The 67,781-nt window shown below is 40.5% G+C and overlaps 3 protein-coding genes and 1 long non-coding RNA gene across 10 annotated transcripts; 1 reads left to right on the forward strand and 3 right to left on the reverse strand.

Annotated features, from left to right (window-relative positions):
* Positions 1-20,507: 20,507 nt before the first annotated feature.
* On the reverse strand, positions 20,508-22,721 carry LOC117771488 (beta-1,3-galactosyl-O-glycosyl-glycoprotein beta-1,6-N-acetylglucosaminyltransferase 4-like). Its single transcript, XM_034601879.1, has 3 exons — positions 22,318-22,721; positions 22,167-22,229; positions 20,508-22,085 (listed from the first exon to the last, which is right to left on the reverse strand). Exon 3 carries the CDS (start codon positions 22,082-22,084, stop codon positions 20,756-20,758), a length of 1,329 nt encoding a protein of 442 aa, XP_034457770.1. The 5' UTR covers position 22,085; positions 22,167-22,229; positions 22,318-22,721; the 3' UTR covers positions 20,508-20,755.
* Positions 22,722-23,892: 1,171 nt separating this feature from the next.
* LOC117771485 (3-hydroxy-3-methylglutaryl-coenzyme A reductase-like) lies at positions 23,893-32,412 on the forward strand. 3 transcript variants are annotated; one of them, XM_034601871.1, is made up of 20 exons: positions 23,893-24,081; positions 24,411-24,607; positions 24,741-24,852; positions 24,936-25,023; positions 25,753-25,837; positions 25,940-26,045; positions 26,174-26,280; positions 26,398-26,517; positions 26,665-26,798; positions 26,897-27,183; positions 27,863-28,020; positions 28,119-28,313; positions 28,445-28,603; positions 28,698-28,855; positions 28,958-29,063; positions 29,198-29,368; positions 29,510-29,650; positions 30,126-30,284; positions 31,683-31,837; positions 31,921-32,412. In XM_034601871.1, the coding sequence occupies exons 2-20, from the start codon at positions 24,446-24,448 to the stop codon at positions 31,976-31,978; spliced, it is 2,661 nt and encodes an 886-aa protein (XP_034457762.1). In that variant the 5' UTR covers positions 23,893-24,081; positions 24,411-24,445; the 3' UTR covers positions 31,979-32,412. The 3 variants fall into 3 exon arrangements, with proteins under 3 accessions (XP_034457762.1, XP_034457764.1, XP_034457763.1); XM_034601873.1 differs by having other exon boundaries at positions 23,952-24,081; positions 26,897-27,141; XM_034601872.1 differs by having other exon boundaries at positions 23,959-24,103.
* Positions 30,658-31,496, reverse strand: LOC117771489. Its single transcript, XR_004615596.1, has 2 exons — positions 31,205-31,496; positions 30,658-30,818 (listed from the first exon to the last, which is right to left on the reverse strand). It is a non-coding gene; the product is annotated as an uncharacterized LOC117771489 (long non-coding RNA).
* A 2,372-nt stretch (positions 32,413-34,784) lies between the features above and the next one.
* LOC117771486 (ceramide transfer protein-like) lies at positions 34,785-54,410 on the reverse strand. 5 transcript variants are annotated; one of them, XM_034601874.1, is made up of 19 exons: positions 53,721-54,374; positions 52,158-52,292; positions 43,651-43,767; positions 43,469-43,534; positions 41,521-41,628; positions 41,174-41,312; positions 40,007-40,090; positions 39,731-39,888; positions 39,347-39,439; positions 39,166-39,252; positions 38,947-39,039; positions 38,695-38,766; positions 37,833-37,928; positions 37,488-37,620; positions 37,328-37,398; positions 37,093-37,221; positions 36,300-36,429; positions 35,116-35,252; positions 34,899-35,001 (listed from the first exon to the last, which is right to left on the reverse strand). In XM_034601874.1, the coding sequence occupies exons 1-18, from the start codon at positions 53,829-53,831 to the stop codon at positions 35,125-35,127; spliced, it is 1,950 nt and encodes a 649-aa protein (XP_034457765.1). In that variant the 5' UTR covers positions 53,832-54,374; the 3' UTR covers positions 34,899-35,001; positions 35,116-35,124. The 5 variants fall into 5 exon arrangements, with proteins under 5 accessions (XP_034457768.1, XP_034457769.1, XP_034457765.1 ...); XM_034601875.1 differs by having other exon boundaries at positions 34,911-35,018; XM_034601877.1 differs by lacking the exon at positions 38,695-38,766 and having other exon boundaries at positions 34,785-35,001; positions 53,721-54,410.
* Between the last annotated feature and the right edge of the window lie 13,371 nt (positions 54,411-67,781).

The raw sequence follows: 67,781 nt of genomic DNA on the forward strand, positions 1-67,781 counted from the left end.
AACAGCCTTTTCAAGGTTTACCAGATAGATGGATGCCATAAAGTGATACATGCACACTATAAAATGAACAGAGGAGGAGTAAGCCATGCATAGCCAGGCTGTCAGGCGGAGTGTTTATGCACCCAGGTGGGCACCTTTAGGACACATTAAGTCATGGCTGTCAAAGCAAAAATAGAACAAGTGACCTCACTTCAATGAGGGGACACAACTGTTCTGATGCACCTGACCAATGCGTTGCGTCATTTATTGTATGTGGAAATTTGAAGGGTATAGAATAACGAGTAAAGAAAAAAACTGATTCGAGCAATGACCTTACTAATATGCCCCTATGCCCTTATCTCTTTTCCTTGGTTTTTACATGCTGCACATACGGAAAATGAATTTTAAACGGAACTTGGATACATATTCATACACATGCACGCATTTAAATACAGCACACATATGTTTGCACATGCGCATACACGCGCATGTGTATACATGCGCACACTGACACACATGTCTCAACATTTATCAAGATGATGATTAAACAAGAATTTGCCAGGCACACTGAGTGATAGGATGTCAAACAATCATCTTATGTTTACTTACATTACTTTTAAACAAATCTAATTAAAATGTTCTTTATTTAATATATATTTCAGATCATCCACAAAATTGTTCTGTATAAAAATGTATATATACACTACCGTTCAAAAGTTTGGGGTCACCCAGACAATTTCGTGTTTTCCATGAAAACTCACACTTTTATTTATCAAATGAGTTGCAAAATGAATAGAAAATATAGTCAAGACATTGACAATGTTAGAAATAATGATTTTTATTTGAAATATTAATTTTGTTCTTCAAACTTTGCTTTCGTCAAAGAATGCTTCATTTGCAGCAATTCCAGCATTGCAGACCTTTGGCATTCTAGCTGTTAATTTGTTGAGGTAATCTGTAGAAATTTCACCCCACGCTTCCTGAAGCCCCTCCCACAAGTTGGATTGGCTTGATGGGCACTTCTTGCGTACCATACGGTCAAGCTGCTCCCACAACAGCTCAATGGGGTTGAGATCTGGTGACTGCGCTGGCCACTCCATTACAGACAGCATACCAGCTGCCTGCTTCTTCCCTAAATAGTTCTTGCATAATTTGGAGGTGTCCTGTTGTAGGAGGAAATTGGCTCCAATCAAGCGCTGTCCACAGGGTATGGCATGGCGTTGCAAAATGGAGTGATAGCCTTCCTTATTTAAAATCCCTTTTACCTTGTACAAATCTCCCACTTTACCAGCACCAAAGCAGCCCCAGACCATCACATTACCTCCACCATGCTTGACAGATGGCGTCAGGCACTCTTCCAGCATCTTTTCACCTGTTCTGCGTCTCACAAATGTTCTTCTGTGTGATCCAAACACCTCAAACTTTGATTCGTCTGTCCATAACACTTTTTTCCAATCTTCCTCTGTCTAATGTCTGTGTTCTTTTGCCCATATCAATCTTTTCTTTTTATTGGCCAGTCTCAGATATGGCTTTTTCTTTGCCACTCTGCCTAGAAGGCCAGCATCCCGGAGTCGCCTCTTCACTGTAGACGTTGACACTGGCGTTTTGCGGGTACCATTTAAAGAAGCCGCCAGTTGAGGACCTGTGAGGCGTCTATTTCTCAAACTAGAGACTCTAATATACTTGTCTTCTTGCTGAGTTGTGCACCGGGGCCTCCCACCTCTCTTTCTACTCTGGTTAGAGCCCGTTTGTGCTGTTCTCTGAAGGGAGTAGTACACAATGTTGTAGGAAATCTTCAGTTTCTTCGCATGGAATAGCCTTCATTTCTAAGAACAAGAATAGACTGGCGAGTTTCACATGAAAGTTCTCTTTTTCTGGCCATTTTGAGAGTATAATCGAACCCACAAATGTGATGCTCCAGATACTCAACTAGCTCAAAGGGAGGCCAGTTTTATAGCTTCTCTCACCAGCAAAACAGTTTTCAGCTGTGCTAACATAATTGCACAAGGGTTTTCAAGGGTTTTCTAATCATCCATTAGTCTTCTAAGGCGATTAGCAAACACAATGTACCATTAGAACACTGGAGTGATAGTTGCTGGAAATGGGCCTCTATACACCTATGTAGATATTTCATTAAAAACCAGACGTTTCCACCTAGAATAGTCATTTACCACATTAACAATGTATAGAGTGTATTTCTGATTAATTTAATGTTATCTTCATTGACAAAAACAGTGCTTTTCTTTGAAAAATAAGGACATTTCTAAGTGACCCCAAACTTTTGAACGGTAGTGTATATATATATATATATATATATATATATATATATATATATATATCAAATAATTATAATATAATGGAAAATAGGCAGTAGACTCATATTTGTATACACAATAAAATAATAATATTATAAACAAGTTGTATATGAGTATAGCATGACAGACACATAAATGTCTTGTTAAGGAGATCAGCCTCTGGTTTGTACCTTTGGGGTTAATAACAAAGGTTGACACTACTATGTATACTGAAGTTATCACACATATCAATAATAAGATCTATTCCAGGTCAATATTTACCCAAAAATATATATGTATATAATATCCAGCAATAATCTCACTCTCCTTTCATCATTCACCACTTTCCCTCATGTTCAGAGTCAAACACTGAGATCTGAAGCCTGCCAGGTTTTCTCTGAGACAAAAGATAAAGGAGTGTTTCACTGTTGCACTGACACACAGCCACAGCGCCACCAAGTGGATCCAGGCTGCCACTGAGAAGGGGCTGACCTCGCTTACAGCCTAGGTCTGTGCGGTCTGGCTATAAGCAGGAGCAACTGATTTGAACAGAGAATAAAAAGAGCTGTATGCAAATGTATTTAGCAACAATGAAGAGATCCAATGTCGTAATGCAAGTGCATCTGAAGTGCTTTAAAAGAAAAACAGCATAGACAAATAATTTATCAAGAACGCATGCATTTCAATATCAAGGTCAGTAGGCAAAATAAAGAAAGAATTAAAGTAAAAAGAAAAAAATAGGCTTTTTTTACTCACTCATTGAAAACCACAATGCCAAAGCATTATGTGAGTGCTTCTTTTGAAAGACTGTGTCCAATAGAAGGATTGAATGAAGGGGGACAAATTCAGCTTTCTTTTTTTTGTCACTAATTACTGTAGGTTACTATTCAGGCAGGATTTTTGTCTCTACCACAGAGTGTGTTTCAAACTTTTCAGACATAATCTAAGTAGAGAAAACACAAGTGAGGTTGACAATTTACATCTTTGCTACTTTACATCTTACTAATCTTTACAGAAAGACAAGGGGCTACATTAAGTCACACTGCACAACGTATTGCACTGTGAATTAAGAGTCAGCACAACTACCAGTTTACACAAACTCAGTGGTCACTTTATCGTGGCATGAAAATAATAAATAGCAGGTATAAACGCACATGAGCTCTTCAAGCGGTAGATTGAAATTTAAGATATATGCTTATTCTCTTTCTTGCTGAGAGTTAGATGAGAAGATTGAAACCAATCTCAAGGTTAAAAAAAAAGCTGAGACATCGAAATCTGCCTACAAATAGCTTTAAAGCTCACTAATTAACCTGCAAGATCTTGTTTATTTAGTCTGTATAAAAACCGAAGTGTTAGCAATAATTAAAAATACTCTTGTTTCTACAAATTACATGCAACGTACGACCTACTATTTTTTGACCCTTCGTCAGACTTCGTGCTGAACTAAGTTTGAAAAAAAAGTTTGAAATATTCATTTAATACAGTGGTATGATAATTAATTTGAATTTGTGGTCAAATGAGGAATTAAACAGCACAGAAAAGTAATAACATGATTGTGCGTGGACCGTGGTGGTAGCTGATCGTGGAGACAATACGCCTACTCACATTATGAGTATTACTGGCAAAACCTCTATCAATAGTCATTCCTGCTCCCTTCATCTCTGTCAGACTTTTTCTTTTGTGTAAAAACTTTGACACAAACATTGATACACCTCTCCATTTATGTTAGACACTGTCTTTTATCATCTATGTTGTGAATATTGTTATTTTGTTGATAGATAGATAGATGGATGGATAGATAGATGGATAGATAGATAGATAGATGGATAGATAGATAGATAGATAGATAGATAGATAGATAGATAGATAGATAGATAGATAGATAGATAGATAGATAGATAGATAGATGGATGGATAGATAGATGGATAGATAGATAGATAGATAGATGGATAGATAGATAGATGGATAGATAGATGGATGGATGGATAGATAGATGGATAGATAGATGGATAGATAGATAGATGGATAGATGGATGGATGGATAGATAGATGGATAGATGGATGGATAGATAGATAGATGGATAGATGGATGGATGGATAGATAGATGGATAGATAGATGGATAGATAGATAGATGGATGGATGGATAGATAGATGGATAGATAGATAGATAACATATTGCAAATGATACCCGGCTCCACAAAGCTGCAGCTGGAGTCTTCAAACTTGTTAAAATAGCAACAGAGGGGGACATATTGTCTGTATAATATAACATCACAGTCACATGTGAAATTGGGCTCACGCAGCAAAGCAAAAACACTCGGTTGACAATGTTCAAATGGTGGCATTTGATTTGAAATAATGAAATTCACATCCTAAGTACACTGATTGAAGTATGACAGCTAATGTCAGTCCTTGACCACTTCACAACTTTAACTACGTCTTTATTATTGTAACCATGACAGAATGAGGGCCTCTATATTAATCATGATCCTTTTGTGCCTGAAACCAATCGAACTTTACCATACCATTGTCACATCATATAAGACTCAGTTATTTAATTAGTCAATAATAAATGGACAGTATTTATATAGCTCCTCTTCTGCCTTATTGACCATTGAAAGTGCTTTGCAGTACAAGCTACATTCGCCCATTCACACACACATTCATACAGGGATTCTACGTTTTTCTTTCATACACTTGTCAGGGGGAACTCTGGGTTAATTATCCTGCCCAAGGACACTTCGTCATGCAGACTGGAGGAGCCGGGGTTCGGACCACCAACCTTCTAGTTCTCTATGCGCTGAGCCACAAAAGTGAGTTTTGAAAGTTTACCTCTCATTTTCAGGGAGGACTTGTATCTTGGGAATCTCAATATCTCTGAATTTGGTTCAAATGTACAGCCTACAGCAATCAGTGTTACGCCCTGAGAGAGGACACATGAATCTTCATACATGTGGTTTTATGTCAAAAGGATTCAGGTATATACAGTGTTAACACAGAGCGTCTCTCTGCCAGTCATAAAACCACCTGTACATCAAATGATCATGATATAGCCAACATCACCAAGCATGTTCATTCTTATGAACAAATGAAGTTATGATTTGATTTTTCAGAGTAAACGCTCCTTAGACAAAATCTTATTTCTATTTGTGTTTAACAAACTTAAACAGGTTAATGGTTGATTAAAGCAGCGGGGTGCACACCCTTTATCCAAATAATGAGTTTCTCTTGCCGTGCCAGCACTTTATTTCTATAGGATATTTCAAAGCATTTTCCTTCCATTCAGACTGACTGACAGATGAAAGGGCTTTTGCAGATGTCAACATACAGTATGTGGTGATCAATGGTTCCCACAGTTCAAGAGAAAATGGAACAAATACACAAGTCACACGGTGTCGAGAAGCACAAACTTTCAAAAGTTGAATCACAAGGACGGCTTATTACAAAGCATTTGCATTTACTGCGAAAGGAAAATCACTGAAAGAAATAAAAGTTTGCATTATGTGGCGGCTGGTGATGCTAAACAGAACAAGCAAACTACTTCTGCTATTTATTTTTCATAAGAAGAAACGATATTTCATCAAGAGATGTAAAAATTAGTGTATGAACAGTACATTTCAATGCATACATGTCCAACAGTGAATTCAACCCAGGGAAAAAATGTGGAAGAAAAACTTACCTTAAAAAATCCTTGAAGATTACCAGGGTCAAAACAAATATGTCATTTTTTAATAGCATTCCCTTGATGCCCTCTCCTCAGAAAGGAAAACACTGCATAATATACTTAAGTATTTAGAATATGACCTTTGGTATTAAATTAATCAGCTGTTTTTTGTTGGAGTCACATTTAGACATTCAGAAAAACATTTTAGAATGCCCCAGAGCTCAAAGGAAGAAATGATTGGTTTTTCAGAGCAGCATGTGCCCACACAGAGAAACATAAAATACATAAAAGCATACGACGTTCTACAAAGAGGAAGCGGTTGCGCTGAGAGAGGACGGATGTTAGAGGGAGGGAAAGTAACCACAGCATCAAATATGTATCTAAATGTCATTTATATGCTTTGTTATTTGTTATCAGTACTATACAAAATGATTTCTGTGAACACAGACACAATTTGATCCCTACAGTTGCCACACTATTCACAAACTATTGTTTGACGATTAACATTATTATGGTTTTGTTTGGACACTTGAAAGGTCAAAATCTTGGTTGAACTTTGCGCTGACTTGATGACAGTATGTGTCTCTTGAAGTGAAATCATATTTTTTCTTAACCTTAACTGAAGTGCTTATTGTGTTTGAACCAACCCACACACAATACACAGATACAGTCACACATTTTGGTTTCCAGAGTCATAAACCCTGCACTTTGCGTGTTCCTTCTACTCTTTACCTGAAATATTGGCCGTGCAAAATGGATCTATCTATCTATCTATCTATCTATCTATCTATCTATCTATTTATCTATCTATCTATCTATCTATCTATCTATCTATCTATCTATTTATCTATCTATCTATCTATCTATCTATCTATCTATCTATCTATCTATCTATCTAGTGTGCTGCATGCAGCCATAATAGTATGTGTATGCAAACTGAAACACAGTGCTATACTTAATGGCTATGGCCACTAGAGGGCTGTGTTACTTCCATGTCTTTTTGGGGCAGTGGCTGAAATAACAATAACTTTGCATTTTTCAAACAAAGTTACAAACTTACAAAGAGCTTTATAAAGCAAAATGAAATGCAGTTATGATAGATACAATTAACACAGATAGGAACATCAAGCAAGGTAAACACAACAAGGACATCAAAAATAAATTAAAAGCACAAGGCCAATCTGCAGCCTATATATGGCAGCACCTAAATAGACAGAGGCATCCTGTCCATCATCGCTCTGCCAACCACATCGCATGGTCTGCTGAGCGTGTCATTTTCCAGTATCTGGCTGAGCATCGAGTGACACTCACACACGTATCACAGATGTCGGCCAAACATTGTACTGCAGCTTGGTTTTTCAGAACTCTGTTTGTTTGTCTGCACTCTTACACATTTCATTGTATTTCAATCAGGACCACATAAGTCAAAATTTATATGATTTCAATATTTGCAGTAGTTACATTGGGCAATGGTTGGTTGTATGTGGTGTGGCTCTGTTCTGGGACCTCCCTTCCCTTCCACACATCAACAGTATGAAAATGAGGTGCGGTGGAGGAAGTGGGTTGTGAAGTGACTTTGCAGTGGCAGCAGGAAGACTATAGGCAGCTAAAGCAGCTTACAGTTTTTTTTCGATTGCATAAACAGTCAAATCAAAAGTATTACACAGTTATCAAAACCTTACACTCAAGGAGCAAAACACCGGCCCAGATTTGCACCACTATAAGCACAATGTCAGCTTCACACATTTTGCAAAACAATACACACAGTGATTTGCAAAACACTAAACACACTTGTATACATTAGACACAGAAGTATATCATGATGTTGTGGTGGAAATCTGGAAATACAAGAGGCTGGAAACACCAAAGTTATCCACGTGTATTTTAATAGGGGCTTTCTGCAGAAAGGATCAACACAGAGAGTCACAAGGATCTCAGAGTGAAGATGGAGGACACTCAAATGCAAGGATCTTATATAGGAGGACTAAGGCTGTCTCTCAGAACCAGTTAAGACTGGTTCTGTAGGCGCAGGAGAGAGAGGAATCTAAACACAAACAACTGATTTACATGTGTTTCCTAAGGAGATAAGCAGACATACATTCCGTTCTTTGGAGGGTAAATAAGTGGCAAAAGGGTCTGGCAGTTTTCAGGTCATAAACAGTTCAGACCATAAAACAGCTCAGGTCATAAAAGTCTTTAGACAGGGCTGCAAAAGTTACTCTTCAACTATAAAATAGGTTTCAACCACACTTAGTTAATTTTTCCAGTACATTTCACTTCCTTGCAATTCCAAAGCACTGATTGTCAAATGACCCCCGCTATGAGCCAACTGGTTCAACACAGCCATCAGGTGCGCAAACACATGATTGCTTAATTGTAGACACACCAATCAGGTTTAAGCACTATACAAATGCAGCAGGTGACCTTTTGACCTGCTCACCTGTCTTCAACCAAAATGGAAGGAGTCAGAAGAGGAAGAAGAGTGAGGGCGAAAGGGGGAATCCACGGAGGAGGAGAAGGAGGAAGAGGAAGAGGCGGAGGCCGTGCCAGAGGTAGAGGCCGAGGTGGAGGTAGAGGAAGAGGAAGAGGAAGAGGAAGACCTGAAGCAGGAGGAGAACGTGCTCAAAGAAGAACAGGACCAAATTTATCAAATGAAATTCGCGCAACACTAGTTGACCATGTCGTGAACCACGGATTGACGCTGAAGGAGGCTGGACTAAGAGTTCAGCCAAATCTTAGCAGATATACAGTGAAATCTGTCATTGTAACCTGTACTGGATACAGAATCGTCTGTTTGTCTGATATTTGCTGAGCTTACAGTGTTATGCACACTACTGTAGTAGCATGAAAACTGGGACATGTTTTGTTGTGATTCTCCATGTTGACATGTTGACTGATTTGGGTATATGGAGAGAAATAAATTATATTTTCATCAGTCTGCGGCATTGGTCTTGTGTAGTGTTTGGTGAATTTATTGTATATTTGCACTTTCTCTGTGTACGTCACTTACAGTACTCTAATCACTGAGAAGTAGAGTTGCTAAAAGTGTTTTAGGTTAGCAACAGCAGTGTGTAACTGGTTCAAACAGAATCAAGTCATATGAAACGTGTGTGTTTCATATGGTAACAAAATATGGTTTTGATAAATTAGTGTATAGTTTTTACAAGAGTGTTTCATTTTCCAAAGGATCTGAGGTGTTCTGCTAATTGGGTGTGTGGCTGTGCTAATTGTGTGGAGTGTTTTGAAAAACCGGGCCCTGTTTTAAAAATCGTGCTTAAGCAATCGAGAAAGACTGTAAATAGAGCGTGCAAAATGAGGTCTGCCAATTGAGTGCATGGAAAGGGTCTGTGTTGAAACCTGCTGCTGTCAGCAGACATACTGGACTATAGGTGAGCTGGACTTTGTGACCTGCCTGGACTGACGCTATGCTCACCTTTTTTTTTCTCAGGCCAAAGGGTGTGACGATTCAAACACAGCAAAGCTCCCAGTACCAGGGGAGTTGCTACTAAGTGGTTATTTGTAAGACAGACCAGTGGAACTCGATTAACTGTGAAGGCGACTGCGGGAAAACTCAACGGTTCACTCCCTATCAAGTCAGCTTGACCAGTCAGTGCTGGTTCGCCCCAAGCAGATACAATGTATATAAACTGCCTAATGATAGAGCTCCCATATGTGATGACCCTCCCACTCTGTCTCTACCGGTTTTGCTCTGGTGTTGTTTCCCCTGTAGCTGGGGGCCTCATTTGCTCAAATCAAAAGCTGCATGGCCTGTCTCTCTGCCTTGGTTTTGGCATCCTCCCCAACCTACCTCCTTAATTTTTGTCCTCTTATTCTTTGTGACCTCTCTCATTTTGTCCAGCCTTGAGCCATGGAGATGATAAGATATAAAGTCACGAGACAGCATTTATGCTAAATAACAGTCAGCTGCTTGTAAACCCTTGTGTCACTTATCTCAGCATGTGCCTTGCTGTATATATCAGGGTTCCATGGAGCTGAAATTATTGTGTGTGTGTGTGTGTGTGTGTGTGTGTGTGTGTGCCATTTGACCATTATATGCTTTTTATCATCCTCATTCTTCTCAGCTTCCTCTCCTGTAATTTCTGAAGCTGCACTGATATTGTACATGACAGATGCCTAAAATTTGTCAAGATAAAACACAATGGTATGGACGTGCTCTCAAATAGATATGACCCAAAACAGCGGGTGTGCAATTTAGCTAAATACACCGAGGGCACTGGGTCATATTACCTCTGAAAACGACCATCTTCCCTTCGTGAGGTGATTCTCGTGATTCCTTCAAGCAAGAGCAGCACTCAAAACGATATCTGTGACAGTTGGAGCGTGTGCAGCTGTGTGGTCTGGCTGTGAGCCTGGATCGGGTCCTGGCTAGTAAACCTTGGTTCGGGTTAGAGAGAAAAAGAAGTTGCCACAGTCGATCGACAGATCTTACCATCCCCATCTTTTTGAATTACAGCCTTGATCCTGGCTGTCTCTCAGCCTGCTGATTAACACAGCGGGAGGTTTAAACTGCAGTGAAGCCGCTCAAAGTAATTCTCTTCGTTAACAGAAATTCATTGTTCAATTGAATTTGTGTTAACGTTGGCCATGAAAATAAGATATTTTCATTTGTTTATTTTATTTTTGATTACTATACAAGGTTATGATTGTTTTTGTTCCACCTAATGTATATAACATCTGTTGTTATACAGTTTACAAATAAGACAGGTAATAAAGCAATTCACACTGAGGCCACTGTGATGCAGTGTGCTTTAATCACTGGAGGGAAACTTACTAGTGAGAAGATCATGCTGTTTTCCAATATGGAAACACTTTTTTCTGAAATGACATGTGAACAGCACCAAGACACTCCCTGTTAAACTAACATCGCTCTTACTTTTTCTCGGCAGGAATAGTGAGACGATATGATGTGTCTCTCTGTGAGGAGGTTTAACCTCGGTCAGAGAATCCTTTGTCGTAAGATGGTTTCTTTATTTCTTTAAGTGAGTTGGACATACAGGTGGTGCAGGTGTGTGTAGGTCTGAAATAAACCTAAGGAGATGGAGTTTAATATTAGTTTCAACATATACCATGCAACAGTTATTTCTTTTAAATAAAGGCTATTAGGCACTTGCTCTGATTTAAATGTGAATTACATGAGCTTGAGCAGCATCTGTCGTCTTCAAGCGGATTTCTGTGTATTGAATATAATATACAGCTTTATAACTCTGTTACTCCACCGCCAAGATTCCACCTCATATTCTAAGTTCTTGGCCTCGATAAAAGTAAACGTAATTGCTCCAAAGTCCAGCTGTGTGCAAATAAAACTGTTAATGGTTTAACCGTTGCATGAAAAGCCACAAAATAGAAGGAGCAGCATTACTTTATATTTCTGTGGAAAGACAATCAATATTGTTTGAGTCACGGAGGTCAGAGAGTTTAGTTTTGTTGTCTTTCATCAGTGTGCACAATGAACAATACCACTACTCTCAGTGGTCGAAGCAGAGCAATGCAGCCTGGAAGGAAACCTGACACTTCTGAGAAACAAGGTTATTGCAAAGGCTACCAACAGTTAATTATGGATGATGGCATGACTCACCTTTTCCTCTAAGCCGCCAATTTAAAACTCTGTTTTTATAAAACCTTTGCAACACTTAGAAGTGTAGTGTTTGTATAAAAAGAAAAAAGCTGATGTTGAAATGAAGAACAAGAGAGAGCGAGCACGGTCAAACATCCACACCTCAACCCCAGATAGCAGAACTATCTCTGATAAGAAAAGTGAGTTCAAGGCTTCAAGGCACTGACTCTGATCCAGTTCTTCATGAACCTTCAGTTCAGTGAGACTGTCGGTCTTCTCAAGACTCTGATCACTACACCCATGACGAAATCTGAATCAGAGGGGTGCTTTTTTACTTTTAAAGAGGCCTTCCTGTAGAACACAATGACACGGGATCGCCTGAATGCCCTGGCTATGATCTCCATGGAGAAAAAAAATTATCAGAAACATTCCTGACTTTAATAAAAGGGTCATTGATAGGTTTGCCACTCAGAAGGACAGACGGGCAAAATTCCTGTACAATACGATCTCACTAGCTCACACAGACACACAGACACAGACAGAAAGAGACGGACAGAACACACACACAGAAACACACCCGCTCACAGAGACAGACACACAAAGTTTCCCAACTGTCTTTTTTTCTTTGTGTACAGTTGACCTCATTTCCAAGTGTTAAAATAAAAATGAGAATTGATCACAGGTTAAGTTTGCTTGTGTTTGTTCAATATGCTGTTGTATGTGTTTGTGCAAGCATGCTTCATATTTGTAATACCGGCTTAAAAAAATTAATGATAATCTCACAGAGCACTGGTTTCCTGCTGTTTGTGTTAACTTGAATTGCGGTGGTTACTGAAACCAAGTGAATTTAACTCGGCCACACCTGCAGGTTTCAACAGATGAGAGGGAAGAGATAATGCTCACTTGTTAGCTACTTTCATTATTATCAATGTTTTTTTGTAAAGTAAGTTTTACTGTCCTCTGAATGCAGTCTGATGGATTTTATAACATGCAGGGTCACAGTCGCTTGCCTGAGGGGTGTGTGTGTGTGTTTCCATGAGCGGATTTAGGTGAAAAATGTATTCAAATGTAAATGGTGAATTGAGAAATAATCTATAAGAATAGGTACAACATACTTTTAAATATTTTCAATAGACAACATCTACAGACTCACCAAGAATGTATGTGGCTGTATCCCACAGATAGTGTAAAAGATTGGTTGGGGGAGTGTGTTGGCTTGAAAATTATTAATTTTGTGTCAATGAAATTGATTTGATATGTACTGTATATCAATTATGTATGTAAGATGATTTAATGGTTTGAATAAATGTCACCTGAATGTCATGCAGTTGTTTTATTTTGAGCATTTTATAGCAATTTTAGCAGAGAAACAATAAAAAAAATGTATCTAATCATTTAGTATTCAGTATTCAGTATTTTTAACAACTTTCTGTGTTGAAATATGTAACACACGTCATGTGTTAAATGTTCTAACACACTGATTGTGTTAGAAGCAACGTGTCCTTAACTAGACACACTAGTGTTGTTTAACACATGTTGTGTTACTTTTAACACATCTGTTTTGAGAGTGTACAGATTCTGCATATTCACATACAGAATTGTTTCATAGAGATTAAGTTGTCCCAAACAGAGATGCTTACTGCAGTGCGTGTCTCCTCATGTTGGTAAAATCAGGACTTACATAGTTTAAAGAGGTCACGTCGATGTTTTACTTTCTCCAGTTCTAACAGCAGCAACAAGATGGTCCTTCACAACTTCTCCCTCTGAATGAGGTTTCAGCGTCTTTGCTGTTAGCTCGCTCTCCACAAGCCTTGCATAACATTTTCTCTAACGGAATGAAGTCGTGTGAAAGCTGCTTGTTGGGCACACAAACACTGCATAGCATTAACTCTTTTTAAAAAAAGCAGTTTGTCCTTCCTGTTTAGCTGCATGTTTAAGACACTTGATTTCGACCAGAGGTTCCTCATTCCTGTATTAATGTCTTCTTCATTGCAAATAAAAGTTGCTGCAATTAAATACAAGTTTAGCTTGTAAATGAGGTTTTTTTCAGTCTTGACTACTGAAAATGTGGTTGAACATGACTTGGAAAATTCTCCAGAGGCAAGTCTGCTCTGTCACTGTTGTCAGACAGCGTCTAGCCATGTAACCACGTCCTGAAATTACAGTCATTAAGGCGGTGAGTGTTGCAACAGCCAACTGAAGATGGATGAAACAATGAAACAATAAATTTAAAAATAGGTTGGGTGGATATCCTGGTAAGATTGTGAAATGTTAACCACTTACAAGCACAATACCGTAGTTTAAAGTTTCATTTATAAGAAAACAAAGACCACAAGTGTCTTAACCAAGGAAATCTTCACTTAAGGTCAAAAATACATCCAGGGAGCCAGGTTTTTCATTTTTCTTTTGCACTGTACCTACGGGTCCAGTCCCAATGTAAAACTGTCAAGTGCCTGAGGGTTCTCTCACGGAATTTCTTTTATTCACACTTACCGTTAGTTGGCATTTCTGCAGACTTTGCCGAAAGGAATTACCCACGGTTCTTAGCGTTGTGACATGGGTAAACAAACAAGGATGTAAGGAGCAACCAGTCCAAATGTTGACAATACAAGAAAAAAATTGTTTTATTAAAAATGCGTGGAGACGGGCCACTATCCCCAAGCAACAAACACAACGTCCTGAAGCCTTCATTGCGATTTCTTTAAACCTGCTAAACTGGACTCTACACTCTCTGACTTTTATCAGTGTGCCTGCTGCCCCACCAGAAAGAACAGGACAATAGACCTCCTGTATGCTAACGTGAGGGATGCATACAATTCCACCCCCCCTGCCCCCACTGGGGAAATCAGATCATAATCTGGAGTTCTGCTTTGACTCCACTGACTGAGTGTGCTGCAGGAAACACACAGCCAGGACATAGAGGGGGTCATACCCTACATTACTGATTGCCTGGACTACTGCAGGCAATCAGTTGCTGTTCCAAAGCAAACTTTGTGCTGCTTCCTCAACAACAAGACCTTCTTAACAAGAAAAAGATGGCGCCATCTTTTTCAAGGTCCAGCCACTCTTACAGGAGAAAAGAGAAGAAAGAAACTGCATGACAATCACATGAAGGAGGTCTGGGAGAGTATGAAAACCTTCACAGGGTGCAAAAAGAAGAACCACAGCACAGTAGATGGAGATGTGGTGAGAGCAACTGTTTTCAACCACTTCCTCAACGGGTTTGATAGTCCTGCTGCTCTCTGTCCCATCCTCCTTCCGTCACCTCCCTCTGACAGGAGGCAACACGTGAGGCTGGGGAAGCATGTCTCTGATTCCAGGACCATAAGCACCGGTTCCCCTCAAGGCTGTGTTCTTTCCCCTCTACTCTTCTCCCTGTACACCAACAGCTGCACCTCCAGTCATCAGTCCGTCAAACTCCTTAAGTTCGCGGACGACACCACCCTCATTGGGCTCATCTCTGCTGGGGACGAGTCCGCCTACAGGTGGGAGATTGACCATCTGGTGACCTGGTGTGGTCAGAACAACCTGGAGCTCAATGCTCTGAAAACAGTGGAGATGGTTGTAGACTTCAGAAAGAACCCAGCCCCACCCACCCCCATCACCCTGAGAGACTCCCCAGTCGACACTGCGGAGTCCTTCCGCTTCCTGGGCACCATCATCTCCCAGGACCTCAAGTGGGAGCTGAACATCAGCTGCCTCACCAAAAGAGCTCAACAGAGGATGTACTTCCTGCGGCAGCTGAAGAAGTTCAACCTGCCAAAGACAATGATGGTGCACTTCTACACCTGCATCATCGAGTCCATCCTCACCTCCTCCATCACCATCTGGTACGCTGCTGCCACTGCCAATGACAAAGGCAGACTGCAGCATATCATCCGTTCTGCTGAGAAGGTGATTGGCTGTAATCTGCCATCTCTACAGGACCTGTTTGCCTCTCGGACCCTGAGGCGGGCAGGTAAGATTGTGGCCGATCCTTCCCACCCGGGTCACAAACTCTTTGAGGTACTTCCCTCCGGCAGGAGGCTGCGGTCCATCAGGACCAAAACCTCACGCCACAAGACCAGCTTCTTCCCGGCTGCAGTTGGTCTTATCAACAAGGCCCGGGACCCCCACCTGACTTGGACCCTTAACCCGCCCCCACGCCTCAAGTCTGTGTTACATTAACACACATTAAACTGCACATTGCACATTCTCATTGCACTCCTGTTTTGCATTTTGCATTTACTTTATTTTATATATTTTTTTCTATATATATCTTTTTATTTTATATTTGTTTTTGTTTTTTTCATGTGTGTAGTACTTACTGTGCTTTTATGTTTTATGTTCCTTGTATGCACCTATACCAAGGCAAATTCCAGGTAGGTGTAAACCTACTTGGCAATAAATACTTCTGATTCTGATTCTGATTCTGATTCTGATTCTGATCAGCAACAGATCTTCCCCTCCTCCAAACTGCCATCCTGGACAAAGCAACCTCCCTCCCTAGGCAGCATGAAGAAGAGAGATGCTGCGCGGCTGGACAGTCTGGTGAGGAGAGCTGGCTCTGTGGTGGGCACTGAGCTGGAATCCCTCATATCAGCAGGCAGAGAAAAGGAACCTGAACAAACTGCTGGTCATCATGGACAGTACAGACCAACCCCTGCACAGAACACTGACCGGGCAGACAGGCACATTCAGTGGCAGACTAATGTCTCAGTCCTGCTCAACAGACAGACTGAGGAGGTCGACTGTACAACTCCTCTCAGATCTTTATTTGATTTTATGTATTTAAAGTCTTACTTTTGTACTGTTTTTTGAATACACTTGTACCTGTACCAGCAGTTTGTTAGTCTAATGCACAACTTTGTATGGCTTAAGTTATTCATCTTTAAATCTTTATTTATATTTGGCTTCAATGCTCTGCCTTGGCTAATTGGCTACTCTATCTATCTATCTATCTATCTATCTATCTATCTATCTATCTATCTATCTATCTATCTATCTATCTATCTATCTATCTATCTATCTATCTATCTACTTGTCCTATTCATGCCAAGTTTTGCATAATGAAACCATTTTGTCAAAAAAGAATGACTTCATTTCTCTAAAATTACGTCTCGTTCACTCTTTGAGTCAAGAGCCTGGAGCATGGTTATACCAGGCAGTCGCTCCTTCGAGCCTTAATTGGTCATGAGGAAAGTAAACAACGTAAACTAAAAGGTCCCACAGTTGCCAAATGAAACCGTGGCCACAAAAAGCTGTCCTGTTCCTATTTATACCATTTCAGGCCTTTGCTGCCTTTCCCACTCAATCACTTACCAGCTGATGTTAGTTAAGTCTGTGAGGGTTCAGGGCTTGAGTCCCGAGGGGGGACATTTAGATTCAGCTCCACAGTAGACACATTGAGCTGTGCCGGACTGCCAGGCTCTGCTGCCAGTAGACAAACTCTGAATGTAACGACTTTTCTTCGAGTATCAGACAAATCTTCTGTTGCTTTTGGAATAAGATTCCTGAATGATACACTTTGCTGCCAACATAAGCTGCTTTCAGGCATGTAATGAACTCCAGAGATCCTCCAGACTTACTCCGGAGGGGCTGTGTGTGTGAACGCAAATGTCCGAGTGAGAGCCTCTAGACTTTCTGCAGACTTTTTATTTACGGACCGGCCGGAAAAAGTCAGCAGAAAGTCCAGAGGAGCTGATGTGAACACACAGCAGGATATCCTCCAAAGGATTCAAAGTTGGTGTGTTGATGAAGTTTCTAACACAAAGCAGACGTAAAAATAATACAAATATCTGCGGATGGAAAACTGGTGAAAACCACCGACTATGGTGTCAAAGGAGCTTTTCGGTGATGAGGGCCAAGGCCTGTGTTGATGTGCTGTAAACAAAAACATGTGATCTCCCTGAGCAGAATAAATAGGTTACGTCCTGCCTGTGCCTGCTCCCCCCCCTCGCCTGAATGCTCCGGAGATTACTGTGCTCTGTGAATGCGTCTGAGCGGAGAATCTCCTGCTGCCTTTTTCATGTGTGAACAAAAAAAGGTCCCGACTCAATTGTGCGAACATCCTCTGGTATGGCCAAAAATAATATTGAGATAAAAATATCCGTAAGATTTCAATAACCATCACAGCAAATGTCTTTTTGATTCATTTCTTTAACATTTAAAGACTGATTTTTGCTCCTGAGTGAAGGCTGTGGTTTTTAACTTTTCGTTACGGACTGAGAACAGCAAAACATTTTATCAATCTGAAGTAGATCAGTTATGTGTTACAGCGCTATATCGATATATAATGCATATCGATAATGCAATTATCGATTTGTAATTGCTTTTGACGAAAATTATATTGCACTATATTGTTTTATTGCTACAACACCTGTCCTCACACTTTTACTGGTGCACACAGGTGTAGTGTTCTCGTGCCCGATCATCATTCACTAACACATACACAAACCAGAACGTCCCCTGACATTAATAATTTAATGGAACCTAATAAACCCTCTTGACTCTGTCTGAATAGTTCCCTTTGTGCTGTAACTAAACTGCAGCAGCGTTGAGGAGAGACAGAGCACTGAAGTTAATGATGCTATGAATGTGATACCGTGATGTCAACAAACACCCCGCGTGTGTAAGCTGATAGTTTCAGTATGGATCGATTTACTCATAATCTATGATCATCAGGGGACACAAACCAGCACTGTCCAACATACTCGAGAACATACAGGATATACAGTATATGTAGCAGCTACTTTTAATGTCTGTGTTCTTGAATTATCCTCTTCAGCTTGTTAATCTTTAAATCACCGTTTCCTGTCCCGTGGTGTGTTTCAGTGACTGTTTGTGCTCCACTTACTTGTTTGGAAACATTGTGTCGTTCCGCCCTGACCATCAGCTTTTATCCTCTCCAAATACCCCCCCATTAGTGTGTGCTGATTATTAAGGAAGTTAGATTTCAAAAGTTAGACTTTTATCTTTGCAGACAGGGACGTTTGTGACGAAACACTTCCTGTTAGCAGCCAGATCTATTTCCCATCTAGTTCTGTAATAAATGTGTAATTCAGCATGATACTTCTTCATTGTTGGCCTCGGCGAACAAGTTCACGTTATGATCACGTCATCATAATAATACACTGAAATTAAGTTTCCTTACACAGATATTTCAGTCCCTTCACTTTCTCCCATTTGCATCACATGGACTGAAAAGTTCATCCAAATGCTTATTCATGCATGGCCTCTCCAAGCCTTTATGGGGGCCAAAGTACAGTTTGATTTAAGGGGATTCAATTATTGTCTGTGACACTCACAGTAAACCTATAATGGCTTTATTAAAGTTATGTTTCGTGTATTCTTATTTTATCATTTTTCATTATTTTACTAGATGTAGTAGAGAGTCACCTCATAAATTTAATCGTGTGCTTTGACTACAAGCTATATAGCATAACATGTAAAGAATTTACTTACTTGTGAGACATTTCAAGTGCTCCTTCGGATCTTCTACTGGCCACAGGAACCCTAAACAAGACAATCCCTCAGAAAGAAAATATACTGAGAGGCTGATAATGCTCAGAGTTTGACCTGTTTTTATCAAATAGGCATCTGTGGAACGAGCAGGTTTGCATGTTGTGATGTAATTTAAAAAAGTGTTAACTTCATGGCCGCTTTTGACTTGTTTCATGGTTTGATATGAAAAGTTACCGTATACACTCCCATTTTACTCAAAAACGTGTTTCGCTTAATGTTACTTTACTTTAATATTTGAGCTTCTCCGTACAGTATGATGATGATAGTGTATCTCTTGGATCTTTTATCTGAGTCAGATGACGTTGGAAGATTGCTCAAACCCGTTTCTCTGTATACTTTAAGGGCACAGATCAAGAGGTCCCCACATCTGTTTCCTATCAATCTCAATCAACCAACACAGACACACAAGTCACACAGCATTTAATTTCTTGTTGAGGGACCGTACAAAACCACAGTTAAGTTAAGCATAATCCTTCATTTACATGTTGTGCAAGTACAGAAACAATGGCAATTCATTTATTATTATAAACATTTTATTTTCAGAGGATTCTGTATTTTGAGGCTACCTCAAAACAACTGATACATTGGGAAACTCTTATGTAACTAAAATCTTTCCATATATGTCAGAAGAATTGGAACCAAGCTGGGGCATGTTAGGTCTCAAATGTCACCACTTATTACGTTATAATTACATTATTATTATTATGATTATCATTCATCCCCCTACCTGTATAAAAATACCTGCTTTTCTTGATTATTTTAGTTCAATTTGAATTCCGTTTTAAATTCTATTGACCTGGTGGAGAAAACAAACATCTCAAACACTGGACACTAAAACTGTTTGCATGGATAAACACCACAACAAAGTAAAATAGTGCCTTTCAGCAAATTGGGTGCACTGATCCTTCGAGGTGACAGGTATTCATCGTAGGAAAATCTGAGCCTTTGAAGCCTTTGAAGCTGATTGAAGCTTCTCAAATGAACACAGTGCTGCTACCAAGTATTACTGACCAAGAGCTGCAATGATTATTACACTGTGCACCGGCAGATATCCATGCAAGCAGGGTAGTGCTTTCACCTCTCTCACCCCTCAGAAGATATGCTGAGCTCATTAGCCAAGGTCAAGGTCTCCAAAGATAAGGTAAAGGTTTTCCATGATATCCCTACAAATAATAAAACTTATCTTGATTAGATAATCACCCCCGGTCTTATGATATCATATGACAAGTGACGTCGTGAAGAAATCCCTATACGGTAAGAAAATAACCTCATGTACAGTTAGAAAATGCTTTTTTCCATGTATCCCTGCACCATATAAGACTATAGACACGACCTAAAACTTCCTCAGGTCAAACTGATGTAATCATGATCATATGGTAGGAATGACATCATCATGACATTCCAATGAAGTCAGAAAATTATGTCATATAGTTATTAATGCATAAACTTTTGCTACCAGTAAGAGCTATTTAGTTATTTAGATTAACCAATCATTTCATCTTACAGTATAAATGGCATCATGAGATATTGATATGACATTATTTCAATATAAGAAAAGTTAGTATTTCCTGACTGGGGTATATACACAGGGTATGCATCACCCCCTGATACTTTTCATTTTAATTATGTAAAAAAAAAATCAATATTTTATCTTCAAAGACTGAAAAAAGAAAAGCTGAATTTTGGCATTTCTTTTTTTTACTTCAATCATTAATGGTCTATTAAAGTTGTTGCAGATTAATTCTCTGTTGATTGTTGTAACTTTGGTGAAACCTTATTACAGGTTGGGGATGCCGCTGACTGTAATAACTTTTGTCTTTCCTCCAGCTTCTCCTCAAGGCACTGAATGATAATTGGGTCCACTTTGGGGTCAAACTTATTTGCGAACAAGTGGCCATAGTTAAGCAGCCAACGCATCTCCGCAGCACCGAAAATGCAGATACTGCGGACGTGTACGCCGGAGCAAGGTGGGTACAGGTGTTCCTCCAAGTAACTCCACTTCACCAGCCGGGTCTTACTCATCAGGTCAGTGATATCAGGCTCAGATCGGGGCACCTCCCCGGGGACCCCTGGCAGTCGCACAAGCGTGGCCCAGAAGTGTTCATCTGGGGAGTAAGTGTCCTCTGACCAGACTAAAAAATCCTTCACCACCTCTGAGGAGTTCATATGCACAACAAAGTCCCGTGACAAGACAAAATAGGCATTGCCAATAAACATCTCGATGCCGTGAGGGGGTGGAGGCTTTTTCAGCTCGGTCTTCATAGGCAGTTTTTGATATTCATGTGGGATATCTTTCAGCTCGTAATGAAAAGAGTACCTCATTTCCTTATAGTTAGTGGGTCGGCTCGTCTCCAGCATATTAGCCCCCTTCAACTTCTTTAATTCCGACACCAGCTCGCTATTGAACTTGAGGGGGAAATCTTGGCCACAGAGGTTGATGACATACCTCCACTTGACCTCTGACGTCAAAAGGTCAGACAGACAGTTGAGATCAGCTTGCAATCGAGTGATGCTTGCGTAATAGACCGACTCTCGCTTGGAGGCAATGAAGACGTTGGGCAAACAGCTTACCAGACCCTCTATGGCAGAGATGAACTGAGGTGACGACTTCTGGTCGTAGTGAATACAGAAGATGTTACCCGGTGAGTACAGAGCTTTGATGAGTCTCTCCACCATCCATGCTGATTTATGCACGACCAGGGAATAAGCAAGAGGGAAGTCTCTCTCCTCCTCTGAGACACACACCTTGTCATAACCTCTGGACTTGATGAATAATGGGCAGTTTGAGGTGAGGTTAAAAAGACTTTCATCCTTATCCTCCACAACTTCTTTCCATCGAATGCTCAGAGATTTACCCACCTCCACCGGGTCCATGTCATATATAGCCGGGCAGCTGATATTGTACTTGTGATGTGTCTGCACATCATCCAAAACTTTCGGGGAAGTTGAAGGTTCAGGGATGAAGCTGTACTTTACTTTGACCAACAGCAGGATATACACAATCAGCAGTGACAGAGGTGAAGACAGGATCTTCCATTTTTTGAGATTTGCACATTTTCTTCTCATTCTATGATAAAAGAGAAAACATGATGTTAGGGAGCAGAGGCAGAGGATTGTGGATGTGACTCTACGGGGCGAACGCACTCACCTTGATACACACGCTTGTGCCGGCCCACAGAGCGCTTTACAAACCGTTTCATGAAGTTGCACTCTAAAAGTGAAAAGCAAAAAGCAGGATGCAGTCAGAGCGGATCGCTCCAGTAACCTTCTAAAAAGCAATGTGATGATCAGCAACTTACCGATGTCAGAAGAAACACTAGATGTGGACATTTGTCCGAGGTGCCGTCCCACTTTTACGCACGACTGCGGCTACATCTGCATCATTTCTAAACACATCTCTCCTTTAATCCATCCACATTCCAACAGCACATGGAAATCCAGAGTATAAAGATGTCCAGAAAGGAAAAAACACGCTGTTAATCTCAACTCGTGTTGTGTCGGTGTGTCTTGAGAGGAGGACAGAATAATCCGGAAAGAGGAGGGAGGGGCTCGAGAAACTGCTCTCTGCTCTAATATGACAGATACTATATTTGTTTTTCTCAGGTCTGCGCCGGTTCGATAAAAACCCACAGTGAATCGTTGTGAAATGTAAAAGTGAATAAAGGTAAATAGCGGATTTTCGAGTCCTGTGAAGTTACCACAATAAGAGAGAGAGAAGTTAAAGTAAAAGCGGAGGCGCACAGGGGGATTTCAGAGAGTTTAACTGGTTTTCTCATCCTGCAGAGCAAGATTTACAAGTGGGACAATTATCACCAAGGAATGTCCATCCACGAAACACACTTTAACTTCGTGTGTGTTCACACTGCGACCACCATCGGATGGTGTGTCTTTAAGAGAGCGAGGCATTAAGAGAGCTTTTGAGACGAAAACTCAAATAGTTTTTAACACACGTCGACTTTAAATAGCAAAGTGTGATGGAGGCGCCGGAGCAGGGCCGGATCTAGACTGCTCGGATTGGGGCTGGCACTTACAAATTTGGGGTGGGCACCTTCTCACACTTGAGAGTTTGAGAGTTTTCACAATTTTTAAAGAAGGCATCACAATAGAAAAATCAACCAAGCCGTCATATAATAATAATAATAATAATAACATCTATTATGAATAATTATTTATTAATAATAATAATCATGAATATATATTTGTATATTTGCCACGCACCGACTAGCACTGCGAACTTATTCATACATACATACATACATACATACATACATACATACATACATACACACATACATACATACATACACACATACATACATACATACACACATACATACATACATACACACACACATACACACATACATACATTCTGTGCTTTCTGAAATATACCCTTATACACCATGCATACATGTACAAGTGAAATTAAATAAATGTACAAATATATTGCATAAAATATATTTTTTGTCAATAAACCTATCTAAAAATAGCCACCACAGTTTTCAATGTACAGTGACCTGTGTGTGTGAGAGAGAGAGAGAGAGAGAGAGCGAGAGAGAGAGAGAGAGAGAGAGAGTTTCAAACTTCTTGAAAAGTTTTTTCATGAAAAAATAAATCCCCAAATGCAGGACCTTGACCTATAATACTACTACTACTACTACTACTACTACTAATAATAATAATAATAATAATAATAATAATAACCCTAGCAAAGAGTTTGGCAGAGTGATGTTGGAAAAGGTGAATTAAGTCTTTCTGGCTCTACAGTGATCCCAATACTATTATTATATTCTTATTATAGTTACTATTATTATTCTTATTAGTTTTCATGATTATTCAACAATATTTAAAAATTGACTCTGATCACCACGGACATCGCTCATGCGTCACCCTTCAAACCCCACCCCTGACGTAAGACGTAATCATGACGTAAGGATTTCCGCATCGCCATGTTGGTTTGGTTACAACAGCAAGAATCAGCCAGCTAGCAAAGCGGTTTATGGGCGAGGGGCACTGATATGACGGAGAAGACCCGCTGACGTCTGTGAAACTTATCTTTACAAGTACGTGAACTCAGTCTGTTGCGTAAGTAAAGTGTGGGGACGCTGTGGGGGAGGTCTGACCTTGTGCCGGGGCGAATGTAGCCGATGCTAACCAATGCTAGTGCTAACTATAATCTGCGGATTATAAATGACAGTGCATGTTTGACAGTAGATAGCTGTCACTGAGAATAGTGGTGGTAACAGCTGTCAGCTAAACATCTGACTGTCGTTATTTTTTATTTTTTTTTAATCATCACCTAAAATACAGAAGCCTTCGTTTCTAGCATCTCCTGTCACCCGGTCTCAGATCAGCTGGATTGACTGTTGGCGTCCTCCCCTCTCTGCCACAGGTGAAGCTGTGAGGTGAAGGTGACACCCCGGGACCATGTTGGCTCGTCTCTTTAGGCTCCACGGCCTGCTGGTGGCCTCCCACCCCTGGGAGGTTATAGTGGGCACCCTGGCTCTCACTGTCTGCCTGGTGTCTATGAACACCCTGGCAGCCAGCAGCCAGATGTGCACCTGGAATGAGTGCCCCAAAGTCGAAGAGGTGGGTTGTGGTGTGAGTTGGTGCATGTGCGGGTGTGGCAGGTCGTCTCACCTTGAAGTCAGGGTGCTGTAATATTGCTCACTTTGTGTCTGTGCACCCACCTGACGACTTTTCTGTGTCTGTTCTCTTGCAGAAAATCCAAAGCAGCGACATAACCATCCTGACTATTACCCGCTGCATGGCCATCGTTTACATCTATTTCCAGTTCAAGAATCTCAGACAACTGGGATCCAAATATATTCTGGGTCAGTATGATGTCGGAGAAGTTGCACAATACTCAGCACTGAACCGTGCTTCACTTTCTGTTTTTTTTTTTTTTTTCTCACAGGTATTGCAGGTTTGTTTGCAGTATTTTCCAGCTTTGTTTTCAGTACAGTGGTCATCCACTTCTTTGGGAGAGAGCTGACAGGCCTCAAGTAAGTGTTTCAAATGTACTGACCTTTTGTTTTACACCCAGATTGTTGAAGACATTAATTTCCTAGATCACAGTCTCTTGTGGGGCCTCTATAGTTGAAGGTCACAAGTGAAGAGGGAAAATCCATTCAGTCGTTTGAGATTATTGCATCACTTTCTTTTTGTGAGCACATCATATATCCAAAAAGATGTAACTACCCCTGATTGGTTTTATTTCAGTGCTACTTATATAAGAGGCCTCTTTTTACTGACTACTGTAAGGAATGTTCAAATTAGAGGCTTTTTAATAACAATTCGAGATAAATACGCAAACAATGATACATGTGTAGTTAACCCAGTTTGTATATGTTCGGTGGACGGATGACGAGTAGTAATCTGGTCGGATCAAATTGTAAATGAAAATGACTGGTGTTCAAGATAGGGGTCAGTCAATTGATCCAGTGTGCCCCTCTAGGCATTTTACTGATTTACAGCTCTAAAGCCTTACATCACATCCATCATTATGAATTTCTAAGAGACTCAACGAGACATATGGTTTGTGATCAACCCTTTCACATTAGCCACGAGTCATTCTATTTCATTGTAATATCAAAAGCAACATTGGAATGAGGATTAGTGACATTTTAAACTTGTCAGGTGACGCTTAACCCACCATAAAGTTTAGTGTCACTTCTGGCTTTCCAATGGCTGCAGTGAAATAATACTCTGTCCTTTGACTATGTGTCCTCCAGTGAAGCCCTGCCATTCTTCCTTCTGCTCATCGACCTGTCGAAAGCCTGCGCATTGGCCAAATTTGCCCTCAGCTCCAACTCTCAGGTAATGCCACACACCCTGTGTATGTGTGAATTGTAACTGAACAAGACATTAAAGTAGTGTCGGCTCGCTGACTTGTGCTGTGGCCCCGTGTCTTGTGTATAGGAGGAGGTGAGGGAGAATATATCCCAGGGCATGGCCATCCTGGGCCCCACCTTCACCCTGGATGCTCTGGTTGAGTGTCTGGTCATTGGGATCGGCACCATGTCAGGTAAGGAATGCTGCTATTTCTTCACCTCCAAAAACAGTGACCGATGTTGTTTTGTGTGTTAAATACCCTAATGATGATGATAAATTGAGTGAAAATTGAACTCACTTCTGTTCTCTGTTGTTTTCCAGGTGTCCCTCAATTAGAGATCATGTGTTGTTTTGGCTGTATGTCGGTCCTGGCCAACTACTTTGTCTTCATGACCTTGTTCCCCGCATGTGTCTCACTGGTCCTGGAGGTAGGAATAATTGCTGACTTTTAGGAGAGTTGATTTTTTTGACATAGAATTGAAGTCAGTTAATGTACCAGACAATTGATTTCTGGGTATGCTTCCGTTTTTTTTTTTGGTGTACAGCTGTCCAGGGAAAGTCGCGAGGGTCGCCCAATCTGGCAGCTGAGCCACTTTGCACATGTGCTGGCTGAAGAAGAGGACAACAAGCCGAATCCTGTGACTCAGAGGGTTAAAATCATCATGGTAAGAAACAGTCCAGCTATTTTACCACACAAAAATAATTTTGCTGCCTGTATACACATCAGCCAGAAGGTGGCTTATTTAAAATAGGAAGAATGAAGCAGATAAACAGTCTTACTTTAAGACTGTTTTTCATTATATCCTCCCCAGTCTCTTGGTCTTGTTCTGGTTCATGCACATAATCGACTAGCAAATGAGAATCCGGGTCACAATCGAACAGTGGAGGGGCCCGTAGCTAAGAGACTGGAGTCCGATTATACCACATGGCCTCTGAAGCTCACCAGGTAAAAATATTGACGAAGGAAAATTGTTCATTTTGTAACTACATTGATTTATTGTGCAATTACCCTCTGATGCATGTCTTCCTTTCTCCTGCTGCCAGTATGGACATGGAGCAGGTGATTACCCTCAGTCTTGCTCTGCTCCTGGCTGTGAAGTACGTCTTCTTTGAGCAAACAGAGGCGGAGTCCTCGCTGTCCCTCAAGAGTCCCATTATCAGCTCTGCTCCGAACCAGAAGCCCTGGGTGGCAGGGGACTGCTGCAGGAGGGACTTCCCGGCCCAGAAACGACACAAGACGATGAATGGTTTCCTGGCAACCCACATATCCCCCCCAGCTGTTTCAGAAAGTAAACTTTCCCCTGAGGCTGACATGGCGATCACAGAAAAGAGTGAGACTTATAATGGGTCCCTATAGCATTAGCTTATTAAGACTGGATGCTACATGTGCATGTATCTCCCTTTTAAGACCGAGTACAGTGTCTGCATGCTTCTCCCTCTAGGCCCACACTGCCTTTAGCGTATGCGCGGGACGTCTCGGTTTTCATTTTGGCACCAATGTTAAGAGGTTAACGTGGCAAAATAGCCTGTGACAGTTGAGTGACTCACGCCTCACTGACGCAGTTTCGGCGTCTTGTGACACATGCAGTTCCCAGCAAAATAGACTGTTTAAAGATCAGTTGATAGTGATAGTGATATCGACATCGTGTTAGCCACATTACATCTGCTTTGTGGTCGGAACTCTTAATTTTTTCGGTCTGCTCAACAACAATGGCTGTAGCAACGCCAACCCACAGGGACTGCAGTAGCTCTCCGTGGTAGCTGTTGCACAAGGTGCTTCCTGTGCATCATCCTGTGAAGCAAATAGAAGCACTGAATAAACATAAGAGAGCTTAAACTGTTGGTTTTTTATTTTAAATTATTGTTTCAATCGGGTTCCAGAAAAAACTCAGGTTTTAAGAGGTTGTTGTTAAACATTGGTGGTACAGTCTTAATGGGTTGATAATGTCCATATTCACTGATGTAAATGCTTTCTTGCTCAACATGCCCTGTGTCTGTCCTGATTTACAGAAGAAGTAACTCCGGCTCCAGCAGTTTCAGAGGAAAACAGCCCTTGTATTTCACGTCTTGGAGATTCTCCTGCCCCGGCACCTTCTGTTCCTCTAAGTAGCTCCAATTCAGAGCCCCGTTCTCTGGAGGAATGTGTGACCATCCTCTCCGATCCGCAGGCAAGCTGCCATTGCAGTTAGAAATCCTCACACAAAGCCCAGTTCTGAATGTGGCTGAAGGTTTAACAAATCACCGGTTTGTCCTTGGTGTTTTCCAGAGAGGTGCCCGTTTCCTCAGCGATGCAGAGGTGATAAACCTGGTTACCCAACGTCACATTCTTAACTATAAATTGGAGATGCTCCTGGAGACTCCAGAGAGGGGCGTGTCAGTCAGGAGGGAAATGCTATCAACCAAACTTCCTGTTCACTCTGCCTTGGCTTGTCTGCCTTACAAGGACTACGACTATTCTAAGGTTTTAGCAACATGCATATTCGTAAAATACAGTGTCCACCAGTAAATTCACTTTCTGACTACTACAATGTTTCTGTGTTCATGTTGTAGCATGATTTTATTCAAGCTTTATTTAATGTCCCTGGTCCGTAGGTGATGGGTACTTGTTGTGAGAATGTCATCGGGTACATGCCGGTGCCAGTGGGAGTGGCTGGTCCTCTTCTGTTGGACGAGAAGCAGTTTCACGTTCCTATGGCGACCACAGAGGGCTGCCTGGTGGCCAGCACGAACAGAGGATGCAGGGCACTTTCTGTGAGAGAGGCAGACTTAGCTGTGGTTCACTGTGTGTATGTGTGTATGTGTGTGGTTGTGTGTTGTGCTGACTCTTGTCATCCTTCCTGTCCAGCTGAGTGGGGGTTGCCGCAGCAGGATCCTAGCTGACGGTATGACCCGGGGTCCCGTGGTGAGACTGCCCTCAGCGTGTCGGGCTGCAGAGGTCAAAGTCTGGCTCGAGACCTCGGACGGTTTCAGCCTGATCAAAGAGGTTTTCGACCAAACCAGCAGGTCAGAGGAAACACTGAGATTGGCTTAAAACAATAACAGGATGAACACTGAATGTTATTATCGGACACAGAACATCCATGGATTTCTTTTTTTTCTTGCCAGGTTTGCTCGTCTGGAGAAGCTGTTTGGGAGTCTGGCTGGGAGGAACCTGTATATGCGCTTCCAGTCTCAGACAGGAGACGCCATGGGCATGAACATGTTATCAAAGGTATGACCCAATCTTGTGCAATTTCACTGAAACTTTGGCTTTTGTCTTTATTCAGCTTATTGTGTGCACGCAACATTTATTTTGTATTTCCAGCACCATGAATACTTAACAGGGTACATGCTGTGTTTCCTCAGGGGACTGAACAGGCTCTGCTCAGACTCCAGCAGCAGTTTCCTGACATGGAGGTGCTGTCAGTTAGTGGTAATTACTGCACTGACAAAAAATCTGCTGCCATAAACTGGATTCTGGGCCGGGGCAAGTCTGCTGTCTGCGAGGCCACCATCCCTGCCAAGGTGGTCACGGAGGTAAAAACAACTACAGCTAAAACTCCGCCTGTGCTTCTCAAGTCGTAGCAGTGGAAAAACTCTGCTCACCAGCTTAAACACGTTTTCTGCCATCTGTTACTGTTTGTCAAATAATAAAATGCCCTTTGAATGTATGTGTAGGTGCTAAAGAGCAGTACAGCTGCTCTGTTGGAGCTCAACATCACCAAAAACCTGGTGGGCTCGGCCATGGTGGGCAGTATAGGGGGCTTTAATGCTCACGCTGCCAACATTGTAGCTGCCATATACATCGCCTGTGGACAGGTAAACCTCACTCACATTATCTCTAGTCTTGCATTACTTCCACACATACTCATGGGTATCTTTAAATGGCACAACTGATAGTATTAGAAGGAGTGTGAGGCTGATAAATAGTCAACTTTCCACATCCAGACAGGCGTTTGTGGGATCAGTAGTTACATGCGTCGTGTAGTCAAGATGCTAAAAGTTAAAGCTATCTCACCTTTAATTTGATCGGATTCTTCAAAGAGTGCTCGATAGAAAATGTGCTACTTTCCAAAATGTACCTCAGATTAAAAATTGTGTTCGTCTCAGTGGCATAAGGTCATATTTAACCTAGGGATGTCACATTTAGATGACTTTCAAAAGAAAAATACACATTAAAATGTAAATCGTAACTTTCCTTAACTTTATAGAAATACTTCGATTGTATTTGTAAATATATTTCAACAGTTTTCTCGCCACACGTATGGAGTAATATCTCTGTGTTGTGTGTCAGGATCCTGCTCAGACAGTAGGAAGCTCCAACTGCATCACTCTGATGGAGCCTGCTGGTGCAAATGGAGAAGACCTGTACATCAGCTGCACCATGCCCTCCATAGAGCTGGGTACGGTGGGAGGAGGCACCAACCTGCTGCCACAGCAGGCCTGTCTACAGGTAACCTCCTCCTTTACTCAAATTTTTTATTTATTTTTCAGTTTTAAGTCTCCTTCATAGTAACGCTTGTTTGTAAAAAGTGTGACTAAATGAAACAGAGCAAGCGTTTTTTCCCCATACTTTCCTTTTTTAACCATTCAAAGTATATCAGAAAAATGCAGAAACATTTATTTTGCATAATTCAAATTTCCCCTAAATATTTGCACATGCATCCTAAATGCCCTTATTGCAAATTTTAAAACAAGTATCCACATGTAAGTTGATCTTTGACTGCACAGACAGATGAGCAGACACCCAGCATCAAGATATTGCAAATAAAAAGCTTAGGGGTAGGAGGGGGATTATGACTGTGTGATGAGTCAGAGGTTTTTAAGGCAGCTGAGCAGGGATCCCACAGTGTGGAAAGTTCCCCACCGGGTAATTAACTTGTGACACAGTTTAATTCTTCTACCAGAATACAGTCATAGTATTATGAGAATTAAGTTATTATTTCAGGCTGTGTGTAAGTTTAAAGGGGAAAATCAGAAGATACACCTATATTCAGAAGAGGAATGTGGAGCATCGTCATATTTTAGGTTTCACAAATAAGAAAAGTACGTCAGCAAATCAGATTCTCCGGCCCCCTAGAAAAACCTATGGATAATGTCCGAATGAGCCCATGAGAGAAAACAGCAGGAGATCCTCCTCAGGATCCACTGTGAGCAAGTGCGCAGGTTTCTAGTATGTGTCAGAGACAAACATGTAAAAAAAAACAAAAAGAATACAAATATCTCGGGATGAAAAAGTGGTGCCATGAAGAAGATGTCAGGAGAGCTTTTGGTGATGAGAGCCTGTGTCGATGCGCAGTAAACAAAGACAAGTGATCTCCACAGCGCAGTACTTCCTGCCTCTGCCTGCTGCGCCACCCCTCACCTGAACACTCCAGAGGTGACTGTGTTGTTGTGAGCGGAGAATCTCCTGCTGCGCTTTTCGTGTGTGAAAGGCAAAGTATCAGGACATAAATATCAGGAAGTGTTTGGAAGTGGCCGACCACAAAGCCATCACTGGTTACGTCTGTGTGCTGGTTTAGTACTTTCTCAAGAACCAGTGAGACTGGAAATCAAGTTTTTTGGATCCAGAGCTCTAACAAGCACTTAATTAGGACTTTATTCTCTCTCTCAGCTGAATGTGGGCATTGGCACTGATTAACAAAAATCTACCTAAAAGGTTTTAAGTCTAACACAGACTCCTGCAGCAACTCTACAGCTGATAAATAAGGAAACTTACCTCTGATCAGATCTGCTTTCTAGAAGAATATTTTAGAGAATTTGTAAAGACAAAACACACGGTCATCCTTTTCTCTTTTTTTTCTAATATAAAACCCTTACAGTAAATGTCTGCATCCATTTCTGTCTTTAGATGCTTGGTGTCCAAGGTACCAGTCCCAACCAGCCTGGCGATAACGCCCGGCAGCTGGCCTGCATAGTGTGTGCCACCGTCCTGGCAGGAGAGCTGTCTCTGATGGCCGCTCTAGCTGCTGGACACCTCGTCAAAAGCCACATGACCCACAACAGGTGAGATATTTCACTCCTGTTCTCTGTGGTCTGTGAACGTTCACCCTGCGAGAGGCTGAATGTGCTCTGTTCTCTGGTCCTAGATCCAAATCAAATGTATCCGAAACCCCTTCGCAAAACTCTGGAGACGGCAAGTGTTGACGTGATGGCCATCTGCAAAGAGTGAAAGTACGCCCCCTGGAATCCGGCACAAGAGGCTCTCCTAATGATGTGTTTCTGAGGGGAGAGCTGCGGGTGGTGGAAGACAAATAACTAAATACACGCTGAAGACAGTGGTGTGCTCAGTTTGTGACTGACTGCAAAAAGACTTTCTGGGTTGAACTGTTGCGTTGCTTATTTGTGCCATTTGCCTGCTTCTTCTTAACGTCGCAGTAGTATTTGATCAAGGCTTCGCTGAGCTTTCGGACAACTGGGAGTCGTGATACGATTTCGACGTGCGTGTGCACTACGCTGCTCAAAAGACTTTACCAAGTACCCGGTGTGCCTCTGAAGAGTCGTAAAAGCCAAGAGCTTCTCCCATCACACACGGAAAGACACAGCTTCTACATTCATGTATGAGGTGAGATCTTCAGACAGGTGACTTCTGATTTCCTTTGGAAAAAAAAGAAAATCTTTGCACTCGCCAAAAGCTGTTTCTAAACAGAACTGCAAGTGTAGTTTCAAACACCAACCTTCTGCCTGAATGTATGTGGTTTATATCGGTGTTGTTGGGTATGACTTGCTCAACACTTCATGAGCTGAGGTGCAACTGTATACTGTGTATACTGCAGAATGACTGTGGCGGCTGAACCTCCAGGTTTTTGTCACACGCTGATCTACCACTAAGACGTTAGAGGCAGGTGTTATTTTTCAGGCTAAAAGGAAAAACAAAGCCATATTAATTTATTCATTTTTAAGGTACACTTTTATTTTACATTTGTGCAACTATTGATTTTTTTGTTTTTTTGTTTGCATGGTTGAAGCAAAAGGATGAGTTTAAAGGAGACACGATGCTTTTTCAGTTTTTGTCTTTCCTCTTGTGTGTGATGGATCTTCTGTAAAAGAGCTCCTCCCCGTGACAGAAAACACAGAAGCTCCTGAAACACCTCGTCAGCCGCATGGCCGATACGTTTCCACATCGTCGTGAGGATGTTTGAAAGAGGAGCTGCAGCAATGGACAGTATGAGGAGACTGCTGTTTCCAGAACATTAGAGCATGGAAACCTTTAATAAAAAAAACTGAGCCTGGATAGAAGCTGAATGTCTCCTTTTAAAAGCATAACTCACTACAGGTACCGCAGGTTCTGGTATTTTCAGAAAGCAGCAAAGCTCATAAGTGGCCTTACATACAGTGTCAGATGTTGAGCCTTAGCATGTTCAAATTAGAATATTCAATTATAAATTATTCATGTCAAGATTGTACAATGTTTTATTTAAAAGATAAACACTTTGTTCCCTCTGAGTGATGTCTCACTGGTTTTTCATCAACAACAAATGGTTCCAAACTGAAGGATAAACTTATTTATTTCACTTTTAAAACAGGGCACAAGTGCCACGTTGTCACAGTACATTTTGTAAGTTGATCCCACAGCATTAGTATGAACAAATAATTTACAAAAATGTTTCTCTAATCACATTCAACCTGTGAAGAACTAAACTTGTTTTAGAAATGTCTGGCTTCAGGTGAGAGAGCTTCAGTGTGGCGTCTTCCCACTCTGCTGAAAGGCTGAGTGTCATCTGGCTTCACTTGTTCTCTCACCCACATCAGTCAGCTACAAGCTCTAAAATCAAAAAGACTGAAGACTGATAAACACGGCTGCACATTAACATCAGTGATATGACCCAAGACGTTGGATGTCCACAAGTTGAAATGGTACAAGAGCTGAGAACGTTTTACTTTGAAAAGTCTGGAAAATAAGGGAACGCGATCAAAACTTAAAACCAAAAGTCATCATGGAAGAAGTTCCTGTAAAAATCAACTCAGGTACTTTGGACTTTTTAGCTTTGCACGTGTATTATCAACAGTCTTGGACAGAAAATACACGACACATCGACCCAACCTGACTATGAGCGGTTGTCATGTCAGTACGCAGCACATGTAAGAAACAGCAAGAATATGAACTGAAATGTTGCTTTTCTGACACTAGACCTAAAACATCCCGCTAGCTCTCAGCAAATGACTCGCAGGACACATTTGAAACAGTCTCCAAATGGAGAAGGACAATAATATAGGGAAATAAGCCATGAGGCACTTCACTAGTGATTTACCGGGTGCACTAACCGCACCCTGACACCCAACTGAAGCTACATCTTCCTGTAACACTAAGGCATTTGGGCTCGACTCTCATAAAAACGCTTGGAGGACCTTCGCTGAAAATGTTAGTGACACTATTTACATTTCATTTAACATTCAAAATACAGGATATGCTACGAAACTGGAACATATCAACAATGACACAGAAATAAAGCCGGGCTAACGATGTAGACGAACTCTCTTTTGTGCATTTAAATAAATAGAAACTCTTCGGCCCGTCTCTCCATCAGCACCGACGTGAGGCGTTTTTCATGAGAGAGACGAAGTCAAAAAGTTCAAGTCTTACTTCATAGGGGTCACGGGTTCATGACAGCCCTCTGGACTCAATACAGAAAAGATGATCATCTCAAATCAATCATGTTTTAACTCGATAAAGTTAGCAGCTTTCAAAGAATGCTGGGAAATGACTTCAGCAAAAACAAGCATAATATGAACTAAATATTACAGTCTGCGAGTAAAGATCTACAATTTCCTTTTTACAAACTTCTTATTGAACATACGTACATTGATATATTAATATACTTGTCAGAGACGCAGACTGACTTGGTGGCTGCTCTGACAGTCAGTTCTCTACAGGACCAGGAAACATGGTGTGATGTGGCGTCTGCTGCAACCACCTCTGGGGGGGGGGGGGTTGGTAACAGGCTCGGTGCACTTTCTCATGCCTTCTGAAAAGCTGCAGTTTAATCTTTTAATCCATTAAACCACAATGAAGAGGAATAAAAACAAATATTAAGCGCTCTTGAAATTATTAGCATTCATTTTGGTGGCACAACATTTTTTGTAATAACTGATGAGGAGGAAAAAATCCCTCTTGGGAACTTGTGTCTTCATCGCAGCAGGGAATCAAGGGGAGTCCTGTCCTCGTGTCTCTGGAGAGATGGAAATCCTGAATATTAACATGTTGCAGGTAACTGAATAATATTCAGAGGTGACATGTGAATTCATACGATCTGATTAGTAAACTGTGGCAGTGACTTTGTTACCTGTGCGCTTCAGAATAAGATGGGTTTGCTGGATGTTTTCTCCTGGACGTAGGAGGTGAAGCGCTTGAGGAACTTGGGGTACTCTCTCTTAGCCACGGCCCTGAGCACGGAGGCAGGAGCCCAGCCTCCTGGATTTACTGCACGGACACACAATATACATTTTACTGCACTACTCAGCACATATGTTCACATCTTAACTAGTTTGAGCTGCTTTGAAAAATAAATTTTCCCTCAACCCTGGGAAGGATTTTATACACATTTGCCTTTCTGAGCACAAAGTGAGCCCCAAGCCGTGAGTGACGCACAAACCAAACACCCCAGGGAAGGAAATGTGTCAATAAGCGATGGTGTATTTTCATAATTTACTAGGCACACATATTTATAAAAGGAGATTTTATGCAAACACACAGAGGGCATATTTCCTCCTGTTAGAAATGACTAATATTCTCCTCCAACAGCAGCGGTGGTTGTAGCGGACACTGGCAGAGCTGCTGATTCATTCTTTTTCTTCATATCTTATAATAGAAAAGTTAAGGCCCCTTCAATCATCAGGGATTCAGCAGCATTCACAAAGTTCAATTTCAGACTCTTTGATATCACACAGAATACAAGGTTCATACTAAAAGTATGAAAGTATGATGGAGAACCAGTGGGGAGGATGGAGCCTAAACTTATTTATCATCATCATTATAATACAACAGCTCTTCAGGACTTCCCAGCAGTAAACAACAACAATCCCTGCTGATAGCATTAATTACAATAACACAACTTGAACCTGCAGAAGTGGCAGAAAAAAGAAGCAATGATTAATCGATTAAAATGAATAATTAAATTATAGAAAATTAAGTTTTTGCTACATCAACACTTTGCTCATCAAGAGACACTGAGCTTCCCTCGTGCTATAGCTAGTAGCTTGTTGCTTATAGTGGTGACAGTATCTGATACAAGTTTGATGGTTGCGACAGAAGCCCCACACTAAATTATAAAACAGCTAAATTCACAATACCACAGTTTGTAGGTGAGAAAACAAAAACAGAAAGATTTCCTAAATATAAGACAACCTAACACAGGCAGAAGAAAATATTTTCAATTTACTTTTGTAAATTACATTTGAGAGTTTTAATACCTTAGACTTCACACTGTTCATAAGTCGACTACAGCCCAAAGCACAGATCCACACTCACCATTAGCGAAGTATGTGATTTTGCACAGGATGTTGTCTCTGCTGATCTCTTTGTCTCCCTCTGGTGGACTGACCAGGGTCTGACAGATCAGGGCGATGTTGATTTTGGCGCGGACACACTTGTTGGTCGGCTGTGGAAAGTGACAAGACAGACAATGAATTCATTTTTTATTAGTTTTATTTCTTTGATAGGGACAGAGCTTGTTAATTAACAGACACAAATCCTGCAAATGAGCCAGAGTTAGCTGTATAAGCTTATTTTCACTTCAATAACCAGTTCCCACATGACGACCTGAAATAAAGTGATGTCTTTTATAATTACAAATATCTATGGGTAATTTATGTGCATTATGCATACCATAAAAACAAGTAAATAACCCCTGATTAAAATTCACCATAAAAGTGAAATAATACAATACAAAGCCACAAATACACATGATCACAAGTTTGGTTTGCTTTCAGCCAAATCTTAAGTTTGTATTTAAAGGTTATGTAAGGTTTCTTTAGTAAACTATTCCAGTAGTTGGTTGACTGTCTTCTCAGTCAGAAAACTGACTCCACGTCTGTACTGCACAACACAGTCCCTTCTGGTGATTGCCCTTGTCACCCTACCACTAGTGTCCTTCTGCACTATGAACTGACTCAGTGGGGGAGGTGCAAGGCCAAGTAAAGCTTTGAAGAAGAAGCAAGCATCAGCCAAAAATGTAAAACTAAATGAATTAACTAAATGAACTAAGAGAGGCTTTGGTGTCTAAGTGTAATCTAAGTGGATCTAAGGGAACCTGGTGTCTCACCTGAGCATCGTCATGATCCACAGAGAAGTTGCAGACCAGCCAGGTGTCGGGGTCGTTCTCGTTGTTGGCTAAGATCTTTCTCATGGCGGAAAGGTACAGAACGTCCCTCTGAGACGCAGGCCACACCCGCTGGAACAGATCATTCTTACGTCAGATTACAGAGGTCATAGACAAAACGTGATCAAAACAAGCTGATCCCTTCCACTGTTGAGCGCAGTGATCCGGTGGCTCTTACCTTGTGCGTTTGATAGACAATTGCTGCGTTTTCCGACAACGTCTCCACAACATTGAAGTTTTCAATCGTGGCTGAAGGAAGACAAGAGGACATGAAGAGTTTTAATTATATCTGACCAGTAAATTGGCTCTTGACTAAAACTGATTTAGAAAAGACTTACTCTCCCAGTCGTTGCGATAGGAGGTGTCCCAAAAGTAGTGGCAGAGCTCATGACCAGTCACCCCCTTTACTGAGTGAGTGGCCTTCAGAGGGTCCAAAACGATCCCATTTTCTTCCACCTCTCTCCTGTACACCTGCACACACATTTTAAGAAAAAACAATGCATAACCACTTTTTCTAATGAAGGATTCCTTTTATAAATCTACGATTGGCTTTGGTCCAATTATACGTTTTCTATACAAGTAAATGTATTTTCAGGCCTCATCATTTACTGTATGAGTAGGAGATAGTATTAAAGACACATTTTAACATCAGCTATTTCAGTCATCTGATATAAATATCTTACCTTCATTTCTCCCTCTTCCACAACCAGCTGCCAGTTGGCCTCTCCACCGACATCCTGCAGGGAGTAGGTCATGTGACTCTGCACCATCTCCTCCACCTATAACGACAGCCCAGAGACAAAAGGAGGAGGTGATATCGATTGTGTAATGACAATTGGAAAAAGGTCCTCAGAGATCAACATGACATGATGGAGTGAATGGTGAGAACCAGACAAACACATAGCTGCACTTAAATGTTTATGAATCAAGAATGTTGTTTAATTCATAAATTATGTAAAAAGATGTGTTTAAACATATATTTAACCTATGTTCATAAACTGTGACTATGAATTAAAAACATCTCTACAGCAGACGACAATCTGTTTGACCTGTGGCACAAAAAAAGCTCAATTTATTGGCCAAAATCTTGTCTCTGTTACTTTATTCATCCCAGTAACATTGGCCTACAATCCTCAACCTCAACCACAATCCTTCTTTAACTTAGAGCCACAGTAAAACAGCTGGGACAAACTACAAACATGCAGGCTAGCACGCCAACAGTTACAAACATTATCAATTTCCCTGATGAAAACTAAAGAAGACATTGTACTTTTTTGGACTAAGACAAAAAACTGATTTGACTAAAAAAGCCTTGATTTTACAGACAGGCCTACATTTACACCTATATGCAACACAACAGAGCTGGTGGCACATTGACTATAAAGATAAAAAAAACTATTATTCCACACACAGGAGTTCATGCTTGATGCTACTACAGCAAGGTAGAGGGTTACACAGGGTATTATTAAATAAGCGTGAGCTCTTCCTGCGGATTCATGCGAACATCGGGTTTAGTCTATGCAGAGGAAACACAGAGGAAGTTACCTCTGCACTGAATCTGTGGACATCGTGAGGAGCGGCCCTGACTATCAGAGTAGGGGGGGGCTGACTATGAGGCTACAGGGGAAATTAAACCCGAGGGGATGATGGACAAAAAAAACAAAAGGAGAGTTACACAAAAGTGATGTGACACATAAAAAAAACGAAATGTGTGAAATGAGAGAAAATAAGGAAGGTGAAGAAATGCAGCGGATGAGAGTGGCTTGTGTAGTTTAAGTGTGTGAAGAATTTAACAACCTTATTAGAGAATCTGTGTGAGCCAGTGCTGGAGTAGACGTCTGCGAGGGGAACAGGGCTGGATCTCTGTATCCTTGTCTTTTCAGTCTGGCACTACAAACACACAAACATGGGTAGTTGCATCATGTTTGACACCAAAAATACTTTTATTTCACATATTCTTTTCAGTACGTCACAGTTCACATTCTGTAATTAAACAATTTCTGATCTTATATTCACCTGCTCCTCAATTTTGTCTTGTCTGTCAAGAGCGGCCTCAACTGCATCAAAGAACTCATCCTCATTAATGAGGCTGTTTGGACCCTCCTGTAAATTAAATGGAGAGGGGATGTTACTTCAAAGATTCGTACACAACCCGATAATCATGATGCATCATGGATGAATGTCACATTTACTTCACCTCATAATCGGGACCTCCAAAGTGAGACTTTTTCTTCAATTCCTTGAGGGCTGATTTGTAGCTGTCCTCTATTCTTCGCCTTTTCTCCATCTCCTACAAACAAATATATAAAATCAATTTACAGCCACAGCTGTGAAAAGGAATTTGTGCAGATACAGCATGTACAGTGGGCTGACTTGGCATCAAATCCTTTTCTCCACTGTAGACAAAATGTTACAGCACCAATTAAATATCTACTGATCTTTTTAAAGTATGCAAGTGTGTATGTATGTATGTAATACAGGTTCTATATCTTAAAAAGACGTCTCTCATTAAAATGTAAATAAAGAAATTATGGATGAAACATGGCCATCTGGACGCTGCAGTGATCCAGATGTTACACACCTTATCCACTCTCTTTTGCCAGCTGTCCTCTCTCTTCACCATCAGGTCGATGCAGTGGGACAGAGTGGCCAGGATCCCGGCTGTGGTGGCCTTGAATGTGATGGCTTCCCCCTTGAAGTCTATGCCATTGATTCCCTTGGGACTCAAAGCCTGGAACACTGCACAAAAGAAGAGCATCATCATCCATAACTTTGATTGCTGCTTATGTAGTCATGAATGTTTCAGGTTAGAGAGGAAAAAAAACTAGTTTTCTGGGGCTGCGGCTGCACTACTCACATTTTTCTTTGCTGCCATTGTTGTTGTGCAGAAACTCTCCATCTGTGCGGGTGTTGGGGAAGTCATCTTCATCATCCTCCACGACTGAAAAAAGAAAACGAGTCTCAGAGAGGGGAAGCAAATACTAAAAGCACCAAACAGGTAGTTGCTACACACAAGCCTTTTCTTGTGGGACCCTACTGAAAGTAATCCAAGGTTCACGGACAAGGTAGCACATTGTGGCCCATTCAACAACTCAAACCACAGCACACCAACAGACTCTGCTGTGCTGGACAATGTGACAATGGTCTGGTTTCATCTTCAGAATAGAGAGAGGGTGAGAGAGTAAGAAGGGGCGAGCAGAACAAAAGCAGGGCTTCATTCTTCGTGGCCATCTACAGACGCCTTGCACAGGCTGCCATGAACAAATGTTCAGCCGACCAAGACAGGGTAAGAGTGAGGGGGCTACTGGAAGAACTACTTTCTGAGTCACAACACACACAATCACATTCTTTGCAACACTCACTACATGTTTCTTACAAACTACGTATCTTTTCTTAATCTTAGTACAAGTAAACTAAAGATTCTCTTAGACATATACATCGTTGTAGTACCAGTTATGTAACACACACACGTTCTATAAATGTGAGGACACACACACACTAACCCTAACACAATGCATTTAGTTGCCCCTTAACCTAACGTAAACTTAATTTTAAGCATAACCCTAAGAAAAAGCTGCATTATCGATTGGTCATTTTCCTGGTTGCTCATTATGAGCAAGCACTCTCTAGAATATTGTCTTGTTAAGTCTTGACCTAACTCTTTAACGTGCCTTTAAATAATATATGTTGTGATTTAGCACTATAAAAATAAACTTACTCTTTAAAACACACACACACACACACACACACACACACACACACACACACACACACACACACACACACACACACACACACACACACACACACACACACACACACACACACACACACACACACACACACACACACACACACACACACACAAGGTAGTGGGAAATGCTCACTGTTAATGCTCAAAATGTAAAACAAAAATATTTTCAGTTTACTATTATATATGACAAATGCTTATATTTGAAAACCAGTGAATAGATATTTTTGCACAGCACTGTTAAATAGGAGTGTAGGTGTGTGTGGCTCTTACTTTTGTCCCTCTGCAGCTCATCCTTGGACTCGGCATCTGAACAGCTGTCAAAGTATTTCTGAAGCGTGTCCACCTGCCTGCACAAAATATCTTTGAAGGTCTCCATCTCTGCCAGCTTCTCTTTCAGGCTGTGTCCCTTCTGAAGAAAGTAAAGCGACAGAGTGGTTAGGCTTGTGTTTATATTTCCAATGGACCACTATGCAACCATTCCACTGCCAACAACAAGATGACAAAATGCACTGCTTGTGTGTGCCTCCATAAATATCCAAGCACCCCTCATGTGTGCAAATAATAATCTGAAAGCAATGCTTTCTTCAGCTACAGTAAACATTAACCGGAAAACCCACCTTGAAGGAGGATGTGGAGGTGGCAGAGAAGCCGCTGGTGGCTGACGTGAGAGACAGCATGGAGCCACGTCTCCGCAGACTGGACTCTGAGCCATAACCACAGTCAACCTGTAGAAGACAGGACAGAGAGGAATCAAGTGAGCTGTGTCATAACAACAAAGGCTTAATAACGAAAATACTTCACCTACATTAATCTAATAAAAAAAAAAAAAATGCACAGCCACATTCTTTGGCGTATGAAGCCAGTGAAGAATGAGCCATAACTGAGTTTCTTTTTCAGGCCAGTTAAACTGATCCAAGTACTCTCTATTTTCGAAATGTTCATTTGACCTGAAGTGTTCCCACATGGCACTTTTAGCCTAACTAGCACATTATTATAACAATGATCTTCAACTACTTTCATGTAGTTTTGTTTAACATCCAAATACTGTATTTGGAACGGTTGAAACTCCATTAGAAACCACAAAAGCAGTTTACAACACCTTCGTGGTAATAATAATAATCTTTACGTTGAAATTAAACATATTCTTCCTCTAAACTTGACTGTTTCCCCTCTCCTCTAATCGAGCAGCCCGGCCTCTCAGAATAGACGCTTGTTCACACCAGCGACAGAGCAGGTACAGAGGCTGGTGGAGAAGAGAAACAGGGGTGTATTCCCTTTAAGACACACTTCTGCTTTCAACCACAAGAGGGCAGTCACGTGCACGTATAGATACATGCACGTGACTGGCATTTGAAAGAGCTTAGGGTAACTATCGGTCAACGACCAGAAGTAACTCCGCCTCTCATGGATTTCAGTCACGGTTGTTTGCCCTTTAGCCAACATGTTGCTACCCCACTGACTTCATCAGCACAGATTGCACTATCTAAACCAGGTCGCTTAATCTGTTTGATGACAGAACAAAAGAAAAAGAAAAAAGCACAGCCAAACAAGCAGAGGCTTTGTTGCTGCTTGATTATTGATTAAAATCTAAAAATATTAAATAAAGCAGCAGTAAAGTAACATTTATCAGCTGCTGGGCCTCCCGTCAATGACTGTTTAGTATATGGCCACACACACGGACATGTTCTTAAGCTGCATGCAGCACAATGATGCTGTGCAACTGTTATGTAATGTAGGTGTAAGTGGAGATTAAAGCCTCAATGAACACATACTACTGACTTTGACAATAGAGGAAATGAAGCCTGGTGCTGATAAGAAAGCTGCCCTGAACAGGACATCCTTTTTTTAATGTGATATATTATGTATAACATTTTACACAGTTTACAATAAAAGATGACCAGACATTATAAGAACATATTCTACAAGATTACTTTTGCGACTGTCTCCTAGAAACGATTGTTGTTTTCATGTGTTGATGTTTCACTCTCTCAAACCATGGGAAGACTCCAGTGTTAGCTGTGGTGTGTTGTGTCTCCTTGGAGACGCTGGGCTGCTGAGTGTGAGTAATGTGAGTTAGGAAGGAGGGAAGCAGTTCCCTCTAAGTCAGAGTTTTCAGCAGTGACTCATGGTGGGTGGGATGACGGTTGGGCGTGCATGCATGTGCATGAGGTGGACACCCCTCCTGCTCTGAGTCATGATGTCTTCCTGGTGCTGAAATGAGCGGGTGAGAGGGAAAGGAGGTGTGTGTGTGTGTGTGTGTGCGTGGGGGGGGGGGGGGGGTTCCCCACACGAAGGCCCATGTGTGAGCAGCATGTGTTTTGGCAGACAGACTGAAGGTGTAGTGGCTGAAAACTCACAACTGCACCGATCAGCATCAACATTAAAATCCAGTCACCAGTTTTGATGATGTAGCTGATTGGCCTATGCTCTTCTTCTATGGACTAGATGAATGTGGATGATGCACCGTGCATACAAACAAACACACACAAACACACGTGCCACTACAGTGCACTGCACAGGTAATTAGAAAGTCCTGAATTCCTACAAACTTGTTGACAAACGCACCAGTAGTGGAGGGATGATTATTGTTCCCTGGACTCCTCCCCTGTCTGATGTTCTCTCTGTGATACTCTACCAGAAACACACACATCAATGATGATTCTAATTTGCTTCGAATGTGACAAGGATTTTGTGTGTTTTGATATGACCACTTCATTGTCTGCTGTGATAGAATGTGCATGACTTACCCTGTGCAGCTCAATGGAGTCAATCCACTGGTATCTGTGCTCTGGGTCTTGTGCTCTCAGGTACCACACACTGTCGTTCACACTGATGTCCAACCGGCACTCATCAAACTCATGAGGCTAAAACAGGAAGTAATACAGATCAAAAAGTTAGGTTAGTTAGTGTGTATTGAAAATATACAGTTAGGGTCAGTATCAGTCATTATAATCAAATCCTGTTGACTTCTAACCGAAGCGGAGAGAGGATCAGATATTGGAGGCTTCTATTAAATAGGTGGATTATCTGACGACATCTTAGGTCCAACTAATACTATGTCTCCCCTAACAGTGTGGATCCAGCTACATTCACAACCCAACAGGATCATCACCTACAAGATGGATGAGCTAATTGGCCAAATTATGTCACACAGCAAATTTGAAAAACAATATCAATGTAAGGTAGAAGCATGGCTGATTAGGAGTGTGGCTCTGCACAGTCAGATATTTCTCAATAAAATGTTAATTTGTCAAGCAACTATGAAACACAATCACTATTGAACTTGATAAAATCAGTAACTACAAAGACTACTATGACTCTTTTCAATTTGATTACTGAGCACATGAAACATTTTTATAAATTTTATTTATTCATCCAGTTGCTGATTACATCTTTGTTAAATATTTAGAATAAAGTTTAGCTCAGGTTTTAAAGACATTTTGAAAACAGTGACATTAATGCATTGTTATTACCTCTGACAAGGACAATATTTTTTCATCAGTGATTGTTTGTCTGATATAGCAGCATTACATAAAAACTACAGGACAGATTACCAAGGAACTTGGTGGAAGGATGCGATATGAATCAGGGAAGAGCCTGTTAAATTTTGGTGTGGATTTGGATAAGAGGGTAGATCCAGGAATCTTTAAGATTAAGAAATCAATGAAAATGTTGAAACAGGCTCCAGCTCAGAGAAAATGATGTGTGAATCTTGGGGGGAAAAATTCAGACATAGGGGGTTTGTATCTATGATTGTGTTCAACTTGGTGCAGCTTGACTGAATATAAGGGGACTGTTGAGGCTTGTTGAAGGTGTAAGCTCTATTATGTGTGTTTTTTTTGGTTTATTTTTTAAATGGTGCAAATACACTTGTCCACTGGCTGGTTTGAGTCTGGATATTTTCGATAGGACTTTTCAAATTGTGGGTGAAATTCAGATTGTGATCATGTGTTAAGAACATCGTGATATGATTGTGGCTGTGGCTCAGGAGGTAGAGTGAGTCGTCCACTAATAGAGGGTCAGCAGTTCGATCCGAGGCCTTTGGCAAGATACTGAACCCCAAATTGCCCCCGACAGCAATGATTGATGTGTGACGAGAAAGTGCTGCACATCCATGCATTGTGAAGCGCTTTGCATGGTCATCAGGATACATAATAAATACAGACTATTTACCATTTTGGCAACCCATGTGACTGGATAAACATGATAATGCTGTCATACATTTTAACTTGATTTTATGTTCCTTTTAAAACAAGAGGAAAAGCCTTTCTGTTTCCTGCTCAGGAAGTGCAGAGAGAGGCATATGCGAGAGGGGGCCATGTTAATAGCTACTGGAATCACCCAGAAAAGACAAACTGCTTATTTTGCTTCTTTGTTACATGGAGAGAGACAATCTGCTCTTGAGTTAATTTTAACACCTGGAAATATGGCAGTCTGCCACAATCACAGTAATGTGAATAAAATATCTTTAACATAGGCCTATCTCAAACAGATAGAAGCCAAAGATGAACCAGAGGCACAGCAGCTCCTTTCAGACACTGTCCCATAGGAACTGGCCTTTTAAGGCAACTTGCAGGATGGAGCATATTCCTAATAGCCCTCCAGTGGACTGTCAGTGCTGTAAAAGTGCTATGCTGGCATGGCCAGCAACCAAGGAGTGTGTATGTGTTGATGTGTGGGCTGGGAGAGGGGGAAGGTAGCGAGAATGGTATTTACCTGTGTACTGTTTACCAAATGCATCAGGCCCTCTGAAAGGACACCTCTGCAGTAAGTCCTAATGCTAAATCACACTCAAGGTATAATCGAATTGAAAGCACACAATAGTCTATGCGAGAAGGTCTGGCTTGCTCAAGCGTAGTCGAGGACACAGCTAGAGAGAGACCTAGAACTGCAATAGCATGAATGAGCAGCAGTTAAAGTGTAAGCACGACAAAAACTAGAATTACTGCCTTGTTGTTGTTTGCCTCTGCCAACCAGTCTAGGAACAAGACTTAAGGTCAAAGTCTCTTTTTGCTGAACATCATAATGTCACTGTGAAGTTGACTTTTTGTATATAAAATGTCTTCAAGTCCTCATTGTATCCTTTCCAAGTATTTAGTGATATAAAAAACACCCTGGGATCTCTGTGTAAGTTTGCCTGTAATCCACAGTAAGTGCAATCATTTACTATGGAAGCAAACAATCAGCAGTGTTGCCAGAACAGCTTTCACTGAGGAAACATTTGTGAATGCTGTTAACAACTCAAGTGTTTATTTAATTAAGCCCCTTATTGATTTTTGGGGGATATTGAATTAATAAGGTATTGTAAGATTAAGTATATAATTACACTGTATTGATCATTCACCAATTCTATTTAAACCATACAAGGTTAACACAATTTACAAATTCAATTCACCAGAGCAAGCTGGAATAAAAAAGGCACATATGATCATTAACAATTGCTAGCTTGCAATTTATGATTGCCGAGTGAATGCATGCGCCCATAAGAGTCGGAGCCTAAATCATTGCAGAAGATTGTATAACTTAATGAGTTGGCAGAGCAAGAAATTGCCCACTATGGGGTCTTTAAAGAGGTTTCATTGCAGGAGTGTGACTTGGCCATGTTGCCTGACACCTGGACGGTGTTGAGGCCAAGACCAGATGCTCTGCGTCAGTAATGTGCAACATTACTGAAAGCTTACCAATGCTTACCGATGCTCATTTAAAAGAAGACGAAGCAAAAGCAAGGAAGGACACAAGCATGATGCATCAGTTATAAGAAAGCCAAAAGATCAGTAGACTCTACCTTTTATGGCCAGGATTACACTGATGTGTTTTGAAATACAACTTCACCAGCCCAATGACTGAACAAGTAAGTTATTATATTATAATAGAGGAATACAATTATATTTGGGATGTTCCTGCCTACAACTTGCAAGTTGACGTGGGGAACTTTAGTGGGATTTTGTTGCTAGGAAGGTGAGAAAGCAAGTTCCTCTTGTTCACCGCTGGACAATGGGGTCATGGGTATACTGAGGATGAGAAATGCACCAGGCTTGAAAAGTTCACGAGGATCCAAGACTACCGTAAACAATAATCTATCACAGGAAGGTCATCTCAGCAGCCTTGCACTTTACAAGACGACGTGACAGGCTGAAAAATGTCCAGTCTGGATCCTATGTGAAAGACAAGCAGATAAATAAAAGGTGTAAAAACAACTCCAGAAATATTGGATGATGTAGAACAAAGTTAAATTGTAGATTTTCTGTTGCTCAGTGGTGAAATACCTTTCAACCCCCTGTGACCATGCACAGTACCAGCAGTACTAAGAAATGGATGGAGGGATACTTAAGATCAAACTACACAAAAGCACTTGACATCCCACTACAAAAAAAGACTTTGATTATTTAAGTGGGTCAAAAGAAATAACTCAAATAAGGCAAAACAATTATAGATGCAGCAAGTTATTTTTTATCAGGCACTGATAGCTGTGTCCAGCAAAAATATCTGTGACAAAAAAACACTGCTCATAAGGAGATGTTAAGGTCAAGTGGGATGTCCATATGATGCTTAAAGGGCCCAATGTGTTTGTGTGTACCAAAATAACACCACACAGTCAACCAGTAGTGAAGATATAGATGTAATTTCCCAGCAGAGCAGTTTGTCTTTTGTTGATTTAGGCAACTGTATTGTCATCCTTGCCTATTTTTGCCCTGAGGAGCCTCTGCCAAGAACTATTTCTGATGTCTGTCAAACTGCCACCCTTTTTGTGGGGCCCACCAGTCACTCAGCTGGGATTATTCCCCACACTAATGTCATCAGTGTTAGTCTTGGATTCTATGTGTAGCAAATAAGATGAAGGCCAATATCTAAATGACAAAACAAAACAGCTTCAATCTGTGTCTATTCTCTTCCAACATAAACGTCCTACTCAGCTTCAAGAAGACATTCTGTGCTCTCCCTTCCAACCTCTGTATCGAGCTGGTGTACGTGTCTAAAGTCACAATCCCGAGACGCGAATGGAGGGGAGTTCCATTTAAATAAGCCTAGGATTTTCAGTACTTAAAAAGGTTAGGGGACTTAAACCAATGAAAACATTGAGAAACCCTACAAGGATTGCGCCAAACATTACTGAATTTCATCATTCATTTGTGCTCATTTAAACCTGATAATTACACTCTGAGGAGAAGAGATTGTGACAAATACAGTCTCTTGTACTTGCAACATTACTACTCTGGTCTGGAGCCAGGAACATCTTTCTGGAGACACTGAATCCCTGTTGCACTGGTGGAGGAAACACTGACGCACCAAGTGGTCAGTGAAAGACAGGGAAAGGGAAGACTAAATCAACAGGGGTGACAGCAAGAACCTTGAAAACATTCTCTCACACACACACACACACACACACACACACACACACACACACACACACACACACACACACACACACACACACACACACACACACACACACACACACACACACACACACACACACACACACACACACACACACACACACACACACACACACACACACACACGACCCTCCACGTAGCGGAAGTTCCATCGTATGAGGAAGAGTCTCAGTTCCTGTCAGGAGACACTTTGTAATTTCCACAAAGCCTGATGTCACTCCCAACTATTTGTTTGAGCTCTACTTGATCACTAATCTTTCTTTCTCTTCCTTTAACTCTTTAACTACCTCAATAGGTTTTTGCTGTGATGTGATGGGGGAAAAAGCCAAATCCTCACATCCAGTGCCACTGAAAATAAAAATAAAAATGATAATCCCGCTTCCAAACTAATATAGATCCAGTCTGGGCTCTTATTAACTTGCCATGTAGCTAAAAATGGCAGTGGTAGTTACCAGCCTGTTGAGGTACAGATAAAGTCTGAAACCAACGCACCCTAGTTGTTTACAATCAGGTTAAAAATAAGGAATTGTTCAATTATTTAAGTTAAAATGTATGACCCTGTATCTGAGCCACTGAATGTACAGAACATAGGGAGATGAATGGTTAACATTAGCCGTGGCTAAAGCTGCATTTCAAACTGAGCTGGTTTACATTAATCCAGGAATGTTCAAGTTGCCTTGGTTGATAACCTATTATTACTTAGATGGTAAACGTCTGTACAAACATCTCTTGTACCTGTAATATTAATCATTTGTTTAGATCTCAACACTGAATTATACCCAATTCAGTTAGTGACATCCAGTTTAGTAATAAAGCTGGCTGTAAACATATGACTTACCTATAATGGCGTAGAGACACAGACAGGTGGTAGACACAATGGCATGCACAGCAAATAACGTAATCTAATCCAGCAGCTCTGCCTGGTTACTCCCTTTGCAAAACCTACATGCTCCAGTTTTATTTGAGACTGAATCAACCAGAAGCTGTTGAAATCCGCTGAAATTTCACTGAACCAGACAAGACATAAGAAACATAGTAAATAGTAGAATTGTGAACCACCAGCAATGAGCTGCAGGTGCCATGTTCAGTCATATTATTATAATGTCCGTTTTTGAAACATGACTCTACAAAGAAGAAATCTAATTTTATCTTACAGGTCTGGAGTTTCTCAACTCTAGTGTTAAAATGAAACCTCTGAATGACTCATTGTGCAACTAAGATGGATTATACACTCTGAACCGAGTAGATACTGTGTTTGCACACGTCTTCACAAAGTGTGAAGAGGTTAGCCTGGTTAGTCTTATTGTAAGAAACTTTTACATGGTTTTAGCAACATTCAACACAATGGGTGTGAAAGTAGCTATTCCCAGTTAATTCACTGTATAACATGGTGCAAGTACAGCATGTCTGATAGTTACTTTCAAAGCAATGAGAAGAAATGAGGAGACGCAGAAATCAAAGAGCGAAATACTGGTAAAAAAGAGAAAACATTTCTTTTCTAAAAAGGCAATAACTGTCTGCTGACCACCATCACTCGCTATAATCTTCATTATTTATGGTCCAGATGTCTGAGGCGAGGCCTATTTCCATTGGAATGAGGAATGACTGTAGTAGAGTACCATGGAAGTAAATATTTACATATGCTGGGAATGGATAAAGCTGAACAAATACATCTAAAAAGGCAAATCATGCATCACGCTGACTGGGAATACAAACTAATTCATTTCCCTTGTTACTGTTTGGAGAGAGATAGACCTAGCCTCTGTCAATGACTGACCTGGGTTCCCACTGAAACATGATGAAAGGTGAAATGGTGAGAACCTCCAGCATTAAGTGCTGTTGAAACATTTGCATTATTATTTTGTCTGGGCTTAGTTAAGTGTGGCAGTTCTATTGAATCTTTGAGACAGGATATTATTGAATACCTGATAAGCATGGGAGTGCTTGCTTAAAGAAATGTATGCTGTGACTACCACAGGTCTGAATGGTCTGGAGCTGGACTGTCCTATGCAGGGACACAGCATAACTAATCACATGATGATGTTTCCAATAATGTGTTACCACAAAGCATACTGGAACTAGAGTCAGCCAACAGGCCAGTTACCCTCAAGCATTGCTTGTGACATAATCAGGAGTTATTTGTAAAAAAAAAAAAAAAAGGGGTTATCAGTTGAAGATGGAGTTTGAGAAATTTTAGAGTTAAGTTTCTCATTCGTTATCAGCTGAAAGTCAAGCCTAAGGCCTTCACATGGATCCAGGAAATAGCCCAGTGTTTCCTTCATGAATTTAAGAACAAACATATGGTGGATGCCTAACATCTGAATGAGATCTTATGGGTCACAAGCCAAAATTCTCTATGTGAGGGCTTAAGGGAGGAAGAGAGTGGGTGGATAAAATACTGGTGGAAGCAGGAACAGCTGATGTTGCTCTTTAAATTTCTTCTCATGTTCCTCAGGTAATAAACTTGTTCCATTCATGCTGATTTTTAAAAACATGTTCTAGCATCACAGTATTAGAACATTTTGGCTTTGTGTTAATGAAATGTTAACACATTTGTATACTTTGTGCTGGTAGTACTTAGGCACTGGAGAAACTGCAGAGAAATTAGTTATTTTGTCCCTGCTCAAAGTTCCTCTGAGTTCCTGCGCGATTTCACAATAACTAAAATATATTTTATAATAAAAAGCTAAATGTATTTTTCTTAGCACAGTGTGTCATTGCTGTTGCAATTTGAACAAAGCATGCAATGTAGGAAATAAGTATTGCCAAAGGGGACCTTCAGGGAATCTTATACGGTGGTGTATTTGCCAAGAACCAACCCTTAGAGCCAAAACGAAACAAAGCTGGTTGTACAATTCTTCTACCAGCATTCTTCTACTTTCTTATCATTGCTAACAACAATAGTTGCCCAAGAATTAGTTAGTCGAATACAATTGTCAGTGGCTACACACTATCATGACAAATTTGTTCAGCTGATGCCAACAATTATAACTCTACTGATAAGTCATAATTTAATTTTGCTTCCGCAATTTACTTACGTGATTATGAAAACAAAGACACAGCTATGTCAACTCTGAATAGCAAAATAATTGGATCATAAGACACTGATAAGATAAGAAAACCCTTTGTTAGTACCACTACAGGGGAACATTTTAGAAGAATAGAATACATTTAGATCATTCAGATTAGCCCATACTTATCACAGCAATTCAACCGATATAAAGAGGTCAACACAAAAAAAAAAATCCTAGCCAGTGCTTTCTCTGGGATTTTTCTTAACAGTGGGGGCTGCTATAATATATAAAATCAATAGTGATTGAGTTATTTTGATGCTCTACACATCAATTCACTAAGGCTTGTGCAGCAACTAAGCCTTAAAGGAAAACTTCTACTTGTAGCCTTTAGTGTATTAAGGAGACCCCGCAGTGCAGGTCAACAAGTGATTCTGCTCCTCTGCTCTTTTCTTATCACTAACATGTAGAGCTGGACTTTATAATAAACTGCTAAATTAATATTTATGTTCCTGGATAGATGGAGTGTCGCTTCTTCTGCGACAATGGATTTGAAACACAGCGTTGTTTGATAACTGGCAGGAATAACTTCTCTCCTGTCCGCAGCCTCTGTGTGTTTGCCCCAATCCATTCATTAGCAATGCTGCACACTATATGTTGTAATGGAAGATTGTTCTCTTTTGGTGGCTTGAAAGGTGTTGTTTCCGCACTCTTAGCAAATGTAGAACTCTTACACAAGCATCAGTATTCGTTCCTGGAAGCCGTTTAAAAAAAAAAAACCAATGTTGCTCAAATGTTAACAGAACTAAAGATTTCTACTTTGAGAAGAGTCTCAGTGTAACTTACAGTAATAACAGCTTTACTAAGGCAGAGGGAACCTCGACAGCCGTACTCGGTCTCATCCTGGGACTTGTAGTAGCTCAGTGTGTTGTTTTTCAGCACCACCCAACGGTCCTGCCAGCCATGGATGTAGTTTGTCCACTGGAAAAGCAAAGCATTTATATTAACATCTTAGTATAGTGAGGGACAAGGAAAACCTCACATTAAGCAATGATATTTTCGCAATAAATACCACCTTGAGATGTAGTCACTAAGACTACTACTTGTACACATAGTAAACACCTTATATTATACATTACAGCCTCAGAGCTGACTCAACGACTTAACAATGTAACACAAAGTAAGTCTTTATTAATATTGATGAATCTTTAATTGGAGAGTGGTTTCCATTTTTGATGATTACCTCGGAGACAAATAGAAAGTGCATGTGCCTAACTTGAGATGCTTGAACTTCTGGAAAAACCTGAATTAGGACACATGTGGGATTTTAAGTCACAGGTCCTGTGACGTGTAAAGGGCTTAGTATGATTGAACAGGTGAGCTTTTCTGGATGCAGAGCTCCTTAATCTCACAATATGCTTGGTTAGCAGGTCAACATGCAATCTGTTTGGAAACACAGTGTACAGTGAGATTAATACCACGTTAGCTTGCCAGCAGCTTAACTAATTTAAACTGTGGTCATTTTGACCAAAACAAAGCATTGCACAAGTGAGCAGCGGCATATGGCAAACTAGGTTACCAAGACTTTGTCTAGCAGCAGGCTTAACTGTCTGTTTACCAAAGGAAAAACAAAAGAGATCAACACTATCCTAGACAGTTGTTATTACATAGTGAACTCAATTAACAAGCATATTTAACTTATACTAGTCCCACCAACAAATGTCTTTGGTAAGTATTCTTCACAGCATCACTGTACATATGACACTAAGACAGTACCATTTGTTGTGTCCATGTTGTTATTGTGGTGGACATGAGAGACACAGGGATGAGCAGCAGTCCTGATTTAACCTTTGAAATGAGCTCATCGCCCACAAGATTAGCACGGACCTTTCTGAAAGGGAAAACGCCAATATCTGCACAGCGTCCCCTTAGCAAAACTAACACCGGCCCCACTTGGTATATTATTAACAGCGTTGTGCGGCCGAATGTGATCCCCAGATGCCCGCACTCACTGCACCAACATTAGATTAATGCAGCCCACAGCTAATGCGTGCATAACCTGGAACGAACTGCAAACTGCATCCAAGACCACAGCAAATGAATCAATACGTGTTTCGATGGCTTTGTGGGCTAATGTGGCTAGCTGTGCATTACACACTCCGCCATACGATTTCACATCGGGGGCTTTCCTTTCGCTTCAGTGGGGGATCTAATCCTACCGGGCAGTCATGTGCAAATGTTGATGGAGGGTAAGTGATCCTGCATCACCCTCCCCCCCAAACAGACCTGCCATGATTTGTCATAACACTGTGAGACTGCCTCGTTTCCCCCTGGTATGAAGACAGGCTACAGTAATGCCCTTTAGCACCTGGCAGTGACATTGACCGAGGTACACTGAGAGATTCTTACCTTACTGAGGACTCCGCTGAACCGGCCGTTCCCAACAGGATGTGCAGGCTCCTCTCTGGGCTCTAAATCCTCCTCGGAGCCGTAGGAGTTCCAGCTCTGGTTGTCGGACATTATGCTATGTGGCTAACGCTTGTGTCAAAACAAACCAGGCATGTGACGCAGAGACGGTCAAATGTACACGGACACTGTTCGCAAAGCTGGTGTTACAGGAGCAACAGTTCACCGAACCATGTTGTGTTGCTATCGACCGGCTAACAGCTCTGAGTGCAGGAGGAAATAGCCCCGGCTCGGTGGGGGTCGATAACAAGCTCCCACACCGCGCAATTTAACCTCAGTTAGATAAAATGGTCGGCACACATTCTGTGGTCGCACAATTCAGGTGAACGGTGGCTGTCAACTCTGCTCCACCGCCTCTTCTCTCCCGCGTCCGTCCGGTCCCAGAAGGGGCAGGGAAGGGAGATATGTGGGTAAGTGTTGTCGGGCAGCCGGTCGGCAGGCACAGGGTAATCCGTCACTGACTTCCAGAGAGACGCAGAGTCCGTGTCAGCGGTTGTTTACCTGTGTAGCCCAGAGACAGCTCTCCAACTCTGCGCCATGTTTCTCCGTCTGAGTTCCTCTGACGTCTGCTGCTTCTCTCTGGATCAGCGCGTGCTCCAACTTGTGTGGCTGGCAGGGGCGCTGGCCCGCGTGACGTCACCAAATCCGCTCCTAATTCGGAGCAAGGCCCCGCCCCCTCTTTATAATACTCAAAATAGACCGAGAAGTAAAACAGTACTGTACTAGTACACACTGTGGACAACTAAAACACACTGAGTACTACTACATACTGTGGAAAACTAAAACCCTCTGAGTATCCATAGTGTGGACATTTAAAACACACTGACTACTAAACATACTATGGAAAACTAAACACACTGAGTACTACTACATACTGTGGAAAACCAAAACCCACTGAGTACTACTACATAGTGTGCACAACTAAAACACACTGAGCACTACTAAATATACTGTGGAAAACTAAAACACACTGAGTACTACTAAACATACTGTGGAAAACTAAAAAAGACAGAGTACTACTAAACATACTGTGGAGAACTAAAACACACAGAGGAGTACTAATACACACACTAATCAGACTGAGGATCATAAGTCCTTCTAAACAGACTCAGGAGTACTACAAAATACACTGAAGATTACCAAAACAGATTAAGCAGTACTACAAAATATACTGAGGTGTACTGAAACAGACTGGAGTACTAAAACAAATAGTAGAGTACCACTAAGACAGAAGAGAACCAAAACAGGCTGAGGTTTACTACAAAATACATTGAGTATTATTTTGTGATGAGGACTTAGGGAGCCACACCAGCACCCATAGGAGTCTCACTGTTACCGCCAACAGGGCAAGGATAGAGATATTGTCCAGAGAAAGATATATCCATATATCCCAAAATATTTATTTCCTTAGAAATAAATATTAATATAAAAAATAAAGAAAACAATTCCAGAAATATTAAGCAGAAATATTTCACATCTCATAAAATATAAAATCCACTTTCATTAATTAGTGCGTTCACTCAGGGCTTAAATGAATGGAAAGATTATTGTTGGTATCCCAAATGCGGGGAAATTAACAGCCCAATAAGACGGTAATGAAAGAGATGAATTCACTCAACAATAAGGCACACAAGGCATTACTTCAGAGTAACTGTTACCTCAAAATACTTTATGACGTAACACATTCATTCATGAAGAATGTTCCCGCCCTGGCTCCTTCCTTGACATCAGCCCATACCGGGCCTGTATTTATACGTCAACCCCCAGTCATGTGATCCTTATGATATTTAGCATATACACAAAGACACATCAATCAGACACACACAAACATGCATGCACGTCTCTCTATAGTTGTAAGGCCTTCCCTAGCCCCTTACCCTATCCTAAACTTAATTCTAACACTAACGCTAAAACCAAGTCTTAACCGCCAAACAGCCCTTTGACTTTGACCAGCAAAAATGTCCTCACAATGATGGTATTGAACCAAAATTGGACCTCATAACTATAGATAGACACACACAAACACACACACACACAAACTCAGGAGAGGAAGGAGAGGAAAGAAAGCTTTTGGCCATGTCATGGGGTTTTGTGAGTGTGATACAGTTCCATGTAATCATGAGACCTGGAAATGAAGAAACCACAAGACTTCGATTAGCTCCACAATCCACTTCTTCTCATCCATTAAAAGGAAAAGCCTGAGTGAAAGGTACTTGAGGTTTTTGTTTAAGTTTATCTGTGGTTTCTGGAAAGTCTGTTTGATTGATTCAGAGTATTTTTTCCAGGCTTTCAGGTTTAACAGTTTAATATTAATCTGTGCATTACATGTGAAAACCACATTGTACAGGAGAAGAAAGTACGGTGTAGTAAAAGTGGGTGAGAAAACAAGGCAAAGCTCCTCTCAGAGTGAAACTGGCCCTGATTTATTCTCCTTCCATTACATATTCATTTCCTGAAAACTCTGACAGTCACTTGGCAACGTGGTGTTGAGGCCTGCGAGGATAACCTGTTGTTTGACTGGATAGGATTTCAACACTTGATTTAATCACGGTGACACACCAACTGCCCCTGACTTAGAGGCTCCGTGATTCATTTAGAGGCCAGGAGTCAAGGACCATGACTCAGTCAGGGCTGATCAAGCAGTAATGTGATTAAATCCCATCTTCCTTTGAGCTGCAGGTTCCTCAAAGGTCAGCAGATCCGAGTGGGCAAAAGTGAAGGAAGCAGCTGCTCCACCGGGATGGATTATTTTGCTTTATTTTACATGGTGTCATCCACTTCCTTATGGACAGGAATACAACTGCTCAATCGTGTAAGTTTAGAGGAAGAAAACAACCCTGATAGCCTGCTTTTTCAAGTTGACTGTACTTATTGAAGTTTCCTCACTAGAGCATGGACTCTAAGTCTCAGAATAACAACTTTTTGGGGGAGATTTTTATTAGTAACCACCAATTTTCCAGCAGCTGCATGTGGACGTGACTGCCCAGCTTCAGGCAGGACAGCCTCATGAGAAGTCTTACATAAAAAACCTGAGAAAAGGTTTGAGCAGAGGGCGACCTGCTGTGCCCCCTGCTGGTGACCAGTCAGACACGACAGTTGCATGCATGTGTGACATCATGGTAGGAAATGTTTACAGGATCCATTCATGTCTGCATATGTCATGTAGACATATGAAGCTTGATAAATGTTTATCATTTTTGTAGATATGAAAACAAAACACGAAAATAAAATGTTTAAAAATAGTTCTGCACTTTTCACTTTTTTTCTTCTCACTTTTCTCAGTATTGGAAGGTCTAATAGTCACAATGTCATTTATCTAATCTAGTTATAGTTTGACATTTAGTCAAAGTAAATTCATAATGATGAATATGTGTTTCCTTAAAAATAATAATAGCAAAACGCATTAGGTAAAAAAATAAAAATCGAAAATTTGTGTAAAACAGCTCTCTCTGTTGGACGATACAGTAAATACAGTCTAAACTTTTGTCCTGCAACAACAACAAAAAACTCACCAATATCTCAAGTGTCCAATATTCATTCAACTACTTTATACAAGAGACGTCTTACACCTCTTGTATAAGCTTGAGGTATGGTTTATTTATATACATTATATCTATGATGTCTGTGGATCACAGGCAGGTGAGACAATAAAAATGAATCTGTTCAAGGAACTGAGTTTTAGTGCTTTGACAACAGAAAATACTAGAAAATATTTGTAAAAATAAAATATCATAAATAATAAATATCTAAAATATCAGTTTGGTGTTTATCCAGAGTGAATCCAATTTTTTCTTCAGTAACGTCTGCAGCAGGAGCACGACTGAATATGATTTCAGTAGTTGCTCTACATTGGCCAGCTCAGGCTAAGTTAATGACTATAATAGTAGTGTTTTTTGGAGAAATATGTATTCATTGTATAATGTTATGTCATATTACAAATGAATCAGTGGACATTTTATCATTGCTCTGCTGCTCACATGATCTCTGAAAAGAATACTGCAGTTGTATTTTTTAACTTTAGAAAATACACCGTTCCACCTGAGGGAAGCTTTTTTGTCTTGGTAGCGTTACATATAGTGAGTATTCATCTGTACTGGACGTTTTTATACAAGATTTACAAATTACAAACTATAGGTTCCCTCAGTATTGTCATAATTAACTGACAGCTGAATGATAGCATAGAGAGAGGTCATTTTAAACTCTGACAGCTAAAGGTTGATTGGTGCAAGACGAGCGTTTCAGGCTGTGATTGGATAAAAAGAGGACCAGCTTGTGGAGCCTAGGTAGAGCGAAACTGTGCATGTGACTGTGCAGGTGAATTAGAATGCACGTGCAACAAGACAGTCTTCCTGACTGAACCTTTACTTAGTTTCATTTGTGCGAAGCATGTAAGGATTAATAGCCGTCAATAGCTGTCAACACAGTCTTGGTTCAGACTTATATTGCTCTGGTTCCAAAGTGGTTTCCTCACAAAAGGTCCAACAACAGGCCTTATAATAGGATTATATTTTATATTTTATATTAGTATTAAATATTAAATATATTCCACCAGTCTGCATCTACAGAGAAGCGTGATATAGGACGAGTGCTTGTGCCTCCAAAATATACATGTGTAACTCAAAGGTTGAACAGCAGTACGTCAGAGTCATTGTATTAAAATTATTCAGTCTGTATCTATATTCAACACTGACCAGGACTCCTTTGCTTATGATGTTGGTTTATTGTAGGTTTATTTTTATCAGTGATCTTTATCACTGTTTTCAATATAAGACTGTATTGCTCTTTCAACATTATCAGTATTATCTATTTCATTCTTTGGACACTAGGCGTCACTTCAGTTAGTATTCCGGCGCAGGCCTGTGTGTAAAGAACACTGTGAAATGTCATAGATGGCTGTAAATTGAAGCGAGAAAATACAAAGTGAATTGTATTCAACTCGAATCACATCAACTTTTACCTACAGTAATGTATGAATTAAAAAAATCTCAAAACTGTACATTGTGTGTTTATGAACATGGAGAGTAGAAATATGTGTAGGTTAAATTATTAGCATGCTATTGATAAATATCCAGCGGGCCTCTTGAGTCAGTTTATACTTCATTAGAATAAACCAGTAACTGTCAGATCCCTCTGTGTCCAGAATGACCAGTAGGAGGCAGTGTTGTATTTTGGTTACGTTGATTAACAAGTCAATTAAACCTTTTCACGCTGGTAGAAACAAGATTGTAATTCTCATGTTTTTCCTTTTTGTGATTAACTGTCTGTTAAAAACGAAAAGTTCACCACACACAAAACAGAATTACACCATTCAGTAAAGCTTCAGACAAATTCTCAAATGTATATCATAACATTTTAGAAGCAATTAGTTTGTCTCATAAATCGGATTTCATCAAGTTTTTACATGTTTATCAGCCTTTATGAATATTTATTCCGAAAATATATTGTAAATAATTTTGCCAAATACAAAGCAAATTGTTTTAGCACAATTTACTCAACATAAAATACAGCGTGCAAACGTATAACATGTACAATGTAATATGAGCTATGCATTATAGTCAGACACGATACACTGATATATTAACAAAAATGCCAATCCTGATGCTGTGCTGTAAGAATATAAATACAATGAGATAGACTGTATCGGCTCTTGTGGTCAACAGAACTTTGTAAAGTAGAATTAAAGGCGTGCTGTGTCGTGATACTTATGAAAACAGATTGAGTCTGTTGTTAAAAACCCTTAACGCAACATATCAAGTCTTTAGTATTTCTCAGTTAACTTTAACTAATTATGACTAAATCTCAAAAAGGGAATTTTAAATATGGTTTAAATAAACCTCAGCACTCTGAGGTTATTCATTAAAAGTTAAAATGTCTTTCCCTGAATAGATGAGTGTGTTTTGATCAGATCTGATTGACAGTCAACTGGCAATACGAGCAAACAACTGACAAACCATGTTCACATTTAAATCAAAATGCTAAATCATAATTGGTGCCCAGAATAACCAACTGACAACATTTTTGACATTCGAGGAAAAATGTAGGACCTCATCAGTCACATAGTGAGAGGGGTGAGAGTAAGAGTAAAAATAGTTAAACTCCCCCAGACACTATTGTATCCCTGAACTGTTTCTTTAACCAAATCATACACACTGAGTTATTCTGTGTGATCTTCTCATGATGAATAATTTAATATTACTTTTTACTTCCATTCACTGAGCCTCCCCTGAAACTGGCCCATCTCCCAGATTGAAAACATCCGATTTACAGAATTAAACTTGCCTCCGGAAGGAAGACGCACTGAGCCACTGAACTGTGTGAAGCTTCATCACGAGAAAACCCTTTCACAGCTGACATATAATACACTTAGCAGTATCCCAATCTTAAAGCCGTCTCACATGAGGAGCATGACGACTCAATGTGAGACTGAGACTCTGAGCTATACCTCCCGTCGTTCACCACTACAACATACTCTCTGCTGTTTCACATTTACAGAGCAATGGAGTCAAAGTGTGTGGAGGTGCTAAATTAAAATAAAACAAAACACCAGATAAAACATTGAGACTGTCCACCAGTAAAGAATGACTAAAGATCATCTGTTGCTTAGAAGCTTATTACAGCCCATAGCCCTTAACACCATATTTATTCTTGTTACCATGACAACAAAGGTCCAGTATGTCTGCTGCTGGTACACTCCCATCTGTTTTATCTAAAGTGTAGAAAGTGATATGTGTTTTTAAAAAAACACATTTTCAGCCATTAACTTGAATAACATCTAATATATAATCAAATTCAAAAACTCATTAGTCGTAAGTGTCACAGAAACTGTGAACATTTAATCATTAATAACAAATTGTTCAATAAAATATGCATTTGTCATCCTCTTTACAATTAATTTACTATTAAAAATACATTGCAAAGTGATTCCTTATTTTATATTTAAATGGGCATACAAAATTAACGAATTTACAAATTAAATATAATAACCCATTAGTTTAAAGCCATGACAGATTAAACAAATCTACAAGTATTTAATTCAACATTATATATATATATATATTGTATATTCTAAAAATCTAATTGAGAACGAAATTTAATTTTAACAAATAATTCACTGGATTCACAAACTAAATAGCCTACTGTTTTTAATCAGGCATTTAAGAGTGAAACTTCCTTTTCCATTTCCCTGCTGCTTTCCTTTTTCTTGTTATTCAATTTGCTGAGTCATGCTTCTCTCTTTACCCTTTTAGGCTTTAATAGACACAATGCCAAATTAGCCAAGGAATCTAACTAACGCTCTCTAGTTGGCATGCAGCAGAAGAAATAGTTTTGTCAAACTTAACGTTTTTCATTTGGTTTTTCATTAATTATTATCATTTCAAGAAATCTTAAAAACTTGTGCAGTAGAAGCAGAGATTAACATTTTTAATTCTTCATATTTTAATAAATAAAATGAATTAAATGGGTAGGGTAGTAACTGCCTATTAAATATGATGCCAGAACCAAATACAGTTATCTTAGCTTAGCATAAGACTTCAGGCATGAGGAAGGATTATAAGCCTTGTGAAAATGTAAAACAAAGCCAGTGGTTCAAATTATTTCATAATTATAAATTAAAAAAACACCCACCACTTTAACTGCACATAAAGATTTTCTCGTTGCACAAAACTAACATGGAGGAGCCGGGGTTTAAAAGCTTTACTGCAGCCAGCCATCAGGGGGGTGATCAAAATAATTTGGCTTCACTTTTGGGGAGCTACAGTCAATAACCCACACCAGACAGATGACATTTATAAATGAAGATGAATGGAAATTTCCCAGCTGTGCCAGCTGGCATTTTCCTCCTCATTGTAGTAAAACAGCCTCTTATGGGCACCAACATCCTCCACACTGACGGCAGAATGGGCCTCTCCTGTAGCCAACATCATAACAGAGAGACAGAGGGTCCTTCCAGCTCCAGGGGTCAAAGACAGAGACGAGTTTGAACTGGAACATTTACTGGAATCCCTCTACCGTAGATAACAATCATATGTGACTGTGGCCCTGAGGCTCTGTATCTTTTCATAGTTGTACCATATGGCCAGTTTGCTGGCTGTGGTCAGAAGCAAAACAATGAAGTATATTAATATAATGTGTGTGCTATTATACACAATATCAATAATAAAACGTCTGAGTCCAGTTTCTGAGCAATCTGCGTATTAGATTTAGGTCTATACTGCATTCTCATACAGTGTGTCTGTGTGAAACAGTGGGTAGTGGGAGGAGAGTAGAAATTAGAGTATACCAGTGCAAGTACTCTCCTCCCTCCATCCCTGCTTTAAAGACAACAGAGCGGAACGGCAGCCTGAAATACAGCTCATTTGTCAGTGACACGGGAATGCTTTGACCTTCCCAAGACAGGCAGGCTTTGCCGACTCAGCGCTTTCTCTTTCTAGTCGAATTACAGTCGTCATCCGCATGAGCGAGAATGGCTCCCCTCGGCCGAGCAGCACAGCTCACAACAAGCAGTAACAGTGACGAGCTGAGGCAAAGCAGGAGGTCCACTGATACTTGTGCCCACTCTGTACATGTAAGGCCTACTTTATGTCTGTCAAACTGAGCGGAGGGCTCTCACCACCATTAAGGGGTTTATCTGTATTTGTGAGTGTGAGTGTGAGTGTGTGTGTGTGTGTGTGTGTGTGTGTGTGTGTGTGTGTGTGTGTGTGTGTGTGTGTGTGTGTGTGTGTGTGTGTGTGTGTGTGTGTGTGTGCGTGCGTGCGTGTGCGTGCGTGCGTGTGTGTAAATTTCACTTGTTAAAGGATAGAGGACTGATATTAGACATACTGTTTGCGTTGTTGCTAGCAGAAGTTGCAAATGTGCAGAGTATTGCTAAGTTGACTGAAAGCTATCGAATAATCAAGAAAAGACAGCTGTGCAAAATACAACTATTCAAAATTTAAATAAAAAAACATGTGGTTATATAGGACTATGAGTAATCAACCAGCAGGCTACACTGCTGCACTGTCCTCAGATATGATGTTCCCCCATTTCTGTCTGTCTGCCCTGGGCTTGTTCCCCACAGATTGGTGTTGTGACTTCACATGGGTCACTGATGAAACCACAATCACCCCTGCTGATCGAGAAACCCTTCCACAGTAAATGAAATACAACTTCTTTTATTTTTATTGCTGTGATTCAGCTCATGGAGTCATAGCAGATGTTTTGATTGGTCACCACAAGATAAGCACAGGGATTACTACCATTAAGGATGGAGGCCCACAAGGGAATAGTAATAAAGCATATTGACTAAGTCATAAAATAATTCATTGGTTTGTATTTTTATTGGCAATAAAAAGGTGAATTATGGATAGAAAGAGAAACGAAATAATAGAATTTTAAAATACATTTGTATCTTTCTATCTATCATTTAACTGTTCAAATTAAAAAGGGAACATCATACATGCAGTCAATAAGCAAAACATCTCAAAATACATGAATGTATAATGAAAAATCATCAAAATTTAAAGATCTATCAGATATTTTTGTTTAAAAAGAGAAATGAAAACTGGATTTTAAATTGGCTTCTCTATTTAGCCTTTCCATTACACTTGTCTTGACCTTGTTGTGGTAAAAAAACCTAGCCATAAATACAATAGATTCTTAAATTCCATTATTATTTTATAACACAGTATTTTGTTTGTAAATCCTCTTTAACAGTCTTGTTTTTATTGCTTGTTAAAATATTAAATAATGAAATAATTTGTAAAATTGCCTAAAATCCACAGTTGATATGCAGCCATACAGAAACAAGCCTCTCAGTGTTATATGTACGTAGATACATATGTGTGCTGTGTGCTGTTTACACTCAAGGCCTAAGAAATACTAAGATATGCTATACAGTCTGCAGATAGACCTTTTCAGTTAAATATTACTCACATTGGACAGAGGACAAAGACAAATAACTCAGGGTCGACACTGACACTTTCATTGCATTGGGCTGGGTGGTCACCAGAATGGTCATAAAACCATATATTCAGCTGCTGTTAATAACCTGGTTTCAGGAAAAAGGTATCTTTGTCCTACAGCGTGCATCTGTCTGTGGTGTGAGGAAAACTGAAATCCTGACCTGCTACTGTATGTCCACTAAGTCTCATTCCAATAGTCGATAAATGGTTGCTACGATTGACCTGCTCTTCCTCCAATAGGGTTGCATTTAACAATGGCTCAAAAATAAATGGCTGAAGGGAAAAGTTAAATGTGGATTTTGAATAAAGTGAATTATTCAAACAACTTTATAGAGCTTTCCTAGTTTTAACATCCAACGCTTAACACTACAAGTCACATTGACCCATTTACACACCTTCATAGAGCAGAGCTTTTCTCTCACACATCATTCACCCTCTGAAGGCACAGGCATCAATGTCTTGCCCAAGGACATTTTGCACACTGCCTGGAGGCGCGAGGGATCAAACCACCAACCTTCTGCTTAGTGGGCAACCGTGAGTGACAGCCGCTCTTCACTGTTAGAATTGTGAATGTTTGAATAGAATTTTTTATTTTTAATAAAGATAAAAGAGCTTTTTTAAAAATATGTTTTTACATTCAATGCTACTGGGTTCTCATTGTTTTTTATGATCAATTTGTAAGAATCAGCCTTGAGTTTTAGCAGTTTGCCAATTTATTAGTTTTGTTGCATGTTCATTTCTGGTGTGCTGAGCATGTTAGACAAAATGTTCACATCCAGCAGATATGGAGCAACATTGTCATTCATTTGTAGTCACCTTTGTGTCCACCTAATAAATGCAACACAAAACTACTACCTTGCTCCCTTTTAAGTTTGGGTTTCCACCCAGCCAGGCGCTAACTTTATCCCTCTGCTGTTTGGTGAGTTTATCACTTTCTTTTCATAGCAACAAATGGGCACAATCCTGATTAATCTCACATTATTTCCGACAGAATTTTAGTTTACAGATAAATAAATAAAAAGTGTGAGTTGGTTAAAATCGGAAAATAGTAGATGATGGTTAAAAAAATCTGCTGAACTGGTTGTTTCAAGGTGGATTCCAATTATGTTGATTTAGCCATTTTGTTTTGCAGCCTGTGGAAGACATTTCTTGCACATATTGGTAGAGGGTTAAAAGATAACAGGTATAGAGCTGCACAGGGTGCGACTATTAGTGTCTTTTCCTCCATGCTCTGCAGTCATCAGTTAAGTGTTCGCTGGTGAGAAGGAAACTGGAAGTCTGGATGATTGTGCTGGGCTAGTAATGGGTGTAATGGGCCTGCAAGCACATTATACCATACTAGTACAGCATGAACGGCACCCATGGATATGACAAACCAGGACACATTCTACAGTGTCTTCTCCTTCCCTTGCACAAACTAATGGCAGCTTGTTATGAAAGTAATAAAGGGAGGAATTCATTTGTAGCCTTAACCTGTCAGCTCCATCCAGATCAAAGTGCTGAGCCAAGGGTTGTCCCACCGTCGCGGGCAGATTCTCTACCCGAGGAATCCCCAGCTATGAGTCACGCAGTGGTTTATTGTTGTGTGTGACATGTGTGAGTGGGCGGGGGAAGCCGCCCTGCAGAAATCTCTGATTCCCTCCTCTGCTCATCTGCCTCATTTTTTCAAGTCAGCTCCGATCAATGTCAGTGAAGAGATGATGACACAAAAGCGACAGACAGCTCACAGTGTTTCCAGCTTTCTCCCACCTTCCACGTGTCTGAGGGTCCATTGTTAAACCCTGCACTCCTTTTAACCACATGACCTGATTTTGTTTCTTCCTTTGCGTTTTTTTCCCAAACCGAGCCCCCTCCGCTCTTCCCTGCTTAGAAGCTGTAGAAGGACACTGTGGATTCAACCTTCTTGGGTTATTGTGTATTGACTACTGGACCATGTAGAAATGCACTTCTGTTCTGAATATCCCAGCCTCTACTTGTGCACATGGATCACGTATACATTCAATTTCTGGCCTCAACACACCCTTCAGCCTTTAAGGACACACCCTGCTCACTGCCTTTGAAGGAAGTTTGGGTAACTTCCTAACCACCTCAGTGACCTTGCCTAATGCAGTAGCTTTCTTTTAGCAAATGTGGTGTCGTGAGAACAGGAGGAAATGCAGAAAAGAACTGAGAGCAACAAACACTGACAGTGTGTTTATTAGACAAACAGTTTTCTATGATGATTTGAGAATTGGCCCACTTTCTGATGCTGCATCCAGATCCACTGGGAATTTTTTCATGTAACAGGATGTGTGTAAACCATGTTAGCAAGTCTGCTTCATTTTAAGTTTGTGTGATTACTTTACCAAAAATGCAGCATGAACAGGGAAAGATCGGGAAAAAGTTATTGACCTATTTTTACATACTTGTTGAAATTCATCCTCTAATGGTCTAGTATGTTTCATGTGTGTTACAGCAGCTTTTCATTCAGCTCCTTGTTTGATGTGGGGTGACTCCATCCCCTGCAACCCCTCCCAACGTTGGCAATTCTTTCGCCAAACTCCTCAGTTCATACACAATTTCAAAGCCATTTCCTCTCTTAATGCTAAAAGTAAAAACATGCTAAAGTCCGTAGTACGGTACTAATGAGGCAAACAAGGTCGTTTAAGAATTGGAGAACAGTCTTATCCGACATTTTTCATGCACACACTACTAAACAACTCTACACTTAGAAACAAAAACAATCCTGATACAAAAAAGGAAATTAACTAAGGCACTTTTGCTGTGTAATTTTTTTTTAATCCTCTATAAGAGTGTCTGACCCATTGCAAAGATACAAACAAAAAATGACACCCGGGGGTGGGCCTTAATCAGGTTTTCCACACAGACGCATTCCTTTTTTGTCTTTTTACTAAAACAATGCTGTTTATGACGTTGTCTTCAAAATGGATCATTAATTGGTAATGATGCAAACAATTTTTGAGGCTCACCCTCATGTATGTAGCTTTTAAAAGCTGAGATATGAGACAGTGTTTGCACATTACCTCACTGTTAAACTGGTTATGTGCACAAATCCATGGGACAGACGGTATAAGTCGGAAAAAGTTGAGACAATGATAAATTTCACATGTGATTCATTTATTCCAACACGACTAGCTACTCTGAAAATGAGGACATATGCATAGCCATGTGATTATACTTCCCCTATAAGGTTCCACTGTTTTCTTCTGTGTTCTCCAAATACTACACTGCTGTTTCACATCTACCTGTTGCTGAGTCACAATGACAGCAAGAGCACAGTGTCTTTGAGGAAATTGGTCGGTTCCATATGACATCAGTAGACCGTGGGGTTGTTAGAGGAGGGCTTGAATAGCATTGTAATAGGATTACCCTTTTTATACGTAGTTATTTCTGAAGGAGCTGTGCACTGTAACCCCCGGCCCCTGTGCATTGATTCAATTACATCTATGCATAAAAACCCACATACAGACAAGGACAAACACACGCTTTCTTGCAACTGAACGTGCCCATCAATGATGTTCCCACACGACTGCTGTTACCTCTTTAAAAGTTAGTGACTGACAGGAAGTGCCTCTCCTCCCCAGTGGTTTCCACCCCACATGTTATATATATATATATATCATTCTATCAATCAATATTTGTCATCTCTTCTTTAACCTCACCCCAGGTTCTCTTGTATCATTCCTCGTCTCCCTTGGACAATAAATCAAATGTGAATCCCTGTCAGTAGTGGTCAATACTTCATAGTGCTGCTGTCAATTTACACTTCATATTTCACCCTCTTGACCAAGATTTCCTGAATTATTTTCTAGTCATCTTTTCAATTGTTAAAAAGGCTAGAGTCAAATGCCAATGAAATTCAGTAATCATATTAACTGCAGCTCTTTGTGAAGTGAGCACAGATCCGAATACAGATAAAGGTGAAATACATTTGAGGTGAGGGAACTATATCTAAAATCAAACTGATATTTGAAATATCTTCATGTTTTGTATTGGCTGTAATATACTATAACCACACTGCAGCCTTTTCAGCTTTTTAGGATTTGTAGGTACAGGATTTCCA

Source organism: Hippoglossus hippoglossus, chromosome 12, assembly GCF_009819705.1.
Source record: "Hippoglossus hippoglossus isolate fHipHip1 chromosome 12, fHipHip1.pri, whole genome shotgun sequence".
NCBI classification, from domain to species: domain Eukaryota; kingdom Metazoa; phylum Chordata; class Actinopteri; order Pleuronectiformes; family Pleuronectidae; genus Hippoglossus; species Hippoglossus hippoglossus.

Bases quoted from the DNA above. Each gene is read 5' to 3' on its own strand.
- LOC117771488 (XM_034601879.1), bottom strand. From the start codon at position 22,084: ATGAGAAGAAAATGTGCAAATCTCAAAAAATGGAAGATCCTGTCTTCA.
- LOC117771485 (XM_034601871.1), top strand. From the start codon at position 24,446: ATGTTGGCTCGTCTCTTTAGGCTCCACGGCCTGCTGGTGGCCTCCCAC. The intron at 27,184-27,862 runs GTGAGACTTATA...CCTGATTTACAG, and splicing joins CATGGCGATCACAGAAAAGA to AAGAAGTAACTCCGGCTCCA. The intron at 28,856-28,957 runs GTCAGAGGAAAC...TTTTCTTGCCAG, and splicing joins GTTTTCGACCAAACCAGCAG to GTTTGCTCGTCTGGAGAAGC.
- LOC117771486 (XM_034601874.1), bottom strand. From the start codon at position 53,831: ATGTCCGACAACCAGAGCTGGAACTCCTACGGCTCCGAGGAGGATTTA. The intron at 38,767-38,946 runs GTTGTTAAATTC...TTTCCCCTGTAG, and splicing joins CACACAGATTCTCTAATAAG to CCTCATAGTCAGCCCCCCCC. The intron at 35,253-36,299 runs GTGAGTGTGGAT...GTGTCCGTGCAG, and splicing joins AATCACATACTTCGCTAATG to TAAATCCAGGAGGCTGGGCT.